General features: G+C 41.4%; 1 protein-coding gene across 1 annotated transcript; it reads left to right on the forward strand.

The window, feature by feature from the left end:
- Nucleotides 1-36,416: 36,416 nt before the first annotated feature.
- Nucleotides 36,417-37,473, forward strand: LOC147880038 (uncharacterized). The gene is made up of 2 exons (XM_087372156.1): nt 36,417-37,322; nt 37,420-37,473. The coding sequence occupies exons 1-2, from the start codon at nt 36,474-36,476 to the stop codon at nt 37,444-37,446; spliced, it is 876 nt and encodes a 291-aa protein (XP_087228282.1). The 5' UTR covers nt 36,417-36,473; the 3' UTR covers nt 37,447-37,473.
- Nucleotides 37,474-72,089: the final 34,616 nt, after the last annotated feature.

Genomic DNA, 72,089 nt, shown 5'->3' on the forward strand with positions numbered 1-72,089 from the left:
AAGAGGCCAATAGGGCAAAGTTTCCTCTAGAGCTTGTTCACATGGACCTTTGTGGAAAGATGGAGATGAAAGCTTTGGGTGGTTCCTTCTACTTCATAACGCTGATCGATGACTACAGTAGAAGGATATGGATATACTTCCTGAAGACGAAAGACGAGGCTTTCAGTAGGTTCAAGGAATGGCATGTAATGGTCGAGAAAGAATCAGGGAGGAAGGTGAAGAAGCTGAGATCAGATAGAGGTGGAGAGTTCACATCGACTGAATTCGAAAGTTACTGCAAAAGTCATGGAATCAAGAGGTAGAAACCCCCGCCACATACATCACAGCAAAATGGAGTAGCAGAAGGCAAGATGCGCGTCATCTGCGAAATGGGCTGGAGTATGATGAAAGGGAAAGATTTGCCAAAGACTTTCTGGGCTGAAGCATGTAACACTGTAATTTACATCCTCAATTGTAGCCACACGAAGGTTGTGAATGGGATGACTCCACTGCAAGCCTTTTCTGGTAAGAAACCTTCAGTTGTACATTTTAGAGTTTTTGGATGTTGCTTGAGCAATAGGTTGGGAGGTATATCCAACCTGTTGCACAAATCAAGAAACCTGTTGCTTGAGCAACAGCTTGGGGTGTATATCCAACCTATTACTCAAGCAACAGGTTGGTGTCCTCAGATATCCCCCACCCTATTGCTCAAGCAATAGGTTGGGGGATATATCCAACCTGGGAACCTTAACCTATTGCTTGAGCAATAGGTTGGGGGGTATATCCAACCTGTTGCACCAATCAAGAATTTTCTTGATTGGTGCAACAGGTTGGATATACCCCCCAACCTGTTGCTTGAGGAGTATATCCAACCTGTTGTACCAATGAAGAAAATTCTTGATTTTTGCAACAGGTTGGATATACCCCCAAACCTGTTGCTCAAGCAAGCAACAGGTTTGGGGATATATTCAACCTGTTGCATAAATCAAGAAAATTTCTTGATTTTTGCAATAGGTTGGGTGCACCATTAACCTGTTCCACTTGCAACAGGTAGGGGGATATATCAAACCTATTGCACAAATTGAAAAAAATCATTAAATTTTGGTTGTATTTTAGGGTTAGGGTTTAGGGTTTAGAATCTAGGGTTAAGGATTTAGGGCTTAAGATTTAAGATTTAGTGTTTAGGGTTTTGGGTTTACGATTCTGGTTTTAGGGTTTAGGGTTTAGGGCTAAGGGTTTAGGATTTAGGGTTTAGGGTTTAAGATCTAGGGTTTAGGATTTAGGGCTAAGGATTTAGGATTCAGCATTTAAGGTTTAGGGTTTATGATTATTGTTTTAAGGTTTAGGATTTAGGGTTTAGGGTTTAGGGTTTAGTATATAAGGTCATGAGCTTAGAGTTTAGAATCTAGGGTTTAGGATTTGGAATTAGGTTTTAGAATTTAAGCCATTGGGGTTAGGGTTTAAGGATTAGAACTATTATATAAGTTTAAGAGCTTAGATTGTATAACCTAAGATTTAGGGAATTTTAGGATTTAAGATTTAGGATGTAAGATTTAAGGTATATAGACTATATAAAATATGCATTCCAAAGTATTTAGTTTAGATAGATATAGACTATATACTATATGCTTTCCAAAGTGTTTTGTTTATATCCAATACTAGGTACGATCTTTTGCAAAGGCTTTACTTTAAATAATTATAAGTCTACCTAGTCAAAGTATCCTATTGATTAGGGACAAGCACATAGGCTAAAAGCACACCGATTCATATTTTCTTACATTCATGCTGCATGGTGTATCAGAAGAATGTGATAATAAATATTCAAAAGAAATATGTATTCCATATCATGGATTCATACCATGGATATCTGCTGGTTACTAAAGTAGAAAAATGATATGCATTCAATGATACTATAGTTTTGTGCAAACCCTTAAACAAAGTTTAAGGCTTTTGCAAAGTATTACATACTGTAACAAAGATAAGCAAGTATGCTAGACCTCTATGGTTTTAAATACCTACCTTACAAATGCATTATCTAATTCTTCATTCTTTGACTAACAAGTATTATACACATGGAAGAAACACATACATGCTAAAAGGACCTGTGTGGAAGAGTCTCCCATGTGGGCTAGGTGGTTACACACTCTCAATTGTGTGCGACAATGCTTTGCCTCCTTTTTCCACATACATCAACCCCCATATCCCAAGTCTAAGATACTCCCTTGGTCTCTTTCCAATTTTATAATACGTTCAAACATCTAGGAGGGCAAATGGAGGGTTGGCACAAGGAATCTTGCCACCTCATCTTACTTTCCCATTATTTAACTTGCATTCTTAGACTTTCTACACCCCCCCACATGGGCCTATCCTACATGGAGGGAATAATCCAATATAATATCCATCTCCACCTATTTTATATTACTTCTCCCATGGTCCTTGGGCCATATCTCACTAAATGCAGACGTGGGACCACCTAGGTGGAGGGGTGGTACATGGAGGACCCATGCCACCTTATCATTTTATATTATTACTACCATGGATTATGTACAACACACCTTATGGGTTCTCTTATGTGGAAGGGTGGCACATGGTCATGCCCTGCCACCTCAACCCTGGGCCTTATGCACACCATATTTTATTATACTATTGCCACACATACAAGCACACACACATATTTATGCCTTTTACTTTGGTCAAATTTATCCATAATAGTGTTTATTTACACCACCTTTTAAAGAGAATTGGTCATCTATTGATGTTCTTAGGTGATAGTAGCTCAACTCATAAGAAGTTATGAAGATGTTTATGTAGACCACCTTTGTAAGAGATTTGGTTATGCATTGATGTTCTTAGTACGTAATCACCAAATCTTTTGTTTTGAGTTGTCAAATCTAGTTCAAAAACCACATTACTAGTATATTCAAAAATTTTGGACTGTTTTTTAGTCCATTTCTCAAATTGGACTTTATACAAGTCCAAAAATTTTGAATAGTGTGTTTAATGGTACTCTGCCATGGATAGTCCATCCTTAAATGATTGTTAGTCAAGTTTTGAGATTCTTTCATTGTTGGACTCATTGGGCTTTACATACATAGTCATTGTCTATCTCCTAGTTGTACACCAAGAATCATAATAGTGAGTCATAGGTTGGGGCCATGTGTGTTGCCACATGATGGTGGGCAAGCCATGGAGCATCCCATGTACTACTGTTGAGGGATGAGCTCATCAATTTGTGGGGGGGAATGAAGGGGCAAATTGATGTGTATGTGTGTATGCCTATGGGCTTGGAGTCCTATGCAAGGAGTGTGTGAGTGTAGGTGTGCTAAAAGGTTCTAGTGACTCATCAGTTAGGTGTGTCAGGTTGGCGTGATGAGTGAGTGATCATAGGAGGTGACTGATTGAGATAATCATGGAGATGATTGTGGATCTGGGATCTACCAACATGGAGGCAGTTGCCTATATATGTAACTACTCTTTGAATAAAGTTTTACATTTGTGCCTCATTTCTTTCTCTATGGATTCATAGGGTGTCATTGTAGCCAAGGGTAGAGAGAGAGAGAGATAGAGAGAGAGAGAGAAGGGGGATAGGATAGAGAGGGTAGGTAGAGAGCGATGCTTACAGAATGTATATATATGTTTATATAGGGAGAGGAGAGAGGTGCCCACTGTCATGGGGCAGCAAAGGGTAGAGAGAGAGAGAGAGAGAGAGAGAGAGAGAGAGAGAGAGAGAGAGAGAGAGAGAGAGAGAGAGAGAGAGAGAGAGAGAGAGAGAGAGAGTGCCACCACAATTCCCCCTCCCTATACCTCAAGACTCTTTTGACATTTTCCTCTATTGCTATTACGGAGCAGTCAGCTGACAGATTAGTCTTTTGTTGGGATCATTTTATTTTTTGTTGGAGCTTACCTTGTTGTTGGACCATAAAAACCACGCTTTCAGTGAATGCAACCTAGTGAACAGTGAAATAGTCCTTTGTAGGGGCATTTTTTATAGCCTTGCAATGCTCAAGGGCAAAACCCTGAGCAAAAGCAATCCCAAACTTCATATTGGGGGGTGCCTCCTGGTAAAACCGAAAGTGATGGTCAAATTGTAATTATCGTTGGCAGCTTTTCAATATCTTTAGTAGCAAGATTGTGCCTATGGGAGTACTTATGGGTTTTGCTGGTGGTGATTTCTTCTCAGAAGTTGCTTGCTCCTAAGTAGCAATGCTATAGTCAAGGCACCATGCTATCTTTCCCATGCTCTAAGTAGAAGTGGAAAGAGGACCAATTAGAAGGACACACCGAATTCCATATTGCAAAGGGAAAAATAAGCCATTGGGAATACAAAATTTGAAAGACCATATCCATCCATATTGCTTTTACTTATTTTTGAAAGATGAAAAACCAATATTTTTGTGACAATACTATTCATTTAATAAAAAATGGGAGCCTAAAGAGACGTAGTATCTTTTATCTTCAATCCCAAGCAAGAAAATGTCTCCAAAGTTGGATCATATGTAGACCCTTATTGATAAAAGTAGGTATCCTTTATTTCATAAAAAAAGAAAAATGTATTTAGGTAGTTCAAAAATAGTCTTGAGAATCCATTGAATATATTAAAATAATGACACGAAAATAATGAAACCAAATTTTCTTTAATATATACAAATTGTTACGAAGTAATAAAGTCATAAGTAAAAGGATCCTTATATATTAAAACAAAGAAATATAAACATACCGAGTGTACTATATTGGGGAGGACACTGGACACCCCCTAAAAAGGAAAGATCCTTCTTAGTATAAAAAGTAGAAGCATGTTAGAATGAAACTCTTCTTAAAATAAACCTAGGAATTCTTAGAAAAAAACTCTTAGAGGAATGTCCACATACATTAGGTAGTGATAAGACCATGCTAGAATAAAGCTCTTAGTAGAACAAAACTCTTCCTTTGTAGATAGTTATGGAGTCTTATTGAGTTACAAGATCTAAATGAAGGCTATAAAAGAACTGAATCCTAATTGTGGGCTCACCTTTGTACGGTTGTGGAGTCTTATTGAATTACAAGATCCAAAATACCAAAATCGTAATCCATGGGCTCACCATATTAAAAACATTCAAATTACAAAATTTTGCAAAAGGTAACAATGAGAAGTCACATTGCTTATAGATGGACAAAGTGAATCCTACATTTTATTCATGGTCTCAAAATACTAGAAACACCCAAATTATGAAAGTTTTATAAAGGCAATATTTCCTAATCACTCTAATTTAAGATTAGACAAGTGAATCTTGCAATGGTAATTTCATCCCTATGTAGCAAAATTAACAACAATAACCATGAATTGCATGTTAATTAAAGTCTTATTAAATGATTGAATATTAGTTTTTTCACATTGTTGTGTGCTACAATGCCTTATTTTGTCATCTAGGAAGATTATTGGCTATAGTTTGATTTTGTCGCTATCATAAAGTATTTAAGCATCATCAATTCATGTATGATGTTCATATAAAGGTGACTTATGTTCTACTAACATCACATTTTTGAACATCTCTTAAAAATGATATTTTGTATTTAAAATAAATAAATAAATTATGACCCCTTCTAAGAAAATTATTGGCTATAGTGTGAGTGTCACCATAATAAGTATTTGAGCATTGCCAATCCATGTTTATATAATAGTGACTTATGTTCCACTAACATAACATTTTTTAGAAATGATATTTGTATATAAAATAAATAAATAAATTATGAACCCTTCTCCTCCACTCTCTCTCTCTCTCTCTCTCTCTCTCTCTCTCTCTCTCTCTCTCTCTCTCTCCCCCCCTATGTATCTATCTTTCTATCCACATACATACATACATACATGCACGCACACATGACCGCATGCACCATAGTGAACTATAGGGAGGTAGTCCTTAAGTTGAAGGGAATTGATGAATTCCAAAAGATAAGGGGTTTCGTGAGAGGTCTTAAAGACACTTATAAGGTTGAGGTGAAAAGAAATTCCCCTAAAACCTTTGAGGAAGCTATTAAGTATGCCCAAATATACGATGATACGACAGGGAAATTTAGAGTTGGAATTTCAGAGCAAACAGATTTTGTTCCAAAGTTCAATAAATTTCCCAATTTGAAAAGGAAGGGGCACTTTAAGAAGGAGGTTCCTCAGGCACCACCTAAGAAACCTCAGACACAAAATTATCCTCTCTTGAAGAAAGAGGATTATGAAAGGGCCAGGCAAGAAAATCTTTGCTTCAAATGTTTGGGCAAAGACCATGTTGCTTGGAACTAACCTAAAAATAAACCAGTGGGAGCTAAAGCCCCAAATAGACCTCCACAAAGACAAGTACATGTGGTGCAAGTGTTGTCGCTTAATGGTACTAAAAAAGTACACTGAGGTAGAGGTCTATCATGAGGATAGCACCCACATGTGATGCCTATCATCAGCAATGTGGTAGCCCACCTTTGGTCCTCATGATTTAATGAGGATGCATGGAAAAATTAAGGGGCGAAGAGTAAGAGTAATGGTTGATGATAGTGCAACACAGAATTTCTTGAACTACCCATTAGTTAAGAGATTAAAATTGCCTGAGAGTCCTAGTGCCCAAAATATGTGGTCTCCTTGGCAAAGGGCAGTGATAGAAAAGATTGGGACACCATGATACATGGTGTAGAGGTGGATATTCAAGGTTATATCAGGATGCCTTGGATTTCCAAATCATGCATCTCGACCGAACAGATGTAGTGCTTGGTTGAGAATGGCTACATAGTCTTGGGCATAGCTTACAGAGGAGTTATCTTAATAACTCCATTATGTTTGAAAAAGAGGGTAGAGTCTTCTAGATTCAAGGAGAACATGATGTGCCTAACTCTCCTCTTATTTGTTCGATGGAATTGGAATGACTACTACACCAAGAAGAATGCAAGGTATATCTTTGTGAACTTACATTTATTGTGATTTTATGACTTTTGCATTGGAAAGAAGTAATGTTGTTTTTTATAATGTTAAAAGTATAAATCTTCTTTCAATGATTTAATGTTTGAATTTAAACATGTTTTTTCGTCTGATTTACCTGATGGTTTACCTCCTGAGAGAGAAGTAGATGATAAAATAGATTTAATTCCTAGATATACCCCTGTTTGTAAACCCCTATATAGGCTTAGTCAAATGGAGGAACGTGAGGTTGAAAGGCAGTTAACGTAATATCTTAGGAAGGGCCAAATCCAAACAAGTAGCTCACCTTGGTTTGCACCAATTTTTACTGGTAAAGAAAAAGGGTGGTACTATGCATTTATGCATAGATTACCAATCCCCATAAAAGATAAGTATCCTATGCCTCGCATTGATGAGCTCTTTGATCAATTGCAAGGGGCAAAATATTTTACTAAATTGATTTAAGATCAGAATATCACCAAGTACAAATCTCTCTCTCTCTCTCTCTCTCTCTCTCTTGCTATAAACTTTATCATTTTGAATATCATATTGAATTTCATATATATCAATGCTTGCAATTATTACACTAATATTGTCACTAATTTTTGTAAATTGTAGATTAAGATAAAAATGTCAATGCTTAGCATGGAATGGTGCTCATTGGTAGTAACATGTGTCAAACATTAATACATGATTATGTACAATTGGTCCAAAATCATTCCCAACAGTTAAGTCCACATGCGTATTTGGTTAATACGTGTGCCATTTTTCATACTGTCACTAGTGGGGATTATACCTTCCACGTGGCACATACCATATCAGTGTCAAACATTAATACATGATTATGTACAATTGGTCCAAAATCATTCCCAACAGTTAAGTCCACATGCGTATTTGGTTAATACGTGTGCCATTTTTCATACTGTCACTAGTGGGGATTATACCTTCCACGTGGCACATACCATATCAGTTGGAGACCCAATCTTGCGTGGATATAGGTCTAGGGTAGCCTAAGAGCCGTGCAAAGTTTCATCCCCAATAGATAAGTCCACATGTGTATTTGGTTAGTATGTGCGCCATTTTTCATATGTAGTCACTAGTAGGGATTGTAAAAATGTATGCATTATACCTTCCACGTGGCACATATCAAATCAGTTGGAGACCAAGTCTTGCTTGGATATACGTCTAGGGTAGCCTAAGAGCTGTGCAAAGTTTCATCCCCAACAGATAAGTCCATGTTAAGAGTTCGCGCTCAACATCATGTGAGCATGTGTGCATAGCACCATCACGTGATCATATGTGCATAGCACTAACCTTATAGAGTGCTATAAAGGAAAGGGTTAGATCCCCTAACCCTAACCCTAAAATGGTTTGTATATATTCCATTTTTTCAACTAAATCTAGTGTACAATTAGTCATTTGTGGTGTGCTCTCTAGCTGTGCCCTCTCTCCTCATCTCCACTCTTCTCCTCTCCCCTCTTCATATTTTGTCATGGTATTAGAGCTCCCTTGCCTTCCGCTGAGTCATTGTGATTCTTGAGAGTGTGAGATTGAGAGTTCTCTTGAGTAATTGTGAGATCCTTCCCTTCACTTCCGTTCAGAGAAATTTCCATCCATCTGAGAGGAATTTCCGTCCATGAGAGAAATTTTCCGTTAATCTCCTTCCATTTGATTCATTGTTTTATTGAGAGATTCATTGTTTGTGAGAGATTTGTGAGAGTGATTTCCATCTTTGAGAGAAAGAAAGGGAGAGTTCTTTGAGTGTGACCTTCATTCAAGAGGAAGAGATCTATTTGTATTCATTGTAAGGAATAGAATTTCCGTCCAATTCTAGTCATTCTATCTGTGAGAGAAAGGGAGAGACCTTGCTTGTGTGTGAGAGAGAGATTCTTAGTTTTTTTGTGTTCTCTCAGAGGTTGTCTATAGGGAGGTTCTGTTCTCCTTCAACCTTAATTCAACAAAGCAATAGAGCTAAGGCACCTCAACCGGCAAACTCCTTCTCTACAAGCTGCAAGCTCCGACAAGGGCTGCAAAACCTATCCTTAGAATGCTATTACTAGCCTCTCCTACAGCTCAAATTGGCTTTTCTACATCTCCAACTACAGCGAGCCAGTGACTCGCATGCAACGTCTTCCATCGGTGAGTAGCTTCTCCTCACCCCCTATCTCCACTTCTCTACATCAGCCTCTAAGTACAACCCCTTTCCTTCACCACGGGCAACACAAGGCCAACCGCGCCAATGACCTTACTGCTTCAATCTTCTCCAACGCTTAACAAACGCCACTTTCAGTAACCACACTGCTGCAACGACCGATTGCAGCTCATGGGTCTTCGCCAGCTTGAACGACAGGAGACACCATCCCCCTTGGCGAAAACCTACGCGTAGCATCTTCGCACGAGAATGACAGTCGACCTTTAGCAATGTCTGTCTCCAGTCTCTAAGGCCAGCCCAACTCTAAGAAAGCTTTCATAGTGCTCCTATACGACCATCTACATCGACACGGCTGACACTCTAGCAACCATGGGCTGCATGTCCTACATCATTAAAGCCTCTTCATATGGGCTCATGCAACTCTGAGTCTTCATCGACCTTGCTACTCTAGCACATACACCACCAACAAGCAAAGCGCTATGCCTTCAAACTCCAACGATGGCCTCGATGGACACGAATATAGAATCTCCATAGATTCTATCAAAATCTTCAAAAGATTCTGTGAACGACATAGTGACACGTGGCAGATAGCCTTAGCCACAATTGCCATGTCATCAGTTGTGACACGTGGCCCGTGTGCCATGTCATCTTATTTGCCACATGGTAGATAAGCCTCATAATTCTTGCCATGTCATCAACACATCTGATCTGCCACATCACCCTACCAACTCAGCTACCACGTCACTTGTGCCACATCAGCAGACACATCATCCTGCCATGTCATAAGTGCCACATCATCAGGACATGTCATCAGGCCACATCATCAGGCCACGCCATCAAGCCATGTCATCACTACCACATCACCTCTGCCACCTCAGTAGTGCCACCTTAGCAATCCAATCAGCACTGACCTCTGCAGGCACATACAGTGCTTCACAGTCACTTCATGTGACCAGTCCTGCCACCTTAGCATAGGCTTCACAAGCACACCTCTTGCTAAGCATAGTGCCACATCATCACTACATGTGACTCACAGTGACACATCATCATTGAGCACATTTGCACTCCTTTTGCCCCTCCACTTAGATCAAGTCATATCTCTTGATCCAGGAAGAATTTGAGGGCACTCCAAAAAGGAAAGTCGCTCATTTTTTTGTGTTCTACATGCTCGTGACATCATGCATGCATTTCGGCGCAAGTTACACTCACATTTGAGCCTCGCTGACAAAACCACTTCCTTCATGCACATTTGCCTCTACATCGATGCATCTGACCCAGCACTTAAAAAGAACAAAAGAAAAAGAATTATTTGCTGTTCTTTCATCGATCGACGGTTGGTTTAGATCTAGATCAGAGTAGACTAGATCGCCATAGAGGGGATGCTTTGAATTTCCCCAAGTTGCCAATCTAAGCCATGCCCAAAATTCTCGACTAGTACCTACTCGGAGTCAGTCCATATGTTCACATACGGTTTCACATCATTACATTACCTGAAACCTTACGTTCATCAGTTCAGTGAGCAGAACTTCAGAGTTCATAGGCATTGCAGATTGATTCAGTGGGAAAATAGCATTTGATTTCACACACACATGCCACCATTGTAAAGCCTATTCGGCTATCTCACGGCATCGTGCACATCATTTCAGCCTTGTAAAGCCTCTTGGCTATTCCTGGCATCATTGCCACAAGCCTTGTAATACAGATCAGATCTTATATATTGTAGTTCTATCTTCACCAATGGTTCAGAGATTTCAGTTGGCATATTCAGTGTATTTGCAGTTGATTCACACAGAGATCTTCAGTACACTTTTGAGTACATTTCTTGCACCATGTCGACTAGCAACCTCAATCTAGAGGCATCTGCTAAGTTAGACAACTCCAATTATGGTACATAGAAATACCAAATGGAGACCATTCTTGTGCTTCAAGACAAATGGGAGTATGTCGATGGGTGTACACCTAGACCATTGGCCGATCCAGCTACCAATAGCTCTACTCCATCTATTGTCATAGCACCAACAACGGCGGAATCTACATCGGGATCTACATCTACACAAACAGTTTTCACACCAGTAGCAGATCCTGCCATTGCCCGAGCTCAACTAGAATGGGATAACAAAGACAAGTATGCCTATCACCTGATCAAGCAGAATGTGCAAGATGTCATGCTAGGACAACTCAACACAGTCAAGACATCAAAAGAAGCATGGGATATGTTTGCAGCTCTCTACGAGTCCAAGAACACATCCAGGATTCTCACCCTGAGAAACCAAATCAACCAGAGTTTCTGCAACAGGAGTGAAACCGGTCATGCTTATGTACTCCGCATAAAAGACTACAACAATCAACTTGCAGCAGCAGGAGAGACTATGGACCCTGCAGAAATGGTTCAAGTCATTTTGAATGGACTAGGAGAGGGCTATGAGAATCTAGTCCAAAGTATTGCCATCCAATGGCAAATTCTGACAATGGAAGAACTTCAGTCAGTCCTACTTGGTGAAGAACTCAGGGACTCAGGCCATTCAAGCATATAAAGGTCATTCTAATGATCAGGCATTCACACCTTCAGACAGAAGCAGAGGCAAAGGCAGAAATAGGGGTAGATCATATCAAAAAAGTGGTCATCATCAACAAAATCAAAGTCAGAATCAGCATCAGCATCAGCATCATCCTCAGCAACATCAGAATCAGCAAAGAGGAAATCATTCCAATCGAGGAAGATTCCAAGGACGAGGGAATGCATCCACCAATGTGTCAAACATTCAGTGCAACTACTGTCACAAGTTTGGACACTATGAAAGAGATTGCCACAAGAAGCAGTACGACCAAGGCGGTCAATCCAGCAGGGGAATTCCTGAGGCAGAGGAAATCATCGTGGTGGACATTCTAGTCACAGTCATTTTGCAAATGAACAAGGAAATATGTTTCTTACAAGCGAGGAATTGCATCAGTCTGATATAGTGCACCTAGACACTGATTTCAATCCCAAAGAGGATTACAGTTATCAAGTCGATCAAGTGGAACAGGATCCTTGGTACATTCACAGTAGTGCATCATCTCATATGACAAATCATCAGGAATGGTTCATAGAGATGAAACCATTAGAAGGTCAGAAGAATGTCATCTACACAGTAGACAATACACCGAATCCAGTTCAAGGGATAGGTGTTATCCCTATGAACAATTTCACTAGTACAAAAGGATTAGTCAAAGATGTGCTCTATGTTCCGAAGCTCAGTAAGAACCTTTTGTCAGTAGGTCAAATGACAGAACACTACAAAGTCATCTTCAACGGTGATGAATGCATTATCAGAGACAAATCCAAAAGATGTCAGCCAGTAGCAAAATGTGTCAAGGAAGGACGCTTATATAGAATGCTAGCTATAGTACTAGATAAGCATGCCATATCAGCTCAAATGCAATAGATGCCACTATCTGCAAATGGCACAAGAGATATGGTCATGTCAACTTCAAGTACTTGTTAGATCTCAAGAATCAGAATATGGCAATTGGGATTCCAAAGCTACAGTTTCTTGGAAAAGTTTGTGAAGCATGCTGCTTCGGCAAACAAAAGCGAACCAACTTTGTCAAAAGTACCTCTCATGCACGAGGTATTCTTGATTTGATACATACAGATGTATGGGGTTATGCCCAGAGCCGCAGCATCAATGGTTCATGGTTCATGAGATTAGACAGAGGAGGTGAATACATGTCTTCAGCATTCATGAACTTTTGCAAAAATCACGGCATTTGAAGACAATTCACATGTGCAGATACTCCTCAGCAGAATGCAAGAGCTGAAAGGAAGAATGGGACTTTAGCAGACAGTGCTAGAACAATGCTTAGTGAAAAGCATCTTTCGAATCAGTATGAAGCAATAGCTACAGCTAACTACTTGCTTAATCGGCTTCCTACCGAATCGATATAGGGTATGACTCCCTATAAAGCATTCACTGGACACAAGCCACACATTGGGCATCTCCGCATATTTGGTTGCATAGCATATGCCCACATACATGACGATCATCGCAGAAAATTGGATGCGAAGTCATGCAAATGCATCATGGTTGGCTACAGTGAAGAAAGCAAAGCATACAAATTGTATGATCCCATCAACCGCAAAGTCATTATCTCCAGAGATGTAATCTTTGATGAGGAATCAGAATGGAAAACCTCACCTACACAGGACATAGAAGCGTCGACTCCACAGTCATCAATAGAACAGGTTGATGAAGAAGAGCAAGAATTGCTAGCAACACCCCAAGCAGAGCCACAGCTACTCAGACAGTCTACTAGGGAAAGCAGACCACCAGCCAGATTGACATATTTTCAGAAAGGCAAAGCAATTCAAGTGGAAACCACTAACTATGCTCTTATGACTACCATCATGGCTACAAAAGAGCCAGTGTACTTCGAAGATGCAGTAGACAAGCCAAAATGGCAAACTATGATCACTACTACACACGGATCCTATTGCGATGTTTATGTACCGATGTTTGGCGCCCGCTTAGCGTTAATCGTCGGTATGAAAAGCGGGTTTCCTAAATCGTCTCTATATAGCAGCTCTTGCTAAAAGTCGCTATACAGCGACTATTATAAAGGTCGCTATATAGCAACTTTTAAGTGTCGCTATATAGCGACACTGATATACAATTTTATAGCGACATTTTTCCAGAGAGGTTTTTTCTTTTATATAGGTCTTAAAAGTTAGTTTTTTCCAATGAAATTTTTTTTTAATTTTTCATACATGTTTGAGCTCATAGAGAATAAAAAAATGAGAGCATGTACATCAAGCCTTTGAAGCTCATATATTCATGTCCAAGTTTGAGATGAGAAAAATCAAATAAGAGCATTTACATCAAATGTTTCATCTTGAGCCAAGTCTAAGGCGCCAAACAAGTCTATCTCCAACTCTATACCGAGTTGATCTCCTATATCATCATCGTACTCTAGCATCGTACGTTCACCTAAAAGTATTTGATCATCTTCTTCAAAAAAGTGTGGTGATTCTTGATGATTGTTGTCTTCTTCCTCAATATCGTGATCTCCATCCTCCTCCCATGCGATGTCATTATGCGCATCTTCCTCTTGGCTCATATGGTGATCTACATCTTCTTCGTTATATTCATCAATTGGATCAGGCATTGGTAGTGGCATCTCCATATCCACATCTCGATCTTCAAAAATTTGCTTACTTCGTGCTGCAACTTGGATCACGTACCACCATCTTGGATCAGAACGATCCGGATGAAAAACCACCTATATTGAAGATGGGTGCCAAATGTCATCAATTATATATATGAAATTATGCTCAAGTACATGTATCAATGGAATTTAAAAACCAAAGCTTCGACTAATTAAATCATTAGTATGCACCTGCTCACAGTGCTCGGGAAGAACAAAAGTATCACTTTCATCGATCCAATGTTTGGTGGAGTCTATTGCAAAGAGACCGCTACTATCTTTTCTCACTATCGCATGGGGACCATTGTAAGTAGTTCTAAACCATTTTACATCAAGAATGAAAATAGTAAATCGTTTGAAATCAATTTCATAGATGTCGCGTATGGTTCCACAATAATCCAATTGTGAGGAGAAGATTGGTATCTGAAGCACTTGCTCGGCTATCTTGTGTGAAGTTAGCCATGACTCCACAATCATACGTGACTCTCTTTGAATCGATGTGTTCCACGCAAAAATGTCGTCCATATGACCATAATGCACTGTACTTTTTGTACTGTAAAAGAGCATCATTAAAACAATGAAGATGCATCTATTTTATAGCATATATGTTGGGATATCTCAAGGTGTATGCCTCAGGCACACCTTATGTTTCTATGTGTGAGTGCTAGAGGCACAGTTAGGTGCCCACAAGCACAGTTAGGTGGTGGAAAAGCCACATAGGATGATTGAGTGAATCTAGGAGCAGATTGAGGAGATGATTGTGGAGCTTTGAGGTCATCAGTGATGTCAGTGACCTTGTATGAGGTGCCTACTTAAGGACCTCTTTCTTCTTCATTCTATAAGCAAGTATTCTGAATTTGTGTCAACTCTACTCTTTCCTTTCAGTATTCCAACATGGTATCAGAGCCATTTGATCCCCCTTGAGCCCATTTCTGCCACATCATCATCTTCTTCTTCTCCATTTTCCTCTTTCTTCCCAAAATCTTTGAGAGCTTGGTTCTCCATCTACAAACGACCATTGCCCAAACCCTCTGAGCTGGAAACTCCTCTAGTATGGGCGAACTTCCACCTGCAAGCAATTGAAGAAAAAACGTCTGTGGTGGCTGCCATTCTCCAAATAGCGAATTTCTTCTGTTGCTCAATACTCCCTGCCTGCTCCGCCATTGCCTGAGCCCTCTTAGGAGTAGATGGGCGACCTCAAGACGAAGATTTTGAGCCATTTTTCAAGTCATTTGGTTCAGTAACGAGGGAGAAATCGTCAAAACTCAGTTTCAGCCTGTAGCAACTCTCCCGGGCAAAAGTGCGCAACATTTCGTCCAACCTCTATGCTGGACCTTCTCTGGTATATGAGCTTTCTTTTGCTTTAGAAAGCCCTCTTTTCCTTGCTTTGAAGAGTGAGCTACAAGCCCTCCAAGTTCAGCTTTTCATTTTTGACAGTTTTGGACAAGTTTTGAAGATGATGCTACATAAAATGCTACTCTAGCATTTCTGGTCTTTTGAAGTTTTCAATAACTTCTTTACAAGTGTTGCTTCAGTTTTGTTTTGACTTGCTAGACCTGGTTGTGTTTGAAAAGTGTTTATTTCATCCACTCCTATGAAGCATACAAAAAGTAGCATCATTGTTTGAAAACTAGTCACTACTATTTGCTACATCAAGTGCCTATACTTTGGAAGTATTTCAGTTCCTTTTTGCCTTGTAAGAGAGATAGACACTACCCAATACTTGGGTTAGAGCCTCTCATGGCTTGCTTATGCAAAATATGTGAAAAGCCAAAACATAAAGCAATGTCTTGTTATGCTACAAAGGATGAAAATGCCAACCTGACTTCCTTGTTGAAGATTGCCAAAACAATGGTTGCCAAAAAGGAAGCAACTACAGAGATCTACCCTCTCATGGCACTTTTATTTGACTCCAAGTACAAGAAAAAGATGAAGGTCAGATACCTAAGATATGCTTCTCTACACAACTATGGAGATGACAAGATAATTGCTCTCTTGAAGGATATGACTTTCAAATCCACTTGTTCTATCATAGTACCATCTTATAAGGCACTAGACACTGCCCATGTGGTAAGACCTTGCCTTGACATGGATATTTTGCCTCCACAAGATGAGGCATCTCATGAAGATTATGCATTTTAAACATCTCTATGTATGCTCCAGATCTCTCTTTTTATGTCAAGGTACTCAGCCTGGATAGTCCTCCAAAATGAATGAAAATAAACTATTGTGTTGTGTGTTTTGTAAACACCTCTGGTCACCTTATGATGTAGGCCATGTGTATGTTTTGTTCCATGGTACCTCTTGCAGACATTGTGTGCATGTACATGCAAGGGAGATAACCATTGGAAGGTCTGTTTGTATCCCTTTCTGTTTACCTTACACCCAAGGGAACCCTTGCTAGCATGAGAACCTAGCCATAGATTTATCCTTGACCACCATGAGATGGCATGAGAAACTATGAGACTAGATGTATCCTTGACATAGCCTGAGGCATTTCCTTGAGGGGGGGTTTGTTGGGATATCTCAAGGTGTATGCCTCAGGCACACCTTATGTTTCTATGTGTGAGTGCTAGAGGCACAGTTAGGTGCCCACAAGCACAGTTAGGTGGTGGAAAAGCCACATAGGATGATTGAATGAATCTAGGAGCAGATTGAGGAGATGATTGTGGATCTTTGAGGTCATCAGTGATGTCAGTGACCTTGTATGAGGTGCCTACTTAAGGACCTCTTTCTTCTTCATTCTATAAGCAAGTATTCTGAATTTGTGTCAACTCTACTCTTTCCTTTCAGTATTCCAACAATATATTGCCACAAATAATTACTTAATTATGTCAAGAGGTAAGAAACTTACATGCACCATACATCCAAATGATAACTCTTGCTCGCGATCGTTTATTGTCTCTCCATCACGTTCGGCTTTACGTAGAGCCAGTTGTAGCCAATCAAGTGACATGTGAGTAGGGAGAAGAGCCAGATCCCGTGGATATGGTTGTGATCACCTGTACATTGCTCTGAATCTCGTCCTTGCATTTATTCTTTCTGCTTTGGCCACTTCATATCTCTCAATCCACTTCTGCATCTCAAGGCTATTGAGGATACAAAACTTATTGAATTTCTCCATTTGCTCTTCGCTCATCTTTCTTTCAATCCCTTTTCCTAGGGGAACCTTGCCAATGATGCGATCATCATCCTTGTTGTGCCAAGCTTGCGGCATATCGGGATTCGTGGATGCAAGAAACTCTGTGATATATACTAATGACTCTTGCACAAGCCATCCCTCTGCCATGCTTGCTTCCGGTCTTGCTCTTTTTCTTACAAATCCCTTTAAAGTTTTCATAAACCGCTCGAGAAAAAACATCCATCGACTATGAACGGTACCTGCTATAGCCACCTCATCAACTATGTGCACAAGCAAGTGGACTTGAGTTGTCATAATGCTTGAGGGAAAGTGCTTCTCAAGCAAGCATACAGCTTCGATGGATTCCACCCTAGCCTTCTCGATGCTCGATATAGAGATCTCTTTTTGAGATATCCACCTATTTCACATGTCCATGCATATGTAAGATATTTGACATATCCACCTATTTCACATGTCCATGAAGAAAATACATAATGCGATTTGATAGTAAGAATACCTCACAATACCACAGATCTTGAATATAGCATTTCTAACATCTTCTTGTAAGCACCCTTTTATTGTAATTGGGAGGATGAACTATCAAAGCAACAATAAAGTCATGTCAACAATATAACATAATAATAATTACGCTAATGCATCACGATTATCAGTACACTAATTCTACTTAGAATACCTATAAGACCTTGTGCCAATCATGGGACTTGAGCCCACTAAGCTTATTGTCCTTTGAAAATGCTCCTTTCAAGCAACGCATGTACCCTGTCTCTATTTCCTCTAACTCTTATTCTCTATTTCCACATAAGCTCATGCTCATGCATGAGCATAAGCATGAGCTTATGCTCATGCTTATGCTTCTCTATTTCCTCTAACTCTTATTCTCTATTTCCGCATAAGCTCGTGCTTATGCATGAGCATGAGCTTATGCTCATGCTTATGCTTCTCTCTTTCCCCCTTCTCTTATTCTCTTATTCTCTCTAACTCTTATTCTCTATTTCCCTCTTCTTCCTCTTCTCCTCTCCCTTCTCTTTTCCCCCTTCTCTTTTCCCTCTAAAATCCTCTTCTTTTCCTCTTTCCTTTCCCTCTTCTTTCTCTTTGCCTATGCCTATGCCTATGCTTATGTTTGTTTTTTTGTTTTTTGTTTTCGTGTTTGTGTCTATGTTAGACATGGGATCACGTCGCTCATCCGATGAGTACAGAAAGCCTCGCAAGAGAAGAGCTCATGATCTTTATGCTCTAGAGGACTTTGATTCCTCTCAGGCGACTACCTCGAGGACTACCCCTGGTCTGACTCCTCTCGGACCTAGCATTATGACTACCCCTAGTCCAACTCCTCTTCCACGTAGCAGTGCGACTACCCCTCGGGGAACTCCTTTGCTAGTCGCGCATGGCTTTGTCGAGAGTCCCGACGAGTTTGTAGCACAGATGAGCGATGAGGAGGCAACAAGATTCTTCTCTCTGCTATCTCAGAGGACCTTAGCAATTCCCTCCCCTACACCGACGGGTGGACGTACTGCCCAGCCATCCCCTTGTGCCCCTTCGACCACGGGGTCATCACCTACGCATGCCTCTCATAAGGGAAGGAAGAGTAGGAAGGGTGGCTCATGTTGTGCTGACTCAGGAGATGTAGACGAGTCAGCACACTCACGCTCCTACAGGTCTCCACTTGGTCCGGAGACACAGTATCATCTAGGTCCCTTTCCCTCTCCTACTCCCACTGCTACTCCTCACTCCGGAAGCACTCACACAGCTTCCACTCCTTCTGACTCTGCTACCATTAGTCCTCCTTACTCATCAGGGGATCTCTCCTATCAAATCACAGATGCCGGAGAGATAATAGAAGGAGGTTGATGAGTCATCACTTCAAGAGCGGCATTGCTACCGATTGGCGGTATCAAGATGCCCAAAAGAAGCAGGCGGTCATCGATGAGTTAAAACAAAGATACCCTAACCCACCAAATGTAGAGTTTAATGAGGTTATATGCGAGAGCACATGGGTTTGGTCTTGAAGCATCGTAGATCAACCTTGCATACTTCCATCACAAAGGGGTTGGCTAAACCCAGCTGGGCAGACAAAGCTGATTGGAAGTACTTCAAGAAGCAAAATAGGGACCATCCTGAATTGTTCGAGGGTCAGAGGAGGGCTGCGAAGAGACGGCTGGACATCATAGGTACTTCGCACTTTGGTGCAGGTGGATGGTATGCGTTCGAGGCAACCGTGGTAAGTCTACTTCTTCTCATTTAATGTATTGTTCTATTTGTTTTACTACATATTACATGCACTTTAGCTAACTCTAACTCTCGTAAATTGGATCCACAGCAAGCTACGATGGGTCGTCTTCCTACAGATGCAAAGACGCGACGCGCATTTTGGATAGGAACAAAGCCGTGGTTCATTGAGCAAGAGGCAATGGGAGTGACAGTCGATTGGGTTGAGGTGGCTGCTTGCATGGTATAAGTTTACTCCTACTTGTAATCTCACTTTTTAATTTAAGTTCCAATCTAATTTTCGATTTATGTGGTTCACTCTTAGGGTCAAATCTCAAGCGTTCCATCATCGGAGGCGAGCGATCAACAGGGCCAAGGATCAGACGCACGTGACGAGGATGAGGGAGAAGACGTAGTTGACGAGGTCCAAGGAATAGGCCAACAAGACGAGGATGATTCGGATTCGGATGAGTAGTAGTGGTAGTAGCATTTTCTTCACCCTGTTTGTCATTTTGTATATCTGCTCGTTTGAGCAATTTTGTATCGCCCTTTCAAAAGGGTAATTTTATTACAAACAGTGTTGTATATGTCCGACATGTATATGCTTTTGTTGTTCATCATTTCACAAGAGCGATTTTGTATCACCCTTTTCGCAAGGGAAATTTTATTATAAAAAATCTTTGTTTTGTAATTACAAAAAAAAAAAAGGATTAGTGGGGCTAAACAGGGCCATAGCAAGCCCTGTTTAGCCCCACTAACCTTTTTTTTTTGTTCTGTTAATCATCGCTATATAGCGACGTTTACCAGTGTCGCTATATAGCGACGTTTGCATCGTCACTATTCCGACACTTTAAGCGACTCTTATAGCGACGTTTAAGCCCGTGAAAAAAAAAAATTTAATGTAAAAAGCGTCGGTATTTTCGTCAGAAAATGGCCTATGCCTTGTAGTGTATGAATGAAGAAATGGATGCTTTGAATAAGAATAATACTTGGGAATTATACGACCTTCCACCAGGAAAGAAGGCCATAGCAAACAAATGGGTATACAAAGTGAAGTACAATCCAGATGAAAGTATTCAGAGATACAAAGCTAGACTAGTTGCAAAAGGATTTGCACAACAATATGGTCAAGACTATGATGAGACTTATGCTCCAATCGCAAAGATGGATTCCATATGGCCCTTGATATCACTAGCGACACTCAGCAAATGGAATGTGTATCAGCTTGATGTCAAGAATGCATTTCTCAATGGTTATCTAGATGAGGAAGTCTACATGCAACAACCAGCAGGTTATGTTGAACCAGGAAAGGAGAATAAGGTTTGCCATCTCAAGAAAAGCCTCTATGGCTTAAAACAAGCACCTAGAAGTTGGTATAACAGAATTGACAAGTATTTTGCTGATCTGGGATACATGAAATCCAATGCAGATCATACTCTCTACTACAAAGTTCAAGGGGAAGACATTACTATTGCACTTTTCTACGTAGATGATCTGATTGTGACAAGAAGCAAGGATAGCTTCATCAAAAAATTGAAACAAGACTTATTCGACATGAAAGGTCTTGGACTTATGCACTATTGTCTTGGAATTGAGTTCTGGAGAGATTCAGATAGCACATTCATGAGTCCAGCTCAAGTATGTTGACAGTTTCCTGAAGAAGTTTCATATGGCAGATTGCAAGATTACAGCCACTCCCATGGAACAGAGTTTGAAACTTACTAAAGATTCAGAAACTTCCTACAATCAATGACAGATAGTACAGGCAACTCATCAGATCTCTTATATATCTGACAATCACACGGCTAGATATTTGTTATGCAGTAAGCTCACTAGCACATTTTATGGCAAATCCAAAACAGTCTCATTGGAATGCAGCCAAAAGAGTCTTGAGATACATCAGAGGTACAAGATAGTTTGGGATAGAATACAAAGGAAGTCATCCACGGTTGCATGGATATTGTGACAGTGACTATGCCGGAGATCATGAGACCAGGAGATCGACACAGGGATATGCATTTTTCCTTGGTCAAGTTGCTATATCATGGTTGTAAAACAAACAACCTTTCTTTGTCTTCGACGGAAGCAAAATATAGGGCACTCACTACAGGTGCATGTGAGGCTATATGGCTCATAAGACTATTGTCAGAAACAGATTACTTTGATGAGTCAAAGCCAACAACAATATACTGTGATAATCAATCGGCTCAAGCATTGGCCAAGAATCTAGTATATCACTCCAGGACAAAGCACATTGATGTCAGAGAGCACTTCATCAGAAAAAGAGTGTTACTTGGTGACATCACACTGTAGCATTGTGATAGCAAAGAAAATGTTGCAGACATCTTTACCAAACCACTCGGTAAAGAGCTATTCGAGAAACACCGACTAGCTCTTGGTTTGATGTAGAGGAAGGACATTCCCATTAAAGGCGTGTGATGGAATGTAATGCTCAGTCCTTCTTCGATTCCCCAGAATCATCATCTTGAGGGAAGGCCTACTTCGTGATGTTGATCTTCAGGGAAGGTGTTGAGAGTTCATGCTCAACATCATGTGATCATGTGTGCATAGCACCATCACGTGATCATATGTGCATAGCACTAACCTTATAGAGTGCTATAAAGGAAAGGGTTAGATCCCCTAACCCTAACCCTAAAAGGGATTGTATATATTCTATTTTTTCAACTAAATCTAGTGTACAGTTAGTCATTTGTGGTGTGCTCTCTAGCTGTGCCCTCTCTCCTCATCTCCACTCTTCTCCTCTCCCCTCTTCATATTTTGTTAGTCCACATGCATATTTGGTTAGTACGTGTGCCATTTTTCATGCGGTCACTAGTAGCCATTGTAAAAATGTATGCATTATACCTTCCACACGGCACATACCAAATCAGTTGGAGACCCAATCTTGTGTGGATGTATGTCAAGGGTAGCCTAAGAGCCGTGAAAAGTTTCATCCCCAATAGATAAGTCCACATGCATATTTGGTTAGTATGTGCGCCATTTTTCATGCATAGTCACTAGTAGGGATTGTAAAAATATACGCATTATACCTTCCACGTGGCACATACCAAATCAGTTAGAGACCAAATCTTGCATGGATGTATGTCTAGGGTAGCCTGAGAGCTGTGAAAAGTTTCATCTCCAATAGATAAGCCCACATGCATATTTGGTTAGTACGTGCACCATTTTTCATACGTAGTCACTAGTAGGGATTGTAAAAATGTATGCATTATACCTTCCACATGGCACATACCAAATCAGTTGGAGACCCAATCTTGCATGGTTGTAGGTCTAGGGTAGCTTAAGAGTTGTGCAAAGTTTCATCCCCAACAGATAAGTCCACATGCGTATTTGGTTAGTACGTGTGCCATTTTTCATTTGTAGTCACTAGTAGGGATTGTAAAAATGTACGCATTATACCTTCCATATGGCACATACCAAATCAGTTGGAGACCAAATCTTGCATGGATGTATGTGAAGGGTAGCCTAAGTGCCATGCAAAGTTTTATCCCCAACAGATAAGTCCACATGCGTATTTAGTTAGTACGTGCGCCATTTTTCATGCGTAGTCACTAGTAGGGATTGTAAAAATGTACGCATTATACCTTCCATGTGGCACATACCAAATCAGTTGGAGACCAAATCTTGCATGGATGTATGTCTAAGGTAGCCTAAGAGCCGTGCCATGTTTCATCCCCAACAGATAAGTCCACATGTGTATTTGGTTAGTACGTGCACCATTTTTCATGCGTAGTCACTAGTAGGGATTGTAAAAATGTACGCATTATACCTTCCATGTGGCACATACCAAATTAGTTGGAGACCAAATCTTGCATGGATGTACGTCTAGGGTAGCCTGAGAGCTGTACAAAGTTTTATCCCCAACAGATAAGTTCACATGCGTATTTGGTTAGTACGTGCACCATTTTTCATACGTAGTCACTAGTAGGGATTGTAAAAATGTACGCATTATACCTTCCACATGGCACATAACAAATCAGTTGGAGATGAAATCTTGCATGGATGTACGTCTAGGGTAGCCTAAGAGCTGTGCAAAGTTTCATCCCCAATAGATAAGTCCACATGCATACACTTGGTTATTATGTGCGCCATTTTTCATGCATAGTCACTAGTAGGGATTGTAAAAATGTATGCATTATACCTTCCATGTGGCACATACCAAATCAGTTGGAGACCAAAGCTTGCATGGATGTAGGTCTAGGGCAGCCTAAGAGCCGTGCAGAGTTTCATCCCCAACAGATAAGTCCACATGCATATTTGGTTAGTATGTGCACGAATTTTCTTAGTCACATTTTTAAAATGTTCTAAAGCACAAAACACAATTACAACATTACTACTAATAAACAATTTTTTGTTTTATAGAAACAACAAATCCCATTGAGAAGACAACAGACATCATGTATAAAATAGAATCTAATACAATGATGTGTATGAACATGTATAAACCCATCATAGTGAAATACAAAATATAAGTCCATGAAAATTACAATGGTATGGTCACACATTGAGCCTATACATATCGAATACAAAAATATGTAATCAACTAGTGATACCCAAAAAAAATCTATTTGATCAACTGATGATCCCAAAACTATATGTAATGTGCTACTCCTCAGGATCGGCTCTCATGCCAATAGTTGCAAGTATGCGCTCGTGATCCTCCACTGCAAGGTGCCATCGTGGAGTGGACGTCTCCTTGCAAGTGCAAACATGACTCAAAGTAATCTTGATTGCAACAACAAGATGAGAATACATTATGCCTCCTGATCTGCCATGTACTCCTGGAACTCAATATAGCGACCACGCCTCTGTATTCGCTGAAAATAGTGGCCACCTATGATCATGCTGTGAGCATTGAAGTGCATCCCATGCCCATCCATTGTATCCTCATTCAGCACACTCTTCACCATAGAGCATCGCAACAAGTAATAATCCACACCCTCCTCATTGCCCTCTGAAGCAATGACCGCAAAGATATCACCAATACACAAAATATCTATAAGCTCGTCATAATCTATAGAGAAACTGAATCCCACATCCTTGATCATCATGTACCTCCTCCCAAGGATGGAAGGGAGAAAGCACTCGCCGTGCCCATGGATCGGCCCATGGTATCATGGAGCACCCTCCCCAATCATCATCAATGCATTTGGAGCAAAAACATGCAAACCGTCGAGAAAAGATCGCAGGGTGAGACTCACCTATGCTCTTGATGGAATGGAAATCAAGAGTGCCGGACACTGAACAACAATCACAAGGCTTAGACCGATCAAGAATCCCAATGTCCATGCACCAAAAATACCTACTCACCACCCTATCATCACGCGATTGAAACGAGAAGATAGCACTAGTGGATAAGTGCTAGCTGCACCACTGCACCACATCATGTGCATCCTTGAAGTGATTGGCACTGTGATGCAACTGGTATCGATGTAAAGCATGCTTCATGCAAGCACTTGCACCATCGTGCTCTCCCTTACCGTGCCCTATCTCGAAGTAGCTCCATGTGATCGGAATGCCTGTCTCATGGTGCCATATGCAGAACCAATAAAACTATCTAGCAGATTTGAACCGACCACCACAGCCATCTGACTAGATCCAGCACCGCTGCCATGTGACACCATGATCCCTCAAGAAACTATCATGCAAATTGAAGCAATGCTGCACAAAATGGGCATCATGCGATCGATCATCACTAATGTAGAAGTGATACTCTCGCACAATGACACGTGAGTCCATGGTGCTATCAATGCCATCCACATGAGCCTGTGCATGACGATAGCTAATGTGCACAAATATAGCAACCTGCAATATGGCATTGAAAAAAAATATGACTATAATTGAAATAATTCAATGTAATGAGGCCATAAAAAAACCAATAACTCAATCACACATCACCTGTTCGGAGAAATAATACTCCGATTGGATCTCATGCTGTGGTGCAAAGGTATAATTCTCCGCAAAGTCCACCACTAAGACAACCACCCCTATAGGAAATGTCCTCAAACATGCATGGAACTGACGATCCTCCCACTTTGCAGTGTGCGAGTGGCGTATGTAGCGGTACAGCTTCCCTCGAAAACTGTCAATGAATACAACACGTGGTGTCTCCTTTCCCATAAGCTGCAACCTCCTCGACTGTGCACCACCATCTAATGTCAGGGTACTGTACTCATACTGCTACCAACGAACCATGTGCACGTCACAAGTATCTAGTGCAACTCGTGGCACTCTAGCAAAGCCACCACACAAAGTACACCTACCTTCCACACAATCAAGGGAATGGAATAAAGCATTGCCATCTCATGTACACAATATGGAATGAATGAAGTCGCGAGGGCTAGTAGGAACCACTCCCCTATGACCATCAAGGAAACTGAATACGTCATACATTAATCCAAAATCCACATGGTAGCGACAACAACATGTGTCATGCTCCTGAGAGCATCGCACAAACCATGGCCTGCATCGCTCAAATGACCTCTGCCCAACCCTGAACTCTGGGTGTGCCTCTACAAACTGAGTGTACAACTCAGTCTGGGTACACTCCAAAAAACATGCACCATGCTCAATGTACACACCACGTGACACCCTCTTCCGCAATGTCTTCTTGAACACCAGGGATGCTCTACAATGCTCCTCCCAAAACTGTTGTATAAAGGACCTAGTGGAATCATCCAACAATCGACCGCTGTGAGGTGCACGACCACTCAAAGCCCAAAGAGCATCAGTCTCACTATCCTCTAGACTCTGCCTCCTAATCATGCCTGCTCGCAATGTGCGCGGTGCAATCTGAAGAAGACGTGAAGTAGTACGCACATGGCCTATATGAGGTCTACTAATGGCAGCCACAATAGCACGATGTGCTACCAAGGCATCACTGGAGTTCCTATGCTTAATAGAAGCATAGGAAGGTCGAACACTGCTAAGGACCTCACTACATACAACCTTATCTCTATGTGCACCAAGACCAGCAAGCCTCCTACACTCTACCAAGTTAGAGTGATCAATCAGGGATGTGACAAGAGAAGACTGTGAAGCTGGCATGAGGTCACTAAAAAAAGACTGCACAATCTTGCTATTACGACGACAGATAGTGGACTTCGGCAAGTCACGTCGTGAAGCAACACTGCTGCTACAAGGTGGGGCAAGGGGATCAATGGGAGATCGTAGGGTGGAGGGGGGAAGGGAGCCGCCAAGGGGAAGGGGGGGAGGGGGACGGGGGAGGGTGGAGGGGGAAGAGGTAGAGGTGGAGGGCAAAATGTAGGTGGCTAGGGGAAGGGCGGAGGAGGTAGGGGAGCGGATAAGGATGTGGAGGGGGGGACAATGGAGGTGGGGGTGGGGGTGGAGGTGGAGGTGGGATGTAGAGGTCGAGGTGGATCGGTGGTGGCACTACGAGCTCTAGCTCTAGAGGCTCTCTTGCGCTCATGATCCTTCCACTTGCGCTCCTCATCAATGAGATTTGGGGGGGGGTTCCTACATCTTTCACGTCTACTAGCTCTACAGCTTTGAGAACCCATTCTCAATGAAAGTAGGATGGAAGGTGTGACAAAGTGATGGGGAGGCAAGAATGGCTAAGAATGGGTGAAATGTGTGAAGATAGTGGGAGAGAGGGAAGGATTCTCACTTGCAGCTTTCTCACATACACAATGGGGGAATACACACATAGGTGGAGGCTGAAAACAGTTTTCCTCTTCTTAGTTGTGAAAGCCAAAAGAACTCTAGTACAAAGAAATAGAAGAACCCTATATGTGGGTCTCAAACCAAACTCAACTAACTAAGGTGGCATACTAACTGAGCCACAAACTAGAATAGATAACGATAGCTGTCATCCAGCTATTATTCATGGGTGGTGTACTAACCGCATCTGCAGCTAACAAGTCGGTGACATAAATGCACAATGGTCACCCTGGCATATCACGAGTGGGAGCTCGATATCTCAACACTCCCCCTCGAGCTCAATCCCAATTCTTGCACACCAAGCAAGTCTCTGAACTTACACAGCTTCTCTGTGCCCAATGCCTTCATGAATATGTCAGCTACCTGATCCTCTGTGCTGACATAAACTAGATCAATAAGACCTAGTAAAACCTTCTCCCGCACATAGTGATAATGCACCTCAATGTGCTTTGTTCTAGCATGATAGACTGGGTTATTTGCCAAGTGTATACTGCTCATGTTGTCACAGTAAATGACAACTAGCCCATCTGTAGACTGATGCATATCATAAAGTAGCTTATGCAAACAAGCTACCTCACATGCAGCCATTGCTGCACCCCTGTACTCAGCCTCTGTGCTCGACAAGGCAACTGTAGGCTGTTTCTTACTGCTCCAGGTGACTGTAGCACTCCCAAAAGAGAACACATATCCACTGGTAGATCGTCTATCAGAAATACTACCAGCCCAATCAGCATCAGTGTATCCATGCAATTGTATCTGCACCCCAGCCTCATAAAATAGTCCATACTGCAATGTGGACTTCACATACCTGAGTATGCGTCTAGCCGCATCCAAATGCGGTTTCCTTGGAGCCTGCATAAACTGACTTACCAATCCAACAACATAGCTTAAATCTGGCCTGGTAATAGTCATATAAATCAAACTTCCTACTATGCGTCTGTACATAGTAGGGTCTTCCAGAAGCTCACCTGCATCTGTGCTCAGCTTCACATTCTGCTCCAAAGGAACTGAAATAGGCTTACAGCCTGTCATCCCATATTTGGACAGCATGTCCAATCCATACTGCCTCTGCAAGAGCTGTATCCCACTTGGTGATCTAATCACCTCAATGCCCAAGAAATAACGCAGCTCTCCCAAATCCTTCATCTCAAACTTCTCCTTCAATAGCATTTTCACATGAAGGATATCTTCATCATTATCACCTGTGATGATCAAATCATCAACATAAATGACAAGCAGCATAATCCCTTTCTCTGTTTTTGTCACATAGAGTGAGAAATCTGCCTTAGAAATCTGAAAGCCAATAGTGACAAGATACAGTCCTATCTTGTCAGACCATGCTCTAGGTGCTTGCTTCAAGCCATACAAGGCTTTCTTCAACCTGCAAACAAACTCAGGATGAATAGCATGAACATAACCTGCTGGCTACTCCATAAAGACCTCTTCTTGCAAATCACCATGCAAGAAGGCATTCTTTATATCCATCTGATGGAAAGACCATCCTTTCCATCTGACCTTAGGCATTTTAGTTGCTGGCCTATTTCTTTTTCAACCATAGCTTTAAAAGCTTTGAAGTGCCCAAACACTTCACTTTTCTTTTTCATAAAATACACCCAAACTTTTCTGCTGAAGTCATTAATAAAAGTGATAAAATAGTGACAGCCTCCAATAGATGCAGCTTTAGTAGTCCACACATCAGAGTGGATTAATTCCAATGGCTTTTTACTCTCTTGAATATGCCTAGGAAATGGTTTCTTTGCCTGTTTTCCAAATTGATAGGCTTCACAAACCTTATGCATTTTTGCAACCTTGAATTTATGCAATCCTGCAACAATATTTTGGGCTTGCATTGATTTAAGTCACTGTATATTAACATGACCAATGTGTTTATGCCAGATAATCAATATCTGCAACTACACCGGTCCCATGTGCAAACATTGGTGCACTCAATTCAGGCATGTCCACATCCAACGTAAACATCCTACCCTTCTTCTTTCCTTTTGCTATCAAGCGACCGTTATTTTTCATATCCTCAACAAAGCATCCATGAGGATTAAATCTGACCTGCACGCCCTGCTCAACCATTTGACCAACAGAAACTAGGTTCTTGGTGATGTTCGGGACATGAAATACATCAGATAGGTATTTCTTTTTCCCATCCTACATAGACAAAGGAATTTTACCAATCTGCACAATAGGATGTGCAGTATCATCACCAGTCTCCACAAATCCTGGTTTTTCCATTTTCCTTGCATCCTGCATCCACTCTGCATGATGTGGTTTGATGCACCTGAGTCAACATACCACACATCATTTCATTCTTCTACACTTGTCACAGAATTGGTCATGTGCTGCACCATAAATAGATGCTCATTTTTGTCATCACCCTGTCTATTGGAAGATGCATAATTGCCTTGCTGCAATTTTCCATTCATAATGTCATTCTGCTTTTTGTAGCAGTCCTTAGCCATATGACCCATTTTACCACAGTAATAGCATTCAACATTGTTGTTTGCATTTTGGCCTCTCTGCTATCCACCACGGCCTCTTTGGCTCCCCCTGCCTCTAGAGTTACCACGTCCTCCTCCATAGGATTGGTTTTCTTGAGTTTGCCGCATATTTTGATTTCTACCACGGCCTGCAGATCGGCCTCCTCTACCTCTGCCTCTACCTCTTCTAGCATTTAAGTAGAAGACAGTTTCTTTTGAAGTTCCTCCTGAAGAAGATGCACCCCCATTTCTCTGCTCTTCAGAAGTTAGAAGAGCAAACAACTCTTCAAAATCAGGAAATTTTTCACGGACGGCAATGGATGTCTGGAACTATGCATAATCCTTTCCTAGACCATTCAAGGTCCCAGAAACTAGATCATCATCTTCCACTGGCGACCCAATGGAAGCAAGTGCATCTGCAATTTTCTTCACCTTCATGTGGTAGTCATTGATGCTGAAATTCTCTCTCTGCACATTGTGCAACTCCTGTTTGAGCTGCATTTTCCTGGCTTGCGTATTTGTGCTGTACATTTTTGCCAAAGTATCCCATGCCTCCTTTGGCGTACTTGCATCCTGAATATGCACAATCATAGAATCCGAAATACTGATAGACAGCCAGTACATAACTTTTTTGGCTCTCTCATGCCATCATTTAAATGCCTGCATTTCCTGTTGATTGGGAACATTAGGAAGAACTGGTTCTTCTTCATTTCCTGTAATGAACTCCCAATAGCCTTTTCCCATAAGGAAATTCGTCATTCTAAACTTCCATGCTTGGAAGTTGTTCTTGTCAAGCTTTTTTGTGACAATCTGTGAAAGAGAATCAGACGCCATTACAGAACACTGCAAAATATTCTGTCACTGTGAAAAACACAGCTTTTGCCTCACAAGGGCAGATCTGCAAAACTAACGAAAGTGGTATTTGACCACATAGTCACTTCCTAGTGACGATTTTGCATCAACAGGCAACAAGCATGATTTTGCAACTCCCAATATCTCTGCACACAGGCATACGATGCAATTTCTGCGGCAACTTTTCACCGATCAGCAGAGCAGTGGTCGCACAGCAAAAACAGGGCCTTTTTCTGAGTGCCTGCGAAGAACTTCCGCCTTCAAAATGGGCCTCGAAATGGCCTCGAATCAGAAAAATAGAATCACCAGAGGCTTCACCCTCACCCGTAGCATATACTGCGTTCTCGCCACACCGCGAAGGGCATCTCAATCTGAGACAGTGCACTCTTGCACTTCTGGCTGTGCTACCTGCAGAGATTTGCTCCCAAACTCGAAATAGGAAAGCAACACTAGTCCTCTTACCAGGACACCGCGAACTTGGTTTGCTTTCTTGAGCTCCTTACCATGAACAAGGCTCTGATACCATGTGAAGATAGTGGGAGAGAGCGAAGGAGTCTCACTTGCGGCTTTCTCACATACACAATGGGGGAATACACACACAGGTGGAGGCTGAAAATAGTTTTCCTCTTCTTAGTTGTGAAAGCCAAAAGAACTCTAGTACAAAGAAATAGAAGAAACCTATATGTGGGTCTCAAACCAAACTCAACTAACTAAGGCGGCACACTAACTGAGCCACAAACTAGAATAGATAAGGATAGCTGTCATCCAGCTATTATTCGTGGGCGGTGTATTAACCGCATCTGCAGCTAACAAGTCGGTGACATAAATGCACAACGGTCACCCTGGCATATCACGAGTGGAGCTCGATATCTCAACAAAATGAACCAAAACGTGGTGTCTTATAGAGAGCCTCAACTCATCCACTAGATTGCTCTTACTCATCCACTAGATTGCTCTTGATTATTATTGGTGGAAAAGGTGCTAAGATTGAAAATAATTGGCTACTAAATTACGTTGGATTTTGTTTTGAAACTAATTTTTGTGGTCTACTCCAAATACCTCGATTGTGGTCATAAATCATGACAATTTGATTTGTCATTTGATTATTTTTCCATTTCCAAATACCTCGATCGTGGTCATAAACCTCGATCGAGGTATTCTATGCCTCGGTCATAAACCTCGATCAAGGTATTCTATGCCTCATGCACACCGTGGTCATAAACCTCGATCGAGGTATTCTATGGGCCCTCACGCACATCGCGGTCATAAACCTCGATCGAGGTATTCTATGCCTCACACACATCGTGGTCATAAACCTCGATCGTAGTATTCTATGCCTCATGCACATCGTGGTCATAAACCTCGATCGTGGTATTCTATGCCTCATGCACTCAAATCACATGCATGTATAACTTACCATGCATGTTGATGATGTGGCTCGTCATCATCATGATGTGTATACATGTGGCTGATGTGGCACCATGCATGGTGATGATGTGGCAATATGGTGTGGAATAGATGAGTCTCTTTAACATAATAAATGGCAACTTTTATAGCATTCATTTGCCGTTTCTTTCAGATTTGATCTACAATGTAGTGCCATTTCATACATTAAGCATGGCAATGTTATATAGCACTTTTGGTTGCAATTTAAACATAAAAATAGCAAAAATATATGGCACTTTTGGTTGCCATTTCCAAAAATGGACCACGTGGAAATGGTGGCAAAAAAGTGCCATTTAAGGCTTCTCATCCCTTTTTCCATTTACCCTCCACTCACCCATAGTCACTAGATGAGTCATGTCAAAAGGCTATTTTGGCTATGCTTATGCTATTAGATTGGCTAAGTAAGATTTAAGACTCAACTTATTACAAGTGGAACTAAACACACACACACACACGTGCGCGCACACACACACACATTTTTCTTAATAAAATTTCACTCACACACACACACACACACATACAGTAAATTAGCATAATGATTTTTTCATTTTCACACACACACACACACACACACACACACACACACACACACACACACACACACACACACACACACACACACACACATACACACACACACACATTTTAGTCACTTTTACACTTATTTATATGCGCACACACACACACACATACAAATTTAAATTTTTCTTTAAATGAGCACTCTTTTAAGTGTGGGTGCTCGTAAGTTTCTTTAATTTGTCACTTGTTTGTAATTTTTCTTTAATAAGGCACTGTTTTAAGTGTGGTTACATATATTCCTTTAATTTGTCACTTTTTTCAATATTTAATTAATTACTTATCTTACATTAATTAAATTAGTTGCTTTAGTTATTTAATTTTTTCATTTTATTATGTTGATTAAAAAACCTTTTAACCTAGCCTAAAGCCCCAACCTCCCTTTTCCCTCTCGCTTTCTTCCTTCCGGCCTTCTAAAAATGACCCCGATACTCTAACCATCCTCTTTGGCTTATGTCTCCATATGCTCCAGTAGCCACGATTACTGTAACCCCCACCTTATCCCCACCTAAGAATTTATAATTCCTTACCTTTTGGCATTGGCGCCCTTGGCCATTATACACCGCCACCCTCCCAACCTTTATTTGGTGGAATGTCCACCGTGATTGTCACCTCAATAGCTACCTTCTTGCTTCATCTTGTTACTATGCCTCTTCCCTATCTAGCTCTCATTGCGACCCCTTCTGGTCGAACACCTAAAGCTTAATCTAAACTAACTAAACCCGGCCTCTAAACCTTATTGTATTTGTTTTAACATCCCTATACACAAAAAAAACCCCTAAACCGTCCCGTACTATATCCTATCTCCTCTAAACTATTAGCGATCGTCACTTACAACCACCATTCTACCTCCCTTAAATCACCGCCCTAACGGTTTGGTCTTTGCTGGACCTCCCCTTCTATTTATGTATGCTCTATTATGATCCGACTGCCTCATCTCCCTCTCCATGCCTCCTTCCGGTTAGCTTCGCCTCACTTACCTTTGCACATTTGCTTTGCGCTGTGGCGACCTCTCACGGCTCCTCTTTCTAGACTGCTAGCTTAGTACATAGCTAGCATTCCTTCCCCTTTCCTTCTTAGTTATTCTCATTGATTCCTTGCTCTTCAGTCTCGCCCGACTTCTTGGCTATCACTTGCTCTCAAGGATTGCCTCCTGCCTTCGCCTCTTACTATTGCCGCTCTAAACTCTCACTACTTGGCAATACTTCTCGACTCCCCTCTTCTCTAGCGCTTGGTGTGCCAGCCCTGACTTCGCGTTGCCACAACTCTACGGTGCGTGACTTCTTGGAGCCTCTTTATTCTCTGCCTTTTTTCTCTTTACAAGTCTTTTTCTAACTGTGTTGCATGAGCTATCGCTTCACATGTGGCCTTTGCGACTGGCCATTGCCTATTGTGCCCACCTTGTGGCCTCACACCTGTACCTACGACCACTTTTACGTACCTGAGCTCAAGGCATTGTCCTGATCTCTGGCATTGACTCCCCGCTTCTACTACGTTCACGTCTCTACCAAGCTCCCTGCATGGCTGCTTAGTGTCCGCAAAACGGCCCTAGTTTCGTTTGTTTCTTCTTACTTATCTTTTGCAAGTTAAGATCTCTCCGTATCTTACACTCCTTCTAGTTTGTTTAGTTGGCTTCTTCCGTTTGATTAGTTGGCTTTTTCCTACTTTATACTTATAAATATATGTTGTTTATTCCTTATCCGTCCATTGGTTGCCTTTTTCTAGACTAACTTATACGTTCTACTCTTTTGTCTATTTGTCTACGTTTATATATAGTTATATATATATTTACTTATACAATTTTGCTTATTAAGTGTAGGAGATTACTTATTTTGTATTTATGGCTACACACACACATTAAAACTTTGTGTTTTAAACCATAGCAACCCTTTTCAGTACGGTCTCTAATCCCCCTTTTTTTATTACTCTTTATTTAATCACGCTTCAGTTTTCTTCTATTTGTTTAATCTATTTGTCTATTATTCATTGGCTTTTGTAATTACACTACTTTATTTCAATTCTATTGCCTTCGTTAAGGGGTTTGGTTTTTTTAGTCTCATAGTCTACTTTTTTCTTTATCTCCTTTTCTATTGGTAGCATGGACTTTTTTGAGTCTTGGTGATTTATCTTAGACGTGTTCCTTCCCCTTTTTTTCTTGGTACTCTTATATGGCTACATCCCCATTTTTTATACTAACTTTTTCCTTTAGACGCTTCTAATTTTTGTGCCAACTTCCCCCCTTTTTTTCACACAATTAATAATATATTTTCTTTCCAATTTCCCCCCCCTTTTTTTTCACACAATTAAGTCTCCTTTTATGCTATCCTTAATGCCAAATTTATTTACTAATTTTTATTGCTTACTTTACTATGGATATGGAATACTCCTCGTGTGACATATGATGATACTTTTGCATTATGCTCTTATGGTATTTGGAAAAAATTTACTTGTGAATCTAGATGGTTGCCTACGTTCCTTGGTAATGCAATAACATGCCAGGGGATACAAGCATTACCTGTCTACCCATTTGAAATGATGATATTATAATACCTCATTTTTCTTGGATGGTGGCAGATAAGTGAACCCTAACCTCGGAGCCTGGACTACCAGATGGATTCTACACTTTTGTAAATCTACCTTGTTTGGCTGTAATACCTTCGAAATAAAATTATATCTCATTTCTTTTAAATGTTTAAATCTTTATATTTGAATTATTTTTAAATTTTAATTGTTTAGTTTAAGGCTAATCTATGACTGAATTGATTGTATGGTTCAATTATTGACGGGATAATGAATTCTAAACACACACACACACACACACACACACACACACACACACACACACACACACACACACACACACATACACACGTACACATGTGATTGTGTGTGTGAAGAGGAAATATGCAACAGGGTTGATGCAACATGGTTTAAGCTAATAGACCAACATTTGCAAGATAAATGTAGTATATATATATGTGAAGAGGAAATTTGCAACATCAGAGGTATATTGGATGGTTGATGCAATAAGGTTTAAGCCAACACACCAATATTTGCAAGATAAATGTATAAGTAATAAATGCACATCCTAATTTAGGTAAAACTTTTCTTTTGTCCAGTTTTTGGCGTATAGCTCAATGATTAGAGATTTCATAGGAGTCTTCGTACGTCACTCACGGAATGCTTGAGGTAGTATCATCCTTTCAAATTAATAAGTACTGGGACTCTTGTCCAACATGTTAGTACTTATGCAACCATCATTTAGAGGGTTTCATGTCAATGTCCATTCTTGCTTGGCACCATGGTTGAAAGGGATTATGAATGTAGATCTTTCAAGCCATGAAACAAATGCCGAAAGTTGAGGTGATATATTAAAATGCAATTGTTGATAAAGATCTAGATGGGCATGGGAGCTAGTTGAGGCTTGAAAACCACAAGTGTGATGCCTTGAAGCAACAAGAGAACAAACGGTAGGCCCAAAATAACATGAGAGAAGGTAGGGTGTCCAAATAAGAGCCTAGAGAAGAATTGATGGATGAGTTTGTCAAATCAAACAAGCAAAAGGTCACCATCAAACTTAATTAAAAGTGTAAAGGTAGTCAAGAGGAGATATGATTGCATGGAACATTTAAGTTCCCCTTCCACGTGAATAGTATTCAGACCTACAATTCCTTTGAGTTAGGGCAATTCCTACCACTTGAATAGTGTATAGATCTACAATTCCTTTAAGTTAGAAATGTGCAAATTCGTATCACTTGAATAGTGTACAAGATCTACAATTTTTCCTTTGAGTTTGTGATCTTCTAGGTAGTATTTAGAAGTGGCTTAGCACCCACCATGCTTGAAACTCCTCATAACACCAACTCCCTAATGTTTGCACCCATCATGCTTGAAACTCCTCAGGAAACCTCCAACTCCCTAGTGATCCATGAGCCCTTCTTCCTTCACTTGCTCCAAAGGGATGCCGAGCATGGCCCCTCCTCTCGTGGCTCTTCCTTCTACCACAATCCTGGCATCGTCCCCTTCCTTTGGGAGACCTCACCTGGGTTGCCCAAACCTTCCCTCTCTCCCCACGACTCTACTCTTTTGCCTCCCCTTTCCCCTCCACCCATCTTGCAATCTCCCCATCGAGTACTCACCCCCCGCTCCTTGGCTCAACCCTCCTCCTCTCCAGCTCGCCGCTCTTTCTCTTCTAAAGTGAAGAAAATTCTTAGTGGGCGATTTTCAGGCTCTTCCTCTCGTAGCATTCTCAGTGCTTCATCTGTTTGCGCGCTTGAGGTGGATCCAAACACGGAATTCAGTGGTAGGCTCTTGACGACGTCGTCTCCTAATGAGAAAGTGGATCAAGAAGCCTTTGGCGTTGCACAATGGCCGCAAAATTTCGATGGCAACGTTGAACCAGATCCTCCACCCACCATAGGCTGTTCAGACAGCCGCCGTTTCTCACCACCATCTACGCCTCCTCTTCCGTCCTCCGCTTCGGCGTCCGCCCACCGATTTTCGTGCTCACTTTGGTCCAGTCGGATCATAAACCGAGATCTCGATATCCGCTACCCTGTCGATGCTGAGCTTTCGAGGGAGGTTCACGTCAGCAGCGCATCTAACTTCCCGTCACAGCTCAAAGTGGTGACCCCAACCTACAAGAAATCGCACAACGACAACGAAAAGAGACCAGTTTCATGCCTGGTAATGTAGGCAACATCAAATTGTCTTAATGATTTCCGTCGTTGCCAGCGGAGCTCTTGATTTTGAGATATACGCCCTGACTGATGATGTTTGGCAGCCAAAAATGCGCTTGTTTTCGGGATAGTAGCAAGCATATATGCTATAGTGGCATGATGCATGGCGCTGACTATGCAAGACACATTGGAAAAGTGAGATCTAATCCCCTATACGGACGGAGCAATGGTGCAGCATATGACGTAGTCAAGTTTTCAACTCTCAAAGTAGACGGTATCAAATCCTCGTCTTTGTCGTTTCACAATCCAAATCAAAAGCACGTTCTTTTAGCTTAGTACAGATCGACTATAAGCTCTCGCTCTTGCCTTACAATGGTTATACAGAGTTTTATTTACCAAAACACAAGACACTATAAGGTCTCGCTCTTGCCTTACACTGGCCTTATTCAGAAAATTTCATTTACCACCCTGCTCCCTCGATCTACCCCTTACTGGTCGTCCATTATTTATTATCATTTCTAGAGCGTTTCCTCAATCCTTCCTCAGATTGAGTGCATTCCACTACCAAACTTTGGCATATCAATCCAACTCCATAGTTAGGGCTTCCTACTAGAGAATCTCTTACAATTACCTAAAGAGGATGTAAATATCTATTTTGCACTCATTTTGAGTACCATCTGTGAGCACACTCTTCTTTGGGAGGTTTTGCAATTCAAGTTTTTTGTAAATTGTTCGATGCCTCTAAGATAATTATGTGTTAAAAATGAAATTCCCGCATGAAGATAATATGAAAAGGAGAGAGAAAAAGCAAAAGAGAGGATTAGAAGAAATTGATTATTTTCTCAATTGGCTTGAGCATCTTTTATATCAAAGGAAGAGAACTCAAAATGGTATAAACATGTGGTACTAAGAAGGAATGCATGTCATATGCTTTGTTTAGTTCTATATAAATTCAAAGAGCGCTTTGTCTTTTGCTTTATATTCGTGGAGACCTTAAATTTTATCTAAATGTATAAATTTATTGAAGACTCATCATTATAGTCAAACAAACTATATACATATACACTATATACATACATACATACATACATGCATGCATGTATGTATGGATGGATGGATGGAGAGAGAGAGAGAGAGAGAGAGAGAGAGAGAGATTCTTGCAACAGTGCAACTCCAATGTTAAGGAGATCACTTTGGAGTGGTCGATTCACTAACAATGTTTGTGGAGAGAGAAGCTGCTTTTGAGATTCAACAAAATACTATGTTCTCTAGCTATGTGGATTTTGATTGTGGCAATGCATGTGGATCAACCAATAGCTAGCATTGTCCAAAATGCTGACCCACCATAATCATTGATCTCACTATGCATGTGGATCAACCAATAGTTGTTTGAAATCTTGGTCCACAACACCTCTCTCCTTGGCTGAAAGCTCTTCTGCTAATGCTCTCCACCAATAGAAGGTGGAGAAGTCCTTAGATTTGAATGGATAAATTTTATAGGACAAAACATCCCAAGTCAAGTAAGAAGTGATATTTACAGGAAGCCTATGCGAATTTTTCTACTATGACACAACCTAACCCAACTCCTCCATGTAAATGTAGTTCTCACCTAGGGACCTATGAAAGGGAAAGTATATGCACAAAAGGGATGAACTGAACCAAAGATCATTCTTGTAGTAAAGTGTCCACATGCCACCAAGCATACATGTCACTAGGCATACACATGTTGTACTAACTTATAAAAGGTAATGCTCGAGGGGGTCAGTCATCTTATGTCACCCCATCACATGAGTTCAACACAAGGATATTTTTATTTTAAAAAATTTACAGAATTTAACTTACATAAGGGATTATTTAGAATGATTTTAGAAAAGAAGTACAAATCTGTATAGAAAAAGGGTACATTTTATTTGGCATGAGCTGCAACTTGTTGGGGAGGGGAGAAATTTCAATGTTAGCATACATAAGGTGGTCAATATTCAAATTTTGGAAGAGGATGCTCTAGCGTCAAAGAAAATAAGATACACTTTCATTGAGAGGGAGCCTAAGCAAAGAGAGCATACAACATTAATGTACAAAATGTAAATAGAATGAGTGTAGTGGCTTCCATCAATTGTTGTAGGAGTAGATGTTGCCAACATGATGAGCAAGACCTTTTAATGTCTGTAAGGAAGAATTTTTGGGGTAGCTCCTTGGAGCTCATACAAACTTTTTATGATGTGTTGTCAATGGCTTGGCAAATAACTTGGCTGGGAAGATATGCTATAACTTTAGGATGAATGTTCAGGGAGGTGTGGTTCATAGCATGGTACGAGATGCATGAAATATGAAGGAAATCATTCTATTAGCACAGGGAGCAATTTGATAATGGTATGCAATGATGTGCATGGGAATTTAGGGATTGTGAGGAGGAGTAAGGAGCACACATGTGTCGGTAGGGATCTCATTCAACACTTTGTGGATAATAACTTAGAGCATATTCTTCACAAGAGTAGAACCATGTTGGATGGTCCTAGAGCATATTATTCACAAGAGTAGAACCATGTTGGATGGTCCTAGAGAGACACAACACGTGATACCTGAAGTACACAAGAAAATAGACATCATGCGGGACATTAACACTTTGCTGAAACAATATGGTTATGAGAGCCTATCCACATCTACATTTGAAAGTATTTGGAATAAAGAGTTTAGAAATGTAGCCCTAGTTATAAGACTAGTGAATTATCTAAAGGTAGCTTGTGAAGTGGGATCAAGGCTCAATTGGTAGCCACAAAAAGTCAAGATGAGCAGAATTTGCTAATGGAGAAGAGAGAGAAGCATAGGGTACAATAACAAAGTTGTAGGAACTTATACTCTGCATGGGATAAGTACTCTGAGGTGGATCCACAAAGGTATGTATGCATAATCTATGGACAAAAAACGGAGACCAATTCCAAGACTTTGGGTGGGGTCAAAGGACATGGATTCCACATGGTAGCTACAAGTGTAACTTATTGGAATGATTACTCATTGGTATGGACATGGACATTATGGGCATTTCACCCTCAATGGTTTGTGGCCATCTAACCACAACCTAACAATTGGATCCCTTTCAATTTGTTTGTGCAACGTGGAAAAAATGGATACACATGACCTTGGAGACTTGCCATTGATGGGATTCCAAGAAGCAACATTCTACTTATGAATGATTTATGCTCAAGAAAGGCATTGAACTCTCATTATGGTTTTGAATGGATGCAAATTTCCACTATGGGTGTAATTTCTTGCCATCACATAGGTAAGAAAACCAAACCTCTTCAAATGGAAGTGTTATTGTTGAGCCACCATACCAAAAGTTGCCAGAGAACTTTATACTCCATCTAGATAATTGTTCATCTAAAAACAAAAATAGATACTTGTTTGCATACCTCTCTTTTCTTATACCAAGGGAAATCGGGCTTCTTGATGGTTGGTGTCAATGGAATACAAAACTCCATTCTTTGGGGGGATTGAAAATAGAGAACTGGACTAATTGTGCATTGCTGAAGGAAAGAACTAAGATCTACGAGATAGTTGAGATGTTGTCACTATAGAATAGAATACACTTCTCTCTCTCATGGCTCAAAGGGAAAGAAGGAAATAGATACAATAGTTACTCAAAAAATTAGTAATGGAAACATAATGTGCAAGATAGATCAGTCGGAATTGCATTCATTAGATAAGCTACTATAAGAACATCACATTGCATATTCTACTCTTCAATTTGTCTCTTACATTCTTGCTATATCTGACTTTGCCATTGGTATTTTCAGTTACAACTTCTAACCGTTAAAACTCTTGACTATTCCGATACTAAAACTAACAAAATGAAATACTAACAATGAACTCATAAATTTCTCAACTTGATTAATAGTTGTTTTTGCAATTTGTGCTACCTTTGGATCATCATTCTATGTGATTTCATTTTCTTGTTCAACTTTATCACCTTTTAGATCAAAGTTTGCATAGTCCACCAATTTGAAAGCTAGTGTCACCGGATTTATGTCAGTGGGGTGTCCATCATCCACATTCCAGTTATCATTTGTAAGTGACCATGAAATTTTTTGAATTAAGATGACAAGGGACTTATCCACTCCAATGAGATTAAACTTTATATTGTCATCTTCAATATCATGAATTTTCACATCCTTGTCCAAGGATGTTTTTATCGAAGCTATGCTTATATATTAATATAAAATCTTGGTGAAAGTTTTCAAGAATGTGGTTGGGCTTATATCTCCTTAGTCAAACTACTCGTAGTAGGCAAGGCTTAATAAATTGCAGTTTGGGCTCCCTATCAAATGGTCAAATTGCCTTCACTAGCCCATAGATGTTATTTACTTTGTAAGGCTTAATAAATTGCAGTTTGGGCTCCCTATCAAATGGTCAAATTGCCTTCACTAGCCCATAGATGTTATTTACTTTGTATAGGTTTATTTTTATCTATCTCTTTATGACATAGCACTAGATGGCCTTTAATTGTTTACTCACATAACACATACATATACATGCCCACTTAGTTCTGTTCAAAAAGTTCTTTAGTTCTTTTAGACTTATTTTATATTTTTTCTTTTGGGTTTTGAAGGAAAACATGTAAATCCTAGTGAAACTTTAGATATTTTTGCATAAAAGTCTCAAATCCTGGCAAATGTTTTAAACATTAATTTTTATTAGGGCATACAAGCTTCTTAACGAAACTAACTTGAAAAATCATGAATGTCCTTGTCTTTCATGGTCTCTATTTTTGTCATTAGTAAAGTATTAGCTACTTCACTATCTGTTAAACATTCTGCTCGTGTATTCTATTTTACTAAAGCAAATGGTTCTTCAAAATAAATTGTTGTGAAGGTAGGAAACTACTTAAAAGGGGACAGAAACTGTGTTGATAAAGTCTCAGGTTCCTCTCTTACCCAAATCCATTAGTTTAGACTCCTCTATCTTAGCCAACTTGATCTTTAATGCATAGAATTCCTTTTTAGTTCTTGCACCTCTTTGTTCAATAAAAATTTAGAGAAATTCTAAATGTGATCGTCCCAATGTTGAGCTAGTTGTTATTGCAAGTGGAGTAGTGTATTTTCCATTTGGGCCCATCATTGAAGTTCAACCATATAGTGTGTCAATTTGTCTTGCATTTCAGACAGTGTTATTGGAGGCATAAAGTTACCTACAATTTCCGACTCCTCTTCATCTTGCATGTTCTTCAATTGATCTTCCACTGGAGCAAGTATTGTAATTTTTTCTTTAAACATTTTTCTAAAAATAATTTAATTTATTCTTCTGTTAAATCTCCCATTTCTCTAAGCACTCCTTGTTGGATATTCATGAACTGACCATTTTCTTACTGCCTCTGCAGTTGTTGATTCTCAATCAATTTTGATTTAAGTTGATCTACATCCTGCTGTAGTTGCATTTTCTCTTTTTCATACTTTCCTGCTAACAATTTCTATTCTTCAACCTTGTGGTGGAGATCCTGTTTTCAACATTAATTCTATTTAAGTAAGATATCATGGCCTTATTTTAATTGTTGCCATTCCAAATAAACATTATGCATTCCTCTCTATTGTTCCCTTTGTTGGAGCTGAAATCTCTATCAAATATTGATGGCTTCATCTGCATCAATAAAGGTAATTTGCTCTTCATCATTGTCCTCAGGAATTTGTTCTCTATTCTCTGAATTCTCTTGTGCCATTGGTGAATGTGGTGGTGACTTCCTTTATTGTGGTGAGTCCAGATGCTCTTCCTCTACTGGGAGTGTTCCCTCATTACACTCCCGCCTATGGTTTTCTATATTCTCATGAGTGGCTTTTTTTATCATAGTGTCTTAGACTTGATTCTCTTCCTATCTTTAGTTTCCTTGTCATCTCTTTTGCATGGTCTTCTATGGTTAGTCTTGCATCTGCTTTTAATCTTGCGCTTTTTATTAGATTTTTGGTTGCTCTGTTGGTGAGTGATTTCTAGTGGGGATTGAAGATCCTTCTGGCCTCCCATTGTTGCCTCTATTTTTGACTGCTCATATCCAGCCTCCTTCAGCAGTTTAACCATCTCCTGCCTTTGAATATCTTCCCTAAGGCATTGGTTATTTGGTTTGTTTTCCTCTTCCAAAAATGGTAAACAATGGCATGGCTTGGGACCCTTCGGAATCTAAATACACTAGGCATACAATATCGATTGGAGCTTACTGTGAGTGGTACTCCTCTACTTATCCTTGCTACTGATTGCTCCCATTATTCTTTCATGCATGAAGGCATACCTATTTACTGGATTGCCCAGCTCAGCAAAATGCATCAATGAGTAATTATCCCTTGAAATATAATCATATTTTGTCAACAATATTACTTTTTCCAAAAACCACTTGCACTGATCACGATGCTGACCCTTTAGAGCAATATTAACATATATTAACCCTTCGAATGCACTTGATCTCTACGAACTCCTTTACCATGACTTCATCCAAATACCGGCTCGAGCCTTTTGTTGGTGCATTTGGAACTAGCACAACTTGAAAAATCGAGCAACCAAGTCATGTGATATTGACAATTCCAGTGTCAGCCTCCCTTTCGTATCCCTCATATGGTCGAACTAGCTTTCGACCTCCATATTCATTGCCCATTCCCACCATGGAAGATGGTATATTCATGCAATCCCATTTTATGCAACCATGTAATGTTTTGGGGGCTAAATCGTGTTTGAATCCTAAAAATCACAACTAAGAGTGTCTGCTAACCTTTTCTTCGTAGGTTGGCATGACTCCACTACTTTATCGTCCATGTTAGTGCTTACTTAACTATGCAAGGGCCATTGTGATGCTTTTCCCCCCTTCCTCTTGCTTGCCAACAGATTGTATGCAGTCGCCATCACTTGTAGTCTAGATTGTGAAGAGAGTGCGAGAGAGGTAAGGAGTCTCACTTGCAGCTTTCTCACATACACCATCGGGGAATACAGACAAAAGTGGAGGCTGAAAACAATTTTCCTCTTCTTAGTTGTGAAAGCCAAAAGAACTCTCTCTTAGTACAAAAGGAATAGATGAACCCTATACATGGGTCTCAAACCAAACTCAGCTAACCTAGGTGGCATACTAACTGAGCCACTAACTAGAGTACATAAATATAGCCTTCATCTAGCTATTATTCATGGGCAGTGTACCAACCGCATCTACAACTAACAAGTCGGTGACATAAATGCACAATGGTCACCCTGGCATATCAGGAGTGGAGCTCGATATCTCAACACTCTCCCTCGAGCTCAATCCCAATTCCTATATACCAAGCAGGTCTCTCAACTTGCGTAGCTTCTTTGCACCCAATGCCTTTGTGAATATGTAAGCTATCTAATTCTCTATGCTGACATAAACTAGATCAATAAAACCTACTAGAACCTTCTCCTACACATAGTGATAATGCACCTCAATGTGCTTTGTTCTAGCATGATAGACTGGGTTATTTGCCAAGTGTATACTGCTCATGTTGTCATAATAAATGACAATTGGCCCATCTGTAGACTGATGCATATCATAAAGTAGCTTACACAACCAAGCCACCTCACATGCAACCATTGTTGAACCCTTGTACTCAACCTCTGTGCTCGACAAGAGGCTGTTTTTTACTACTCCAAGTGACTCTAGCACTCCCAAAAGAGAAGACATATCCATTGGTAGATCGTCTATCAGAAATACTAGCAGCCCAATCAACATCAGTGTATCCATGTAACTGTATCTGAACCCCAGTCTCATAAAATAGTCCATACTGCAATGTGGACTTCACATACCTCAGTATGCATCTAGCCACATCCAAATGCGGTTTCCTTGGAGCCTGCATAAACTGACTTACCAACCCAATAGCATAGCTCAAATCTAGCCTGGTAATGGTCATATAAATCAAACTTCCTACTATGTATCTGTACATAGTCGAGTCTTCCAGAAGCTCACCTGCATCTGCGCTCAACTTCACATTCTACTCCAAAGGAATTGAAATAGGCTTACAGCCTATCATCCCATATTTGGATAGCATGTCCAATCCATATTGCCTCTGCAATAGCCATATCCCACTTGTGGATCTAATCACCTCAATGCCCAAGAAGTAACACAGCTCTCCCAAATCCTTCATCTCAAACTTCTTCTTCAATAGCATTTTCACATGAAGGATATCTTCATCACTATCACCTGTGCTGATCAAATCATCAACATAAATGACAAGCAGCATAATGCCTTCATGTGGTTTGATGCACCTGAGTCAACATACCACACATCATGGCTTTCTTCTGCACTTGTCATAGAATTGGTCATGTGCTGCACCATAAACAAATGCTCATTTCTATCATCACCCTATCTACTAGAGGATGCATAATTGCCTTGCTGCAATTTTCCATTCATGATGTCATTTTGCTTTTTGTAGCAGTCTTTAGCCATATGACCCATTTTACCACAGTAGTAGCATTTAACATTACTGTTTGCATTTTGGCCTCTCTCCCATCCACCACGACCTCTTTGGCTCCCCCTGCCTCTAAAGTTACCACGTCCTCCTCCATAGGACTGATTTTCTTAAATTTCTGCATATTTTGATTTTTGCCACGACCTCCAGATCGGCCTACTCTAACTTTGCCTCTACCTCTTCTAGCATTTGAGTAGAAGATAGTTTCTTTTGAAGTTCCTTTTGAAGAACATGGACAACCATTTCTCTGCTCTTCAGAAATTAGAAGAGCAATCAACTCCCTAGAATTTGGAAAATTCTCACGGATGGCAATGGATGTCCAGAAGCATGCATAATCCTTTCCTAGACCATTCAAGGTCATAGAAACTAAATCATCATCTTCCACTAGCGACCCAATAGAAGCAAGTGCATCTGCAATCTTCTTCACCTTCATGTGGTAGTCATTGATGCTTATATTTTCTCTCTGCACATTATGCAACTCCTGATTGAGCTACATTCTCCTGGCTTGCATATTTCTGTTATACATTTTTGTCAAAGTATCCCATGCCTCCTTCGACGTGCTTGCATCCTGAATATGCACAATCATAGAATCTGAAATACTGATAGACAACCAGTAGATAACTTTTCTCACCCTCTCATGCTAGCCTTTAAATGCCTGCAACTCCTGTTGATTGGGAACATTAGAAATAATTGGTTCTTATTCAGCTCCAGTAGTGAACTCCCAATAGCCTTTTCCCTTAAGGAAATTCATCATTCTAAACTTCCATGCTGGGAAGTTGTTCTTGTCAAACTTTTCAGTGACAATCTGTGAAAGAGCATCAGACGCCATTATAGAACACTGTAAAAATATTTTGTCACTACAAAAAACACAACTTCTGCCTCACAAGGGCAAATATGCAAAATTGACAAAAGTAGTATTTGACCACATGGTCACTTCCTAGTGACTATTTTGCATCAACACGCAATAAGAATGATTTTGTCACTCCCAATATCTCTGTGCATAGGCATACGATGTAATTTTTGTGACAACTTTTCACCAACCTGTAGAACAGTGGTCGCACGGCAAAAACAGGGCACTTTTCTGAGTGCTTGCAGAAAATTTACACCACCAAAATGGGCCTCAAAATGGCCTCGAATCCAAAAAATAATGTCCGCAACATATACTGCCCTCTTGCCACACCATGAAGGGCATCCCAATTTGAGATAGTGCACTCTTGCACTTTTCGGCTATGCTACGTGCATAGATTTGCTCCCAAACTCCAAAAAGGAAAGCAACACTGATCCTCTTACCAAGACACCATGAACTTGGTTTGCTTTCTTGAGTTTCTTACCATGAGTTGAGCTCTGATACCATGTGAAGAGAGTGGGAGAGAGGTAAGGACTCTCACTTGCAGCTTTCTCACACACAATGGGGGAATATGCACAAAAATGGAGGCTGAAAATAGTTTTCCTCTTCTTAGTTGTGAAAGCCAAAAGAACTCTCTCTTAGTACAAAAGGAATAGATGAACCCTATATGTGGGTCTCAAACCAAACTCACCTAACCTAGGTGGCATACTAAGTGAGACACTAACTAGAGTACATAAAGATAGCTATCATGCAGCTATTATTCATGGGCGGTGTATCAACCCCATCTACAGCTAACAAGTCGATGACATAAATGCACAATGGTCCTAGTATATCATGAGTGGAGCTTGATATCTCAACATAGATGAACTGCTCACTGCTCCTTCTCCTATTGTGTGCTCTTCAATGATGAGTTTGATATTGGTCTGCATGTTGAGAAACCAATGTGAAATATAACAACTTTCTAGTCGATCTTCTTCCAATTGATTCAGTTGATGTTGCCAAAATTCCACTAATTCCTCTGGACTTAGCTTCTCTGCTAAAACCCATAAACTGGTAGTCCCAAACTTGATGGGCACTATTGCCTCAACCCCATAGGTGAGCTTGAAGGATGTCATTATTGTTCTCACCTTGAATGCTATTTGGAATGCCCACAATGTTGAATCCAGCTTTGTGTCCCTGTCCATTCTATTTTCTGAAATTGTCAATTTCAAAATCTGCTTCATGATTTTGTTGGAGCTTTTTGCCTGTCTAGTTGCTTGTGGATAGTATGTTAATACAATTTTGTGAAATTTTATCAAATTTTTAATGATTCTATTTAGGAAGTGTCCTCCTTGGTCCGATAATAACTCTATCAAACATTCAAACCATGTAATAATATTGTGGTATAAGAACTTTGTAGTGCTATCTGATGAATTGTCATGCAGAACTTGTGCTTCCACCCAATTAGCATTCCACATCATCTGGTTCTATTGCTGGCAACACTAGTGGTTCTTCCAAATATGCTTGCTAATTTGATCGACATAAAATTTTTTATTTCTTTTGCTCTTGTTTTCCCTCTTGCAGTTGCTTAAAGAAATTATCACGAAACATGGGAGCCAAACTTAACAATTGATCCAATGTGATCTTTATAGACGCTTGCTTCAAAGCATAGAAAAATTCAGCCTAGAGGCTTTCTTTGTCCTTTTTCACGACTAAACATCGGTGCGTAACCATCGGAAAAGGGCCTATGGCTTATAGTGCTTGCTACAATTTTCCACTCATGATGTCATTTTGCTTTTTGTAGGAGTCTTTATCCATATGACCCATTTTACCATAGTAGTAGCATTCAACATTGCTGTTTGCATTTTAGCCTCTCTACCATCCACCACGACCTCTTTGGCTCCCCCTGCCTCGAAAGTTACCACGTCCTCCTCCATAGGACTGGTTTTTTGAATTGAGTAGAAGACAGCTTCTTTTGAAGTTCCTCCTGAAGAAGATGCACCACCATTTCTGTGCTCTTCAAAAATTAGAAGAACAATCAACTCCCAAAATCAAAAAAATTCTCATGGACGACAATGGATGTTGCTGGGAAGTTGTTCTTGTCAAGCTTTTTAGTGACTATATGTGAAAGAGCATCAGATGCCATTATAGAACACTGCAAAAAAATTATATCACTGCAAAAAACACGATTTCTGCCTCACAAGGGCGAATCTGCAACATTGACGAAAGTGGTATTTGACCACAGAGTCACTTCCTAGTGATGATTTTGCATCCACAAGCAATAAGAATGATTCTATCACTCCCAATATCTCTGCACACAGGCTACAATGCAATTTCTGTGGCAACTTTTCACTGACCTACAGAACAGTGGTCGCACAGCAAAAACAAGGCACCTTTCTGAGTGCCTGCGAGAAACTTCTGCCACCAAAATGGGCCCCGAAATGGCCTCGAATCAAAAAAATAATGTCCCACAGCATATACTACCCTCTTGCTACACTACAAAGGGTGTCCCAATCTGAGACAGTGCACTCTTGCACTTTTTGACTGTGCTACTTACAGAGATTTGCTCCCAAACTCAAACAAGGAAAGCAACACTGATCCTCTTACCAAGACACCGCGAACTTGGTCTGCTTTCTTGAGCTCCTTACCACGAACCAGCTTTGATACCATGTGAAGAGAGTGGGAGAGAAGTAAGGAGTCTCGCTTGCAGCTTTCTCACATACACAATGGGGGAATACACACAAAGGTGGAGACTAAAAATAGTTTTCCTCTTCTTAGTTGTGAAAGCCAAAAGAACTTTCTCTCTTAGTACAAAAGGAATAGATGAACCCTATATGTGGGTCTCAAACCAAACTTAGCTAACCTATGTGGCATACTAACTAAGCCACTAACTAGAGTATATAAAGATAGCTATCATCTAGCTATTATTCATGGGCAGTGTACCAACCACATCTGCAGCTAACAAGTCGGTGACATAAATGCACAACTGTCAACCTGGCATATTATGAGTGGAGCTCAATATCTCAACAAGGGTTTGATATCGTAGAAATAGAGCCCTTTTTGACGATGTAAAATGGTTTAGAACTATTCTCAGGGGGGTCACTCATCATATGTAACCCTATCACATGAGTTCAACAGAAGGATTTTTTTTCCCTAAAATTTAGAGAAATAAATATACATAAGGGACTATTTAAAATAGTTTTGGAAAAAATTTATAGATTTGTATAGAAAAGGGATACATTTTATTCATGAAATTTTTTATAGATAAGGGACTTTAAATATAGGCCTTGAACACACGTGATATAGAGGGTTTATACATAGTGATCCCCCCGAGGAACTATTTATGATGGTCTTTGATCCTTTAAAGGAGTATTATTCTAGGCCAGTGCTTGTGCGAGTTATAAATCTAGCGGACTGAGGAGAACCAAAATTAGTAAATTTTGGGATACAATTGGGTGTTATTAAAATGTTTAAATATATAGGTCTACTTATTGATTTCAAACATGTGCTATCATGGTCCTAGAAGGATTTTGTGCTTTACTACTTCAGGAGAAGATGTGGCTGAACAATCATGATGGTGGAAGTGATGTGGAGAGATCTCAACAACAAAAGTAGAATGGAAGAAGGTGAGAGAGAGGGAGAGCTAGAAGAGAGAGCCACACAAGTTTTTGTGGGTGCAGAACACCCAAATCTTCTATTTCATCCATATATATATGTGTTTGAGTATTGTACATAAGTGGGGTTAAGGTACAATGCCCTTTAACCCCCACAACCTCCCACTTAAAGGCTAATGTGCCTTTAAGGGAGAACAACTAGTAAACATATTATCAAATTCCCATCAATACATTATAACAATACTCACACAACAACACAAAGCAACTACAAATGCGCTTGGTAGACGTGGAAAATAGTGGGCGCGTCTATAGGCATTGCTTGAGTAGAGGAATTATGGGCACGTCTAATAGTGTGTCTAACAACTCGTCTATTTGTGCATGTATTAACACGTCTATTTGCGCATTTAAACTAAGAAAATACAAACCCATCTAACATTGCGTTCATCAGCGCATCTATTTGCACATGTATTAACACGTCTATTTGCATGTCTAAACTGAGAAAATACGGGCTCGTCTAACATTGCGTTTATCAATGCGTCTATTTGCACATGTATTAGCACGTTTATTTGCACATTTACACTGGGAATTAGACACGTATTTAGATGCATATTTAGATGCAAACCAGAGAATACAGAAAGTGAGATTTTGGTATACATCATTGCTTTCCAAACATTGCCCATGATTACCAAAGCACATAATTTTAACAACAACTATGCTTTTTTGCAAGCCCACATATACAAGAATTAAGTAAGGTGAGGAGAATGAGACAATATATAAAATAGTTTTGCCAATATCAATGATGGGCTACAGTTCAATCTCATCCTCAATGAGATCAACCCTTACCAAACTATCTACTTCAAAATCCAAACAAGTGTTTAGATCTACAAATACATTCAACCCACTACTACTTGTGCTACTCATGTGCTCATCGAAATCAGCATCACCAATGGTAGGCTCGTCCTCGCGGGTATCTGTATCTCCTATCTCATGATCATCCTCCTCTCTCGTATCATGATCATCATCACGTCCACGGCCATGATCATCCTCCATACGCTCCATATTAGTAAATATACTATACATCACTTTGGAACGTGGCATAATAGGTATGACATGCCACCATCTATTATTATCCACCATTGGTTGATAGACAACCTAATTCAAACACAAATACAATCATGTTATTTTTCTTGCATCAAATATTTAAAAGCGAGTATTTTTATATGTGTGCACAGCACCTGTTTACATTGTTGTGGTAGTACTAGTGTGTCCTTCCTACTTTGCCAAAACTTTGTGGAGTCAATAGTTACAAAGCCACTTGCATGGTGTTTGATTGTTGCATTAGGGCCTCTTTCCACCATGTCCTTAAACCACTTTATATCCAAAACATACACAAAGAAGCGTCGAAAGTCAAGCTTAATAATATCTTGGATTATGCCACAATAATCATCCATGGCTCCATTGGCTCCCTCAAAGCTAGCAATGATGCTGCAATCTTGTGTGTTTCTCTTATCATCAATCCGTTGTGTTCGAAAATGCTTGCCCTCACACCATATAGCATTGAACATAGTGCACTACACCAAGAAAAAATCAATTAAATAAGCAATCTAAATTATTGAAAGCTCCTAACTTATGCATAACATTCTATATACTAACCTTGCTCATGCATCCCCTAGCATACTCCCATTCTTCCATTGTGATATGCATCCCCTCGTCTTTCTCTACTTTCTCCATTTCATCAAGTAGCCAATCCACATGAATATCCTTTGGAAGTGCTCTTAGATACTGAGAGTATGGCACACAAGATCCGTGGTGTGTACGAAAGAGGGCCCTTTCTTCTTGTCTTCTTGCCTTTGCATCCTTGTATCTTGTCACCCATCTTTTCATCACGTCACTATTAAGCACGCAATGGAGGTTGATACTATTATGCAACTCTGTGTCTATTACTTTGTTGCTTCCTTTCCCTTGAGGCACAATAGAGGTCATCCTTAGGTCTTCATCATCTCTCCATAGTCGTGGGAGAGAGCTATCCACATCAATAAGAAACTCAGAAATATATACAAGTGACTCTTGTACCAACCAACCCTCGGCCATGCTACCTTCGGGTCTTGCATTTCGTCTCACGAAGCCCTTCAAGGTCTTCATGAAGTGCTCGAGGAAGAACAACCATCGTGCATGTATAGTATCGCATATAGCAATCTCATCCACCAAATATACTATAAGATGTAGTTGGCTTGTGAGAATAGAACGTGGAAATGTCTCCTCCACTAAACAAACCACCTCCACTGACATAACTCAAGCATTCTCAAGCGTGGTGGGATTTATTTCCTATGAGCTCACATACCTAGAAATGAAAAAGTACAGCATATTAGCAATATGCATTCAAACTTGCATGGAGCATTGATACGCATCATATTTTGTATCATGTAAAGTACCTCACAAGCTCACCCATCTTGTAAATACAATCTTTCATGTCCTTCGATGCACTATGTGAAATGCTAGTAGGTAGTATGAATTGAACCCACGAGGAGGTGGTTGATTAGTTGCTTATAATTATTCACTCACAAATTTGAAAGAAAAAAGATAGTATGCACATAAAATAATTACTTGGAGCATCTTGTGCCAATCATGAGATTTCAAGCCATATAATTGCTCTACACCTCTTTTCTTACTCTTTGTAAAGGCCCCCTTTAAACACCTCATGCATCCACCAGTGGGAGTACGAATTGTAGTAATAGCATGCTTCACCGTCACCATCTCTAGCTTTGATAACATCCACGGTGCACGAGGTAAAAAAACATGCCCATTTGGTCTAGTCTCTTATGGCCAAGCTTCACGCATCCTCCCTATGGTACGTAGATCCTCCCTTATGCCTGCGGAATCTCGTGTCCCATTCAAATGCTCCCAAATGGTAGATGCCACATTCTTGAAGATATGCATGGGATCAAGCAGGTGATTGATCTTGAGGTGGGACCAATATGGTAAACGATAAAAGATGGAGTATCTAAACAAAAGTTTGTGTTAGCGGGCAATCTTTATTTCTAGCCAATATAGCACACAATAGTTACAAACCCTTACCGGCTCATGCCAAGTGGTGGAGTCATCGTGGAACCGTCCCAAATTCTCATCCAATCTCCCATGGTGAGTGATTGTGGGAGGACTTCATTCCAAGGGGCAACATATCTAGGATGATCAAGTGGGAGACATCGATGGTGATTCTTATAGATGACCTTATTCAATGCGTCTGCCCATGAGACAACTAGCAAAGGACCACAAACAGGACATGCATGGTAACCCGATGTAGTGAGACCTGAACAATAGATGTAATTAAGAGTTGAAGGTGGGTCTAGGGGGCCACATCCTTTGCCTATTTATAATTAGAAGTGCAATGCTTACCTGAACACTCGCCATAGCCTGGGAAGTCATGCATCGTCCACATCAAGATTGCTTTGCAGTTGAAGTCTCGTGATGAGGGAGGCTTGCTCACATCATGCACCTCGATACCTCTCCAAAGTATCTCTAGATCGTCAATCAAAGGCTCCAAATAAACATCAGGATTTTTGACTTTATGTTTCTCTGGAATTAGAAGGGACAGCATAACATGTCCTTTCTTAATAGCCATAGAGGGTGGAAGATTATAATTCACCAATATTACTGGCCATACACTGTAAGAGGTGCTTTTGAGACCAAATGGGTTCACACTGTCCATACCCAATCCAAGTCTCAAGCTCCTAGGTTCTTCCTTGAAGCTTGGCCATGTGTCTTCAATATGCTTCCATGTAGGAGAGTCCGCGGGAGTTCTCCACTTGCCATCGGTTGATCGATGGGAGGAATGCCATGACATGAGCTTTGCAATATATTTGCACTTGAACATATGTTGGATGCGAGGGATTATGGGAAAATGTCGTAGAACCTTACAAGGCACGTCCAAAGTTTTGAGATTTGCTCTGTATCTTGCCTCTCCACAAGTAGGACACTCTCTTGCATCCTTATGTAGTCCACAAAACAAAACGCAATCGTTGACACATGCATGGATGCGCTTGTAATCTAATCCTCCAAGAGAGGTCACATCACATGTTGCCTTGCCATATCTCTTGATGTCGGTAATTTATTCTCGCTTGGAAGCATTTTACACAATAGCCTACACGTGAAGACCATAAATGAGGAAAAGCATTCGACTAATTGACCCACTAGCATAATTCACCATGTTTGGAAAATAGAATTTAAAGCTTTCTTGAGTAATGCATTCAAACTTGCATTGCTCCATCCATAGATGGTTTGCAAGTTTAGTAACTCAAGGGAGGCACGTAGAACAAAGAATGTGCACCCCTCAAACAGTGGAGTCGATGCTACAGTAAAAAGATCATCCTGCTCCATGCTATCATCCCTCCCTTTCATCCCTCCCTTGATGGACATATAAATCCCACACCATATCATTAAACACCTCCTCCTCCACGGCTTCATGAGGTAATGGTGGAGGGCTACTATCACCATCACTCCATGCGTCCGTAACGGTCCCTCCTGAAGATCCCACCTCATATCGCCGACGCTTCGCCTCCTCATGGTGAGCATAGGGCAACATATGCAGGTGTGGCACTGCATCCTGTATCAAATTAAAACGGGATCATAACTCAAACATATGAACACCCATAGGTATCTCAATCAACCTTAACTTACAAACCCTTACCATGTTTACGCTCGCATCCCATTCTCCATACTTTGAGATGTGATTGAGTGTAATCCTGCATGCACGATACATGTTTCCTCGACATCAATCACGCATACATTTGATTTTTTGCTCCAACCACATTTCGTGATGGTGGATATGGAGGGATTCATCCTCACTGGAGCTACTTGTTGAAGATGAAATCCTCCTACAAACAAACAACCCAAAAAAATTTGCTTTTCTTTAAATATTTAATTTTAAACTCTGTGGCGCGTCTAAAACTACGTTTGTCTATTCTGTGGTGCGCATCTACAAGTGCTCTAAGACCGCATCTATCTGTTCTATGGTGCGTGTCTACAAGTGCGTCTAAAACCGCGTCTGATCTGTGTAATTAGATGTGTATATAGATGCACTATTAGATGCGCCTATAGACGCGGCTTTTAAACCTGCTTTTAGCGTGCTCGCTTTGCTTTTCTTCACATTACTTATACTTCGTGCAACTTGCTTGCTTCGTTATTAGCAGATCCACAATTTCGATGCTTAAGAGGAAGGCACCCACACTTACTTCCAAGCTTACACTTAAGAGGAAGGCACCCACACTTACTTCCAAGCTTAAAGGAAAAGAGGGCAAACAAGGAAGAGAAGCAACTTTGAAAAAGGAGAAGAACCTTCCATACCTCTATCCAAGGTTAGTCTTTTTGCAGTTGATCTTTTTTGGAAGTTTGCTCTCTTTGGATTTGTACTTTCTCGTATCCAAAAAACGCATGATTTGGTAATCAGTGTTACATTTGTGTGTTGAATGCATGTCCTTTTCTACTTTTTAGAAAAGTCCATCTGTCGGAGCGCGTCTATAGGCGTGTCTCAGAGCACATCTAAAACCGCATCTACAGGTGCATCTAGATGCGCGTCTAGCCTATTTACAGACACAGATAGCCGCGTCTATAGATGCCCTATTATACGCAAAAATAGACGCGCTAATCAAATGCATCTATAGACGTGCTCCGATAGTAATCCTCTTTTCCCTTCCCCTTTATTCTCAGCTCATTAGTAATCGTCTTTTTTTCTTTTTTCCAGTTCATTCATGTGGCCAGGAAGCGCTTCGAGCTCACCTAATCTCTGGGAGTCTATTTTTAGGGACTTATATAACCTTTTAGGGCACCCTCCTAGTCTTGCGGAGTTATACGGGTATATGATGGATACTCTAAACACCCCCCAGGAGTTAGCACTACAGACTCCAAACCACCCCACACTAGCTGAGATCACCCAAGCAGAGTCAGCACAGCCTAGCCGGCTACACAGCACAGGCCCATCTCCCATGCCGTCTTATGCCCCTTCTGCCATGCCGTCTTATGCCCCTTCCCCTATGCTGTTAGGAGGTCCTATCTCGCAGAGCCGTCGGCATACTCCTGTGTAGTCGAGACTCGGTTCTCCAACTACGAGTGGTCCATGTAGTCCCGTGCAGTCTCCAACTACGAGTGGCAAGCGTACTAGCTCGACATGACACAGTAGCAGGCGTAGTAGTAGGGAGAGCGGTGGGGGATGCATGGCACAGTGCTTTGGGAGGGGTGGCGGTGGGGACGATGATGATTCAGATGATTTAGACGTGCCTCCGGGTGATGGTATGATATTCTATGACATCACTCAGACAGGAGGCATCTTGATGGATGCACGAGGGAAGGACATCATGGCCTTCATGCGCTCTAGAATTGCTAACAATTACAGAGATTGCTTTATCCACTTCAAGGACTAGCCAAAGAGGTTGGCTGATGAGAACCTCGCTGCTGTTTGCTCTAGGTACCCTAACCCTTCCAATCGCCAGTTCACACATAAATGGGCCAAGTCAAAGATTGTTACAATACTTGGCAATAAAAGATCTTCACTTAAGAGGCAGGCACTAGCGGAGCTTGCCAGGCTCGAGGGAGTCAACCACCAAGGGGCCCGCCCCACACCGCTCATAAGTGTGAATGGAAGAAAGCAATGAAGTCAGCGAGGGAGGACCCCAGTCTATAGCACGTGGAGGCACGAAGGATCCAGATGGAGCAATATGGAAGCGTGCATTTTAGAGTAGGGTGTGTTGAATCATGGGAGGCCCAATTTGTAAGTATCGATCTCAAATTATATTGCTTATGTAGTTTATTAGGAGGTTGTTTCTTTGTACTAATCCCTCTACAAATTATGTCATCTTGCAACTTGAGATCGTGGGCAGATACCCTACTCTTGTTGAGATAGCCTACCACCACCACCATCGTAGAGGAGATACATGGAGGCACTTCTATCATGATAGGTTGTTTACTGAGAAGCAGTATATCCGGGCTACTGGAGCAGCCCCCGAGGTATTTGAAAGTAATAAAATAATGTCAATATTATAAGTAAAGATTTGATTTTTCATACATTGATATATGTTGTCCCTTGTTTACAGGCCCGTGCACAAGATGACGAGGAAGAAGATGAGGAAGGAGGCACAGAAGGGAGTGCAGAAGGGAGCGCAGAAGGGAGCGTGGAAGGAAGCGAGGACATGGAGAACATAGATTAGTCGTAGAAGTAGTGCTAGCTACACTTTTTTGTACTTAAAGCCACTGGCTTGGCTTCGTGCCTCTTGTATATACACTCCTCTTATTTTTTGTACTTGAAGCAACATGACGTGGCTTAGCTTCGTGCTATATATACATACACTTGCACTTTTTGAGCTTTCAATTTTATTGCGTTTTGGAGTTGTAATGTTTTATTTGGAATTGTAATTAAAATGCGGTTGGTTGTAAGAATTGAAGTACATAATGTGGAAATGGGATTCTTGTAACTATATAGCATACACAACATACACATCATTCTATAAATTAAAAAAAAAATATTATAAAGCGCGTCTATCAGTGCGTCTATAAACACGTCTATATACGCATCTGTCTATTCGAGAAGCGTCTATTTGCGCATCCAGAAACACGTTTATAAGGCCATTTAAAAATGCGTCTATACACACATTTAACGATGCGTCTGTCTATTTTTAAAATTTTTAAGTAGAGCTTCTATTTAAGCATCTAAATGTGCGTCTATATGCACGTGTGTCTGCTATATAGATGCACTGTTAGACGCGGGTCTCTAGATGCAGAAATAGATGTGCAAATAGACACGCCCGTAAGTTTTTTATTTAGTTCAATAAACGCGTCTGTGTGCACATCTATGGGTGCTTTGCCTTGTTGTGTCAAATCGCTGATTAAGTAGACTCTTTGTTAGCCTATCTGGAGGGTTATCATCTGTATGAACCTTGACAAGCTCTATGCAGTTGCCCTCAAGTACCTCCCTAATGAAATGGTACCTGACCTCAATGTGTTTGGTCTTTGCATGAAAGAATGGATTCCATGCTAGCTGAATAGCACTCATGGAATCACTATGTAGTGTCGGTACACCTATATGAATCCCCAAATCTCCCACTAGCCAATCAAGCCATATAGCCTCCTTGCAACCCTCTGTGGTTGCAACATACTCGGCCTCTGTGGTAGACAAAGCAATGCACTTCTGTGCACGAGACATCCACGACACTGCACCACCTGCATTTATGTGAACACATAACTAGAAGTGGATCTCCAGCTATCCACATGCCCTTCATAGTCTGAATCTCTGTATTACCTAAGTACATGCAACTCTCCTCTGCCAAAGTAGATATACATCTCCTTGGTACCCTTCATGTACCTCATGATGCACTTAATTGCCTCCCAATTCCTCTTTCTTGGATTAGCTATATACCAACTAACAACTCCCTACAAATGCAATGTCTAGTCTAGTAGCTATCATAGCATACATAAGACTCCCAACCGCTGATGTATAAGGAACCTTGGACATCATGGCCCTCTCCTTATCCAATTTGGGACTATTTGCCTAACTCAGTTTCACATATGGAGGAAATAGAGTACTTATTGCCTTCCCCCCCTCTATATTAAAATGCTGCAACACTTTTGTAACATACTCCTTCTGTAAAAGCCAAAGGAGTTTTCTACTCTAGTCACACATGATGTGCATACCAAGAATATAGCCTGCAGATCCCAAATCCTTCATATCAAAGGCCTCATGCAACTTGGACTTTAATGCATCAATCTCACAAGTGTTCTTGCTAGCCAATAGCATATCACCTACATAAAGTGCAAGGAGTATCAAGCTATTATCCTTAGCCCTTTTAGTGTAGAGGTAGTGATCAATCTCACTTCTTTTGAAAACCTAGGACCAAATGAAAGCATCAAACTTCTGATACCATTCTCTAGGTGCTTGCTTAAGGCCATAGAGACTCTTTTTCAACTTGCAAACCAAATGCTCTTTGCCCTTTTCTTCAAAGCCTTCCGGTTGTACCATGCAGTAAATTTCCTCATGTAGATCCCCATGCAAGAAAGCTGTCTTGACATTCATCTGCATAAGCTCCATATTTTCTACTACCACAAGTCCAAGTATGCATCTAAGTGTGATCATCTTCACAACTGGAGAGAAGATGTCATCAAACTCCACACCCTTCTCTTGCTTGAACCCTTTAGCAACCAAACGGGCCTTGTACTTAGGCACATCATCACGTGTGACCATCTTGTAGACCCATTTACATGGCAATGCTTTCTTTCCATGTGGGAAAAAAACCAAGTCCCAACTCCTATTCTCCATGAGTGAACTCATCTCTGATTGCATAGCATACTCCCACTTGCACTTATCCTTTCCCATCATAGCCTCTATATAGCAAGAAGGCTCCCCGCAATCAGTAATCATCACATAGTCTGCCCCTTGAACAAATCTATCAGGTGGTCGAGATACTCTAGATGATCTTCTCAAGGGCATTTTAGCTTGTTGTCCCACCTGCATATCAGCCACATTTGGATGATCATCTCCACCAATAGATGATCCATCATCTGCGCTTGATTGTGTATGCGTGGAAGTACCTGGTGGCACCATTTCGTGCACATTTGGTGCATGGATAGCTTGCTGTCTATCAACATGTTTAGGTGGATTCACATACTACAATGAGAGAGAGAGAGAGAGAGAGAGAGAGAGAGAGAGGGAGAGAGAGAGAGCAAAGGAGAGGAAGAGGAGAGAGAGAGGTGTAGGGAGAGAGTGCCACTACCGTGGCAGCGAGAGAGCGAGAGCGAGAGAGAGAGAGAGAGAGAGAGAGAGAGAGAGAGAGAGAGAGAGAGAGAGAGAGAGGTAGGGGGAGAAAGAGAGAGAGAGAGAGAGAGAGAGAGAGAGAGAGAGAGAGAAGGAGAGGGAGGGGACAGAGAGAGGTGTAGAGAGAGACTATCATTGCCATAGTAGCGTGAGAGAGAGAGAGAGAGAGAGGGAGAGAGAGAGAGGGAGGGAGAGTGCTCCTATCATGGCAATGCACACACGCGCGCGCGAGAGAGAGAGAGAGAGAGAGAGAGAGAGAGAGAGAGAGAGGGAGAGAGAGAGAGAGAGAGGGGGGGAGGGAGAGTGCTCCTATCATGGCAATGCGCACACACGAGAGAGAGAGAGAGAGATGTACGGAGAGAATGCCACTGCCACAGTAGTGTGAGAGTGAGTGAGTGAAAGAGAGAGAGAGAGAGAGAGAGAGAGAGAGAGGTGTAGGGAGAGAGTGCAGCGGTGGCTGCAATGTGCACTGAGTGAGAGAGATAGAGAGGGGGGGTAGGGAGAGAGAGAGAGAGCGCTAAGGAGAGGGAGGGGAGAGAGAGAGGTATAGGGAGAGAGTGCCGCTACCATGGCAGCGCAAGTATGAGAGAGAGAGAGAGAGAGAGAGAGCAAAGGAGAGGGAGGGGAGAAAGAGAGGTGTAGGGAGAGAGTGCCGCTACTGCAGCAGCACGAGAGTGAGAGAGAGAGAGAGAGGAAATGGAGAGGAGGGGGGAGAGAGAGAGAGAGGATATGAAGAGGAGGGGAGAGAGAGAGAGAGGAAATGAAGACAAGAGCAAACAGATAGGAGAGGGGAGAGAGAGAGAGGAAATGAAGAGGAGAGGAGAGAGAGAGAGAGAGAGAGAGAGAGAGAGAGAGAGAAGGTAACGAGATAGAGAGAGAGAGAGAGAGAGAGAGAGAAGAGTTAAAAAGAGGGAGAGGGGAGACAAGAGGGGGAGAGAGAGAGAGAGAGAGAGAGAGAGAGAGAGAGAGAGAGAGAGAAATAGAGAGAGAGAGAGGTGTAGGGAGAGAGTGCAGTGGTGGCTGCAACGCGAGAGTGAGTGAGAGAGAGAGAGGGGGGGTAGGGAGAGAGAGAGAGAGCGCTAAGCAGAGGGAGAAGAGAGAGAGAGGTATATGGAGAGAGTGACACTGTTGTGGTAGCACAAGTGAGAGAGAGAGAGAGAGAGAGAGAGAGAGAGAGAGAGAGAGAGAGAGAGCAAAGGAGAGGGAGGGGAGAAAGAGAGGTGTAGGGAGAGAGTGCCACTGCTGTAGCAGCGCAAGGGTAAGAGAGAGAGAGAGAGGAAATGGAGAGGAAGGAGAGAGAGAGGAAATGAAGAGGAGGGGAGAGAGAGAGAGAGGAAATGAAGACGAGAGGAAACAAAGAGGAGAAGGGAGAGAGAGAGAGAGAGAAAATGAAGAGGAGAGGAGCGAGAGAGAGAGAGAGATAGAGAGAGAGAGAAGAGTTAAAGAGAGGGAGAGGGGAGACGAGAGAGAGAGAAAGAGAGAGAGAGAGAGAGAGAGAGAGAGAGAGAGAGAAGCATACTCGCGTGAGAGAGAGAAGAGAGAAAGAGAGGGAGAGAGGAGATGAGAGAGAGAGAGAAAGAGAGAGAGAGAGAGAGAGAGAGAGAGAGAGAGGAGAGAGATGAAAATCCAAGGAGGGAGGGAGTGAGAGAGAGAGTATAAGAGAGAGGGAGAGAGTAAGAATGAAAGAGATAGAGAATCTTACCAAATGAGGAGTGTGCATTGATCAAGGAGGATGGAGGAGAGATCTTTTGATGGAGGGATGTGGGAGCTATAATTAATGAGGGATATTAGAGGAGAGATAGTGAAGGAGATTAGAGATGATAATGGGTATAGGAGTAGAGGGGACTATCAAGGAAGGAGATTAGAGGCTATTAAAGAGAAGATAGAAATGACTAAATGTAAACATGTGGAAACTTGAAAACAAAACTATGTATGGGGTTTTCTAGGTTTTCGAGTGAAAAACTATGAGTAGAGAAGTCCGAGGGTGAAAATTTTTGAGGATGTATTACCATCTCCACCTCGAAGTACCAATCCTACAAGGAGATTAATGAAAGTGATGTTCAAACAAGGGAATACTAAATTAGAAACAAAGGAGGACAACGGATTGAAATCCTTGATTCACTTACCAAAGAAAACGAGGTATTATTATTAGAGCAAGGAAATTCCAATGAAAATGCCAACTCAAAAGAAGAGAAGCTAGTGGGAATAATAGGACAAGAGGAACCAGCCAAATGTAGAGAATTTATCTTAATCCCATCACTAGGAAAGGAAGAAGTGTAGCATCAACAAATCTCTATTTTGAGTCTTAATGAGGGGAATAGTGAGAGTATGCCTTTAGCATGAGGGGCCCCTGAAGAAATTTTTGAGCAAAACGCCGACTGGGCAATTAGTCCAATTACATATTATGTTAATGTTTTGGCTACATTCCATCAACAACAAGGCTAAGATCTCAAAATGAACAGATGATGCCAGAGGAATTAAAAACAGAAAGACAAATGCATAAGAGCAATAGAGAAGGTCATGAGAAATTTACAAAGCATATGTATATCGAGGTGAAAAGATTGAAGACTCAGGTTAAACAGCTTACAGATGAAAAGGCAAGGTTGATTCAAGAGAAAGATCATTTGCTACACTACAACAACAGCAGCAGGCCCATGAAAGAGAAACAAATAATATGTTAATGATGGGGGAATTGTAGTGGCAAAATGCACAAATTAAGAAGAATATTGAGAAATTGTAGATTTATTGGTTGGCAAAACCAGTAAGGTTGAATATATAGAGAAATGGGTAGTGAATGTCAAAAGAACCCTGAGTGAAGAGTTAAATATTTTGATGGAGGGTAATTCCAAACTATCCACAGAGGACACAACATTGCAGGTAAGGGTGGGTGCTTTAACAAAGGTACAAGACCATATTAAATTCATGAATGATGAGGAAACTCTTGATATAGAAGCATGCTCATGAGCAGCAGGAGTGTAGAAGAGTTGCAGAGAATATTACACTGTATGAGTAAAAAGGGACTAAAATGTAGATGAAAATTAAAAAAAAAATTTAATGACACTTGAACAACCATTTGGTGAGCATATGAAAAATGTAGAATCAATCAAGGTGAATCTACCATAGGAGCAGTTGGAGTGTGAAGAGAGTGGGAGAGAAGTAAGGATCTCACTTGCAGCTTTCTCACATACACAATGGGGGAATATACACAAAGGTGAAGGCTGAAAGCAGTTTTCCTCTTCTTAATTGTGACCTAATGCCTTCTTGAATATGCCAGCTACCTGATCCTCTGTGCTAATATAAAATAGATCAATAGAACCTACTAGAACCTTCTCCCACATGTAGTGATAATGCAACTTGAGAATGTGCTTTGTTCTAGCATGATAGATTGGGTTATTTGCCAAGTGTATACTGCTCATGTTGTCACAATAAATGACAATTGGCCCATCTGTAGACTGATGCATATCATAAAGTAGCTTATGCAACAAGCTACCTCACATGCAGCCATTGCTGCACCCTTGTACTCAGCCTCTATGCTCGACAAGGCAACTGTAGGCTATTTCTTGCTGCTCCAAGTGAGTGCAGCACTCCCAAAAGAGAACAGATATCCACAGGTAGATCATCTATCAAAAATACTACCATCCCAATCAGCATCAGTGTATCCATGTAACTGTATCTGAACCCCAATCTCATAAAATAGTCCATACTAGTATGCATCTAGCCGCATCCAAATGCGGTTTCCTTGGAGCCTGCATAAACTGACTTACCAACCCAACAACATAGCTCAAATTTGGCCTAGTAATAGTCATATAAATCAAACTTCCTACTATGCATCTGTACATAGTAGGTTCTTCCAAAAGCTCATGTGCATCTGCACTCAGCTTCACATTCTGCTCCAAAGAAACTGAAATAGGCTTATAGCCTGTCATCCCATATTTGGACAACATGTCCAATCCATACTACCTCTACAAAAGCCATATGCCACTTGTGGATCTAATCACCTCAATGCCCAAGAAGTAACGCAGCTCTCCCAAGTCCTTCATCTCAAACTTTTTCTTCAATAGCATTTTCACATGAAGGATATCTTCATCTCTATCACCTGTGATGATCAAATCATCAACATAAATGACAAGTAGCATAATATCTTTCTCTCTTTTTCTCACATAAAGTGAGAAATATATGGTGGAAATATAAAAGCCAATAGTGACAAGATACTATCTTATCTTCTTAGACCATGCTCTGGGTGCTTGCTTCAAGCCATACAAGGCTTTCTTCAACCTGCAAACAAACTTAGGATGAACAGCATGCACATAACCTAGTGGTTGCTCCATATAGACCCCTTTTTGTAAATCACCATGCAAGAAGGCACTCTTTACATCCATCTGATGTAAAGACCATCTTTTTGATGTAGCCATAGCAATGACTAATCTTACGGTTGCCGTCCTTGCAACCGGACTGAATGTTTATTCATAATCAATGCCATATGTCTGTGCATACCCCTTGATAACTAATCTTACCTTGTATCCGCTCATAGAACCATCTCCATTGTGCTTCACCTTATAGACCCACTTGCATCCAATTGCATTCTTGTCTTTAGGTAAAGGCACCAATTCCCATGTAGCATTTGCTTCCAAGGCATCCATTTCTTCATCCATGGCTTTCTCCCATTTTTATTTTCCCATGGCTTGCTCAAAAAAAGTAGGTTCTGGTTCATGTATCACTTTGACCATATAGGCATAGTGAGTGGCTGGAAATCCATCATATTTCAGCCTATCTACAGGATACTTAACTCTGGTAGACCTATGCAAAATAGGCTCACTACAGGTGCTCTCAAAACATCCCTTGGCTTCCTTACTCCAGGTGTAACAACAAAAGGAATACCCAACTCATCATCAAGGCTTTGTTCTAAGCCACTGGATTCACCATCCACATAAGAGTGACCTGCATTCACATCAACCATGGGCTGATCTACTTTCTCTTTTCCCTTTTGTGATACTTGTATACCACTATCTACATTGCTTTGAGGAGATTCTCTTGATCTCAATCTGCTTGTCCATGGTGAAGTACGTAAACCACTGCTAGAGGACTACTATAGGTCCACTAATATTTTGTGATTGTTGCTAACATCTATTTTAGGTACGCAACATTGGTACCTGTTTTAAGATTCCCTCAAAAAATTTATTAAAATATAACCTTAAAAAAAAAAAGCTATATTTTGCATAGTCAAGAACTAAAAACTTATTGAATTCATGCATTTTTCAAACATCATGCCTACAAACTAAAAGGTACCTCCACTATATCACAAAATATATTTCAATTTTCTCTATTCTTGAAGTCTTAAAGTTCTTTCCTCCTTGTGACCTTTGTATTCCTCCTTGTTGCATGTAATAGCATGTTCTACTTATTATTGTCGAAACAAGACTTTTCAGTCTGTTTTTAAATCACATAAAGAAATAATGGAAAACTTTTATTCCAGTGAGCCAAAACCTCTAAGTTATTTGAGAAAATATTACAACTTTCTTTGGATGCATATATTGTAACTTTTGACATCTAAAATGATCTTGGAACGTGCCAAAACCCTAAAAATGACTCTAAACATGGGTATCTTTTAATGGTTTTTTGAAAAATCCCAGATGGGAACGCATGTGTGTGGCCCTCGGTCGATGATATTATCGACCTGGCGCATATCATCAACCAAGAGCATAAGTTATTTGAGAAAACATTACAACTTTTTTTGGATGCATATATTGGAACTTTTGACATCTGAAATGAGCTTGGAAGGCCCCAAAACCCTAAAAATGACTCTAAACATGGGTATCTTTTGACAGTTTTTTAAAAAATCCCAGATGGGGGATGTGAGCGGCTCTCAATCAATGATATCATCAACTTGGCACGTGTTTGGTCGATGATATTATCGATCAAGAACATTCTTGGCCGATGATATCATCAAAAGATGGGGGATGTGCGCAGCTCTCGATCGATGATATCATCGACCTGGCACGTGTTTGGTCGATGATATCATCGACCAAGAACATTCTTGGTCGATGATATCATCGACCAAATGCATGCTAGGTTGATGATATTATCAACCTGGCACACGGGCACATGCTTTCCTATCTGGGGTTTTTCAAATAGTCATTGGAACATCCCCTAAGTAGATCTCCTGGTATCAATCCTGCAAGAGGAGCTGCTCCTCTCCCTGTGATTTACTGCCCTCCCCGTCTCCCTCTCTCAGCCAGTCCCCTCTCCCTCACCCTCGCTGCCCCTCCTCTCCCCCCCCTCGTTGCTCCTCCTCTCCCTCCCCTCTCACCAGCCCCCTCTCCTCCTCCCTCACCCTCCCTCTCTCCTTCCTGTGCCCTCACCCTCCCCCCCCTTGCTACCCCCTACCTCTCCCTCCCCACTGCCCCCTACCTCTCCCTCCCCAGTCCTCTCTCCCCCTCCCCACCCTCCCTCTCTCCCACCTGCTAGCCCCCTTTCCCCCTTCTCCTCCCCACCCCCTCCCCTACCATCCCTCTCCCCCCCCCTCCTAACTTGCCCTCCTTTCCTCTCCCCCCCCCTCATTCCTCTCCACCACCATCCCTTTCCCTCCTTGCCAGCTCCCTTCCTCCCTCCTAACCCCCCTTATGAAAAAAAAAAAGAGGAAAAAAAAAACAAATCCCCAACCACCCTCTCCCTTCCCGCCCCCTTCTTTCCTAGCTCAACTCCCCTTTGCCTCCCTCTTTAGTCTACCTCTATCTCCCTTCCTCAGTTTTTCCTCTCCTTCCCTTCCCCTCTCTCCTACAATCTCTTTCTCCTTCTTCCTGCGCCTGTGTTCTAGGGCATCCTGGGTAGTAGTTTCACGGATAGAGCTTTTTTCATTGTTGGAACCGACCTTTTCACATCGATTGGTGAATGGATCCCCATTTAGCCAATCTCCGTCCACTTCCACCCACCGCGAGAAGTCATTTTTTTAGAAGACGAGTTGAAGCAGCTCAAGAAAGATGTGGAAGTAGAGGGCTCCACATCACTTTTCGCCAACATCTTTAGGTCATACCCTTCCATATCACAGGCTAGAGACTGGATGCTGGTGGCATTACTAGGAGATCTCACCCCACACCTCAGGGATATTCGACTTCTGGGACGTGGATTCTTCCAAGTGGTTTTCGGCCCTTATGAGTCCATAGCCCTTGTTCTCAAAGCTAATCCCCTAGCATTGGGTTTGAGGAGGATCTTTCTTTTACCCTACACCTTGGGCTTCAATTCGATTGAGGAGGACAGGTAGGTCACATCAATGTTCATTAGATTTCCTAGTCTTCCTTAGGTCTACCATCGACTGCTTGCCACTATTAGAGCCACATTCACTGAGATCCCCCCAATTCCTGGCATGCCTTCTTTCTCGGCAGAGACAGTTAGTGCAGACGGGGTGCCTCGTGTTAGGGTCATTGTCCCTTACCCTAACATCTTAGATGACCACATCATGCTTCAGCGTCCAAACGGCTCTCTCTTTCGATAGTGAGTCGAGATTTTAGGTAGACAGCATGAGTGCAAGATTTGCAGGACCCTTGGGCTCTTTGCTAGAGACTGTCCAAGGAAGAGAAAAAGACTTAAGAGGTCTTCTAGTGCGGCTCCTTCACATACTACCTCGACTGCACCTCCCCAGCACCCTGCACCATGCAATCCAAGACCACAGCGAGCAACAGGGTGCCCTACTTTGTGCACCCTAGGACTACCAGAGGTAGTAGGGCACCCAATGCCTGCAGCACACCCAATACCATAGTGGATAGCTATCACAGCGGCTCCCTTACCTCAAGAGGAGACCTTTGATCCTGTTCAAATAGACGCCTTCTAGACTCTAGAGGTGGATGTTGCTGCAGCCCTAGACACTATAGCTCCACATCAGGAGGGGCCTTTAGATGCACCAGCCCTAGTCACCTTGGTTTCTAACCATGAGGGGGCTATAGGTACTTCTTCCTTGTAGACTATTCCTGCCACAATCAGGACAATAGAGAAAGTGCAGGCATAGATGAGGACTCCATATTTTTCTTCAACCCATCCATAGGCCTCCTCAGTCTCGAGCTCCAGTTCTACTGATAGAGGCCTGGTAGGTCCTTCTCCTCCATCTTCCACGAGTGTAGGTCTTCTTTGCACTCCTTAGCCAGACTTTTTTATCAAGAACTCTTTTTCGGCACTAGTAGATTCGGCTACTTTCATAGATGAGGCAGAGTTTGTGCCCTCCACCTTAGGGGTTCTGGTCATTGGGACTCATTTTGATAGGGCCTCCCCTTCAGTAGGTGTGGGGATTCTTTCACTTGTTGAGTTTCCTGCCCTTAGCAGGAATGTTTCGGCCCAGGGGAAGCTGGTCTCCTCTACTAGGTCAGGTAAGCCTTTCCATCCAACATCCTCCTGTTGATGAGGATAGTCAGCTGGAACATATAGGGCCTAGATAGAGTTCCACACCATCGCCATAGGTAGCTGATCTAGAATTAGCTTCATCTAGGTGTCACTAGAGGAACACAAGTTGTATTCTAGTGATTGCTCTAAGTTTGGCAAACTACTTTTAGGATATACCTTCTGGTCACCTGCTATGGGCACAAGGGGAGGTACTTGCATTTCAGTTTCTCCTTTTATTCTCCCCTTGGTTGCTGGTCATGGTATTATCTCCCCCTCTAGAGCTCAATGGATCATTATTTTGATTGGAGGGTGTAAGATTGGTCTTCTCAATCTTTATGCTCCCAACAACAGAGGGGAGCGGATCTCCTTTTGGAAGGAGTTACTCTCTTGGGCCCCCATTGCAGATTCTTGGATCATTGGTGGCGACTTCAACATGGTTGAGTTGCCTTTAGACAAAAAGGGAGGCAGATAGGGTGGAATTCATTCTTTGGATAGGGCAGCTTGGGATGCCTTTCTCTTTCAGTACAGTGGCAGGGACACTTGGTTGGATGATGCCTTTCATGTTATGCCACAGTCAGTCCTGGACTCTTGGTCGAATAGGAGAATACACATGCCCATCCATTCACATATTGACAAATTTTATGTAGACGATTGGGCACTTGATAGAGGAGGATCTATATGCATTTCCACTGGGAATTCCACCTTAGATCATTTTCTAATGGTGTTGCAAATTCTTGAGCTTCATTGGAGAGGACGCTCTACTCGTGTCAAGATTTCGGATGCTTTTTATGTAGAGGAGAGCCTCACAGAGGATATTTTATAGATTTGGGTTTCTCACATACAGGGTGGAGTTGTCCACCCATCTCAAGTAGCTGCAGCCTTATACAAAATTAGTGACTATTATCATACAGTGGCTGATTCCAGGAGACGTGAGATTGGTATACGCCAGCAGTTAGCATCCCTTCAGAGGTAAGAGCAGAAGAGGCCCACAGATGTTTGGATTCAAGAGCACCTTGCTGCAACAAGGGCTCATATACAGACATTGTTGGATCAGAGAGCAAAATATGCCTTTCATGCTCAAGAATCCTTTTGGATTCAGATGGGTGGCAGGGTCAACAAACACTTTTTCTCTACTCATGGGCCCAAACATAGTAGAGATAGTGTCTCGCAGCTTGTTGACTCAGACGGGGTGTTAGAGTCAAATCCTGGTGTTGTCATGTGTGTAGCTTCAGATTTTTTTGCATCCCTTCTTACTACAGATCCAGACACACACGCTATAGATGATGCCAGAGAGGTTATTTGGCAGTGTATCCCCGTATTGGTGAAGGATGAGATGTATGTTTCTTTGGATGCACGTTTCACCAATGTAGAATTCAAGACTGCATTACTTGCCCTTCACAAGGGCAAGTGCCCAAGTTCGGATGGACTTACCCCTTCCTTTTTTATTACTTTTTGGGAGCATATTGTTTGGTGATCACATTACATTAGCCCTGTAGGGCGTGTGGGACTCTGGTGAGATGCCGGACTCACTTACAGATGGTCTCATTCATCTCATCCCAAAGGGGGGTAATAGCAATCTTGTGTCTCAATGGAGACCCATCACTCTATTGGGCACCTTTTACAAGATTCTGGCAAAAGCCATCAGTTGGTGGCTACAAGTTTTTCTTCCAGATTTGATTCATGACACGCAAACAGGGTTTGTGCATGGAAAAAGTATTTTTTATAATATTTTCTCATTTTGGGAGGCCTCAGAATGGTGGGCCATGCAGAGCTACCAGAGATTGGCCAATCTACTCTTCGACTTTGAGAAAGATTACGACAGAGTAGACTGGGACTTTTTAAAGGGTACTCTATCTCGCTTTGGTTTTTTAGATGCATAGATTAGAGGAGTATCCTCTCTCTACAAATCAACCCATAGCCTGGTGCTCATTGGGGGGGTAAGAGGGAATAGGTTTCAGATTTCAAGATCAATCCGCCAGGGATGTCCTCTTGCCCCTTTTCTTTTTCTATTTGTGGCAGAAGCTATGAGTATCTACATTAGATCTCAAGCTGATATCTATGGGCTGAAGCTTCCTATCCACCAAGAAAAAGAGCTCTTGGATAGTGAGTTGGCAGATGACATGGCTGTTTTTTTGGATGCCTCCCCTAGGACGCTCACTTCCTTCTAGACAGCCTTGGATTTATTTTGCACAGTTGTAGGTGCACACATTAATTGGCATAAATTCAATGGTTTTTGGATTTGTGATGATGACACCCCAGATTGGGGTAATGATTTTGGCTTCACTTGGGTACAGAGGGGCGTCTTCGTCAAACATTTGGGCTGTGAGGTTGGGGTGGGCATCTCTCCTTCACAACAGTTTGCTCCGGTGTTGGAGAGCATAAGAAGAAAGCTCCTTTTTTGGAGCTCATCCAAACTTGACTTGGCTTCCAGGGTGGTGGTGGTTAACCAGGTTCTTCTAGCCACAGCATGGTTTGTATGCTCTTGTTGGTGCCACTCTAGGGATTATATCACTCAGCTTAAGAGGCCTGTACAGAACTTTTTATGGAGTGGTCTGGATGGCACATGTGATGTTACAGCCAGGGTGGCTTGGGAGACCTTGATTCTTCCTTCAAGAGAAGGGGGTTTGAATATCATCGACCCAGATCTATAGTGTAGAGCTTTACTCTATAAGGTCGTTGTGAGAGGACTTATGCCAAGGCAAGAGCCTTGGGAGGATTTCTTTATCAGATGCATACAGTCTTGCATGCCCACTTCAGGAGAGGATTGGACACACAGTACTAGATGGGTTTTCACCATAGCCCACCTCAGATCTCCCTCTTCCCCTCTTATGGTTGCTATCCTGAAAGCATGGGCCAGCTTCAAGAGTGCCCTTCACAAGATTCCCCCATCCAATCATGAAGAGATTGAAAGGCAGCCTATCATGTGGGATGACAGGATTTTGGATGAGCATGGCAGACCACTTGGAGTTTCTCCTTACATGTAGTGGCCAAGATGGGAGAGGGGCCTTGCATCTACTGTGGGAGCATGGAAAGCCTTCAGGAAGCTTCCTGTAGACCGACAGGCCCAGATGGTTCTTAATCTCAGAGGGAGTGTAGGGAGAGTCCGACAGATTGATGCAGCCTTGCCCTTGGATTGGGTGGACATGCCTATTACTTGCTCCACCTAGATGGGGGCATTTTCTAGACTGGGAGTTCCTTTACAGTGATTGATTTTCATGACACACATGAGGATGCCTTAGTCTTTGATGTTTCTTTGGGGGGCAGGCTGCTGTCCAGATCCACAGATGACATCTTGTTAGAGGTACCGTTTCAGCCAGTCAGGATAGTGGGCTTCATGGAGCATGGCTCTCTTTCACAGTGGTACTTGGATCCTGACCCACTTCTCATCGCCTTGGGCTCATGGAGGCTTGGTTCTATGGAGGTGTCCCAATTAAGTTTTTGCAGTGGGACCCTGGGGAATGGGAATGGATAGATGAAGGGCATCCCCTTCTTTTGTTATGTGGTTAGTAATGCTAGGAAATTTCAACTCAGCTGTAAGGGTTAGAGGCCTACCAGAGCTCATCATTAGGAGAACTTTCTGATTTCTGCTGACTTGTAGAAATTTTTTTGGTAGAGGCTCTGGAAATCCCATTGGAATAGAAAAATCACTCTCTTCTTTTGGATTTCTATTCATGGTGGGATAGCAGTAAACCAATGGAGATCCAGGTTCAGAGCTGACCCTTCTTGC

The sequence above is a fragment of the Dipteris shenzhenensis genome, chromosome 33 (assembly GCF_047967505.1).
Source record: "Dipteris shenzhenensis isolate YYH24624 ecotype China chromosome 33, Dip_SZ_1.0, whole genome shotgun sequence".
Classification (NCBI taxonomy): domain Eukaryota; kingdom Viridiplantae; phylum Streptophyta; class Polypodiopsida; order Gleicheniales; family Dipteridaceae; genus Dipteris; species Dipteris shenzhenensis.

Coding starts and splice junctions, on each gene's coding strand:
- LOC147880038 (XM_087372156.1), top strand. CDS start 36,474: ATGCTTGAAACTCCTCATAACACCAACTCCCTAATGTTTGCACCCATC. Junction 37,323..37,419: donor AGAGACCAGTTTCATGCCTG/GTAATGTAGGCA, acceptor GATGTTTGGCAG/CCAAAAATGCGCTTGTTTTC.